Here is a 72,089-nt window from a genome sequence, read left to right on the forward strand (position 1 = left end):
ACAGTAATTAAATATGCAAAATGTGTAAGGCCGTTGTAATATGTGACCACAGGGGTATGAGAGACGACCGTGGAAACAGCACACTTGGGTTGTTTTGTGCATACACCTTTCGAATGCAGTCGATTTCCTTCAGGCATGTCAGGAGACTATTTCCGCTATTCATCCTACGTGGCCGCTGAATTTGAAGGTTTCTTGAAAAAAGTACAACCAACGCATTCAATGATTAATTTAGGTCACTGAGGCAATAAAAAACACGATGTGAGCAAACTCGAGAACCTTTTCTAACATGAGCCAGTCTGAAAAACCATGGTGGTGAGACAACTGGAAATAAAATTTCCAGGAAATTGGAGAGAGCGAAGAACAGAGAAAAGAAACTAAAACGGGAAGTGAAAAGTAAGGAGCGACAATGAAATAAGCGACAGGTTTGGAAAATACCGATAAAAGGAAGGCACATGTAGGACGGATATAATTATAACTGCTCACCGGATAGAGCAAGGGAGAAAGGTGACGGAACAGCATCGAAAACGTAAACTATAAGTTATAAAAACGCTAAATCTTGTACAGAGAAATGAAAAGATAAATAGAAACTGCAGCGACGATGCAGAAGTAGATCTCAGAGCACTGTTTTTCTTCTGAAACACGTTAACGTTCAGTGTCACTGACCAGTCCCTATGTCTGCACGCATGAATCCCTCTGTCTGTTGTTTTTCTGTGAGACAAACTATGATGGATGAGATTGTAGCTAGACCCTTTTAAACACAGGGCGATCGGAAAGCGTCAGGATGACAAGATGCGACTTTATTTGGTTTTCCAAGTGTGTACATCTGCCTATGTTTGGGCTAATGTTCACCAAAATACACGACATTAAATCGTAAAGCCTGTTGTGCAAAACTGCATAAAAAGCAGTCTAAAACATAAGTGCTAAAAATAGCTCGAACTGCTTGTTGCAAACACATGGGAAGTCTCATCTATGAAAAATGGAGAGAAGGCAGAAGCTGGTGAGTGGATATATCGAAATAGCCAAACTGGGAATTTTAGGCCAAAGCACACGGCTAAAGTGTAGACTCGGAAAGTACAAAGTATGTTGATAACTGTGGGATACCATGACATAAAATAGAAAACCAGCGAAGAGATATGGAATTCTCAGTGAGAAAAATTGAAATGTTCAGTGGGAAATCTTGAAAAGACCGTGAGAAAGATGAGAAAAATCAACTTGTATGAAAGTTAGAAAGACCAGAAGGGAAAATTGGAAATATCAATGGGGAAAAGAGGAAATAACAGTGAAGAAACATGGAAATACATTGTGAAGAGTTGATATCAGGAAGAAAACCTGGAAAGACATCAAAGATCATTGGAAAATCCAATGACATACCACTGAAACTGGAGAAATAAATTGTATATCAAAATTAAAAATAACAGGAACAGGCAGTGGAAAAACATTGAGGCATTTTGGACTGACCAGTGACAGACATTAAAAGAGGCAAAAAACGGGTTGAGAATGTAAATTTATACATTATTCTTTCAGCAGAAAATGCGTGTTGTCCTTGCCAGCATGTGTATATAGATTATCAGCGCTGTGCTGTCGTCCGTATAAACAGGTAAGTATATATGTGCCTTTTGTGTACTAAGCAGATGTAATGACGGTCAATAAATCTATTTCTTCGCAATCCCACTGTCACGCATCTGTACTTATCTAAATGAGTTTTTTGCCTATAAATGGCTGACCATGCTAATTAATAAATCAAGCCTGGGTCGTGTGCAGAAAATCATATTAATACTCTCAAAAAGTGGCTGATTGTCCTCCTTTGATTAGCCTAATTATGCTAGAGTGTGTGCTGACGTTGAACTTCTGGTTCGAGTCACTTAATCTTCAGCTCCTCGGTTTAAGGAAAAGTCTAAAGCGGACATGGAGCGAGATCCACATACATGGAGCTATCATAATCTAAGTCAATGATAACCACTTGGTCTACTCTGGCTTCTTCGAACCGAGCCTAAGGGTTGTTTTGTTTTATCCATATACATGTTATGGTACTCATGAAGATATTACACGCAGACCTGTAAGGCCCATGTAAAATCAAACAGAAGACTAAAGCTACATGCTATCTTACTTCGACAACGGAAATCGACATTGAAAGGCTAAAGGAAAGGTTTGTTTCTTATTTCTTAATTTGGAATGTAACATTAAAAGGTTCAAAAAGTTTAGCATTCTTCTTGGAGCGTAAAAATAATTCTAGACCAGTGACGTCTAAGAAATTGCAATTAACATCACTGCATATTTTCCCCTTAATTCTGCTTAAGCCGTGGTGCGAGGGGGCGTGTATATTGCTACTAGCTATGCCTTTACATGAACAGTTAGAATAAAACCCTGACTAAGGTAATTTAACAAGAGATCGTATTTCACCGGTTACGAATGACCATTTGCAGGCTATCACACTGTCGTCGCAGCTCTGTTCTTAATCTCTATGCTGTATGTCTTTAATTATATTTAAACTACTTTTTTAACAGAGTCAGTCCGGATATTATGTAGTGTTGACGTCGATGACGTTAGCTGTCAAAATAACTCTGTTGAGAGTAGAGCCCGCATGTATGATTAACAGATATAAAACAGGCCTTAAAATCAACTGATTTGAAATATTTTTCGCAATAACGTTCCTCATATGCCTTAAAATCATGATCTTTATCTTCGAGTTCAATTCCGTGTATCCATTAAATACCAACCAAGGGACACAAATCAGTTGAAACAGTTTAAATTCGAATGTGGCATCGACCAAGCTGGGCACTGGCCATTAACCCGGTTTTGATTGGGGAAGGGGTACACAGAAGTTATTGCAGACGAATCATATAAAAAACCCCACTCTGGTCAGGTTAACATGGATGAGCTGGTGTGAGAAGGGAGACAGCTGCAAGAGTTCAAGACCCAAGGTGCAAGGAAATGGTAAAAATTTGGTTCGATGGCAATGTTGTTCACACGATACGAGGCTGAGATAGACTCCACATTTTGAATATATCTCGATTTTATGGCTGGTTTGTCATGGTTGCTGAACCAAGGTGTATTATCCGCTGAACATTGTGTACCGAGGTTCAACACAAGATGTCAACAGTGCTGCTTCGTGGAAGAAAATGAAAGGTACTTCATGCTTATAGCATTTGGTAAACTGTAATTTGGCAAGCGTGTTCTTAGTTGGAATATACGTGTAATCGGGGCGTACAGAAGACTGCAGCACAGAGAGTAAAACCAGAGCAGCAGCGACAGTTTGATAGTTGGAAAATGCTCATGCCTAACCGGGGAAATACGGCCTCTTGTCACAGAGAGTAAAACCAGAGCAGCAGCGACAGTTTGATAGTTGGAAAATGCTCATCCGTAACTGGGGAAATACGGCCTCTTGTCACAGAGAGTAAAACCAGCGGAGCAACGGCAGTTTGATAGTTGGCAAATGGTCAGACGGAAGAAGTGAAATACCCCCTCTTGTCACAGAGAGTAAAACCAGAGCAGCAACGGCAGTTTGGGAGTTAGCAAATGGTCACACATGACAGGTGAAATACGGCCTCTTGTCACAGAGAGTAAAACCAGAGCAGCAGCAACGGCAGTTTGATAGTTGGCAAATGGTCACACATAACCGGTGAAATACCTCTTGTCACAGAGAATAAAACTATAGCAGCAACGGCAGTTTTGATACTTGGCACATGCTCACGCGTAACCGGTGAAATACTTGCTTGAAATCGCTTTCCAGTTTACCTCAATTAGATTTTTAATTTACTGTTCATGTAAAAGCTTAAATGGTAGCATATTACATGTCCCCTACCACTCTAGCCTCGAGAGAATTACGTAAAAAAATATGCAGTTATACTAATTACTATATATAGTAAATGTCGCTGGTCTAGAATTACTCAAAAGTATGTATTGTCGGGGCATTTAGTACACAAACACGTGAAAACAAAGTAAAGCCACACCCGGCCTATGAAAAACAAATATGCGGGTTCAAATCCAAATTGTGGCCTCCTTGGCTCATTTGGTTAGCTCGCTAGCGCAGCGTAATGGCCCAGAAGTCTCTGACCAATGCGGTCGCTGTGAGTTCAAGTTCAGCTCATGCTGGCTTCCTCTCCGGTCCTACGTGGGAAGGTCATGCAGCAACCTGCGGATGGTCGTGGGTTTCCCCCGAGTTCTGCCCGGTTTCCTCCCACCATAATGCTGACCGCCGTCGTATAAGTGAAATATTCTTGAGTACGGCGTAAAACACCAATCAAATAAATAAATAAATAAATCAAATAGAGCGTCCGCTGGGGGAGCGATAGATCCAAGGTCAATCCTGGGTCGAGTAACATCTAAGTTGTAACTTCCTCGCTTGGCATTCAGCATGAGGGGGATAGTGCAACGACTTGTTGGCCTGTATCAGTATAATGGCTCGGGCGGGGCCGCTTACTTGCATTCGGTAAGGCGTCTCAGTGAAGCGGCACTAGATAAAAGAGCGGTGGAAATCCGTCCCGCACATTACATGCACCCTAAGGATTCCTTCGTCGTCATATGACTGAAAAATTGTTAAGTACGACGTTAAAACCCAAGCACTCACTCATTTGCTCAAATCCAATTCTTCAGCACTCTCCTCCTTCCCGACTCGCCCTCACCCCAACAGCGACCCCCTCCCAAACCGTGGTCAATTTTCTCTGCATTACGGCTGTCACGTTATAATTAACATACAGGATTGGAGGTAATCACTAGTGTGTGAAACACATGAACAACAAAACAACTCACAATTATAGGAGATTTGCTTCACGGCACACACATACACACCATATTGCCGTGCACAGGTGCCAGCCCTTTGTAATAATTGTGCATATTAATTACGGCTAATTAATTTCCCGATGGCCAGGTGATTGAATTCTAGATGGCATTTGATTTGATGTAAACTTCATACGTTATATCAATGAGTAGTATAAGGCTGCACACATGGTCCCACCAGTGCCATCAATCGCTTATTGCGGAATTTGTAAGGATGAGGTTGCTGTTTATATCACGTGGCAGACGGCATGACGTTCACTGACGCTCAACGGCTAACAATAAAAAGGAATTAACCTCTGCTTTACAACTCATCATTTTCCCACGATTTCTGTGGGTGGGTGGAACTATAAAGTTTCTGACAAATGCAGGGATTGAACACGGACAAGAAAATTAACTGACTGCAATTAATAGCCCCAAAACAAACAGACACACAATGTACATACATGCATATGCACATTTATGCGTTTCAAATGACAGAAATTGCAAATGTCCGTGACAGCCTTGTAAACTTGTCCATTTCAGATCGCATACAACAATCTGACAGATCACATGCATAAAGATATACTAGCCATTGCAGCCGGTATATATTATATGTACTTCCTCTCCGGCTGTACGTGGAATGGTCTGCAAGTAACCTGCGGATGGTCGCCGGCTCTGAGCGGTTTCCTCTCACCATAATGCTAGCCGCCGTCGTATAACTGAAATATTCTTGACTACGGCGTAAAACACCCATCAAATAAATAAATATATTACATGTATTGACTTTCCCATCCTGAAACAACTATCTTGGAAACAGTGATAATACGGTATCTGGCCCCATGACTCTTCCAGCTGAGGTTACCCAGGTGGTAACGACTTGCTGACGTTCACGCCGGTGAGGATCCCCTCTCTACATCCACTCCAGATGTTCAGAATACATTAAAATGCTGCAACATAGGATGTAGTTCTTGTTGGTTTACCTGTAATATACACTGCATATATTAAGGTAGAAGCTCTCTTTGTAACCTCTACCCCTATACAGGGAGGCTATGTACAACGCCAAACGAAGTTAAAAATAGAGGGTTCAAATTTCACTAAGGACTACCTTTATACATTTACCTTGGACCACATGCATACAAGTAATAGACAGCGTTGCGCGTTGTGCATCGATCTCACAGGCGGTATCTCCAGCTGGACTGGACTAACGAAACTGGCTGCCATATTCAATCCAAACACACTTGCTGAAAATTTTGAATTGCCGGGTATTCAAAACAAACTTTCTTGTCACACGCAATAATCTGTAGAGCCAGTGCTTGATCCTTGCTATTGTGGTGCATGGGGTATCAGACTAACTATATACTTAAAATATTTCATTTTATGAGAATTAATAAGATTCCGTATTTTGACAAAACCGGACAAAGACTAAGGTAAACCACTGCAACTCACACAGCAGTATTGAAAAGGATACAGACGCTGATTGGATGATAGGGAAGATAGGGATTCTTGGGTCACGCTTGAATGAATCTGATACCATATTCGTGGTTTGCTTAGTTAGCCATAATTTTACGTACAATACACCTTCACAGGACAGCGATTCAATGTGGCGTGAAAAGCGTTTAGCTGAAACATCCCAGTTTTGTACGGAAGTCTTGTCATTACTGAGAACATCCGATAAGGTATTAAACCAATCAAACCATTCTTTACATTCCTAGGTAGACTTCTTCCCAACAGTCCGTACCCAATCTGTCCAGGCTACTTTGTAACACCCGTGGTGTACGTATTTTATCGCTGTAATTATTTTGAGAATAATTAAAAACTTAACAGCGGACTATCAACCTCAAACAGGGAAAGTAACCGTGTTCGCTAATTAATTTCTTAGTTCACTGGGATAAACCCACAACCATCCGCAGGTTGCTGGAAAACCTTCTCACGTAAGACTGGAGAGCAAGCCAGCATGAACTCAAAGGGTCATTTATTGCTGTGCTAGGACGTTAATCACTATCACGCGGTGGGCCCTAATTGGCAAATATGCTGTGCCCATCAGCATGTTGGGAGTTACCGATATATCGTTTTTAACAGACAAGAAGACTGACTTCATGATGTAGTACACCACCGGGACCATTGTTACCTCCCTTGTTCTAACAACACCATTATGCGTCAGTACGAGCTACTTTTCCTTTGACACTCCCCTGTCATCAGAGGCCTTAAACGGTTGTTAACTGTTAGGTGATACACTTCATGTGATGCAAAATACAACTCGTCAACCTGAACTTTGAATGATTAGGCTGACAGGTGAGCAAGACTATCTGATAACAGGCAAATGTCGCGCTAAAGCGTGGTTTCGCCTTACATAAATTTCATGACACTGCAACGGAGAGCGGAATGCACATGCAGAGGCTTTGCAGTTAAATAGGAATTTTTCGTGTCTTAATTGGTTTGTTGAAACACGACATATTTCTCGTTTTTATGACAAAGATCAGGTAGAGACAAAAAGTGATAATACTGATGCCAAAACCAGACACGATACAACACCAAGTCACATAATATAGTGGTCAACCAGTATACTTGGCATATTCCGCTCACGCTGAGCGCTAATGGAGATAGTGCCAAGTTTATTGATGTTAAAGGTTTAGGTGTGACAATATTCAGCATCGTGGTTTAATGTCGTACTCACAAAAAGCCCACTTACATGCACTTCACAGCGGCCAGGTTAGCCAAATAAAACCATATCACAGGTCGTTTGTCAGTGAGGCCAGCTGTTTGGAAACGGCTAAAGTTGGTTCGGCTGCGGTTTTAGGTGCGCTAGGTGCCTAACGAGAAAAATTTTGGTGGATATCCTGTGACAGGCCTAAACAATCCAACTATAACAAGTTCTTCTGGAAATCTAACTTGTTTGCTGATCAGCCCTTGATATTTACATCTGAACCACACATGCATATAGGCCTATCTCGGAAGGGATTTGCGCTAAACGAATACACTGGTGAGAATTGTGTGCTTGCATGAGCTGTTAGTAGACATGTGTTGGGCGAAACTCGTTAGACATTGTGAAGCTGTATGGAACTGTACACACAATGCTGTTCGCATCACCACTGTGAAAGACTGTTTCCAATGCCGCTGTACATAATGTGCTGCACAGCACCACTGCCACCAAAACCTTACGCCATGCCCTATGTAAAATATTCTTCAATACTAACCCTTCAATCAATTAACTAATCCGTATCGGCCTCATTCACTGAACACGTATTAAATGGTTAATTAAATAAAATACTTTATTTCCAATCATATATCCACCGACTTTAAGCATGCGCCGATGTGATATCAGTGTCGTCTGCTATCAGCGTTTCCATCTCCATCACAGAAGAGTTCCCATATGCTCGCGAGGAATGACGCAGATCACAGAAACACATCCCAAAATACACTAGAATGCCTGTAGAAAGAAAAATTTTAATTAAAAAAAAAAACCGTAAAAACAAATCAGCTACATCAAACATGGCAAATATGAGGGCATTAATTTTTTCAAAGAGCTAGGTTATTAAAGAGCCAGGTTATAACTTCAATCTTCATTTCAGGCAATGAAATATCTCAACTAATTAAATACAGACGTTCTAGTTTCACGACCAAGCCTCACCAAGTGAGTACGATTTTGCATACTCTTACAGCACGCTTTCCTCACAAACTATATAGGTGATTCTTACAGGGACTTACCCAGAGTAACCACTGTAAAATATCCTATTGCACTGCCTTTGTCGACGGCCGCTACCAAGAAAAACACATTTAGCATTCCACTGACGAGAGGGAAGATGGGTACAAACGGAACCTGAAAGACAACAGAGTGAATTCCTCAGAAAAATTTAACGGTAAACACTAATGAATTGGGCATTGTTAGATACATGTAACACTAAAATTATCTTCTCATTTTTAAATTATTCTTGAATTTAATTAAGTGTGTTGAAATATATTAATTTTAAGATGAGCACTATTAAACAAAATTACACTGCTGAGGCATCTGACGAGATTTCCTGACTTAATGCCACAGTCTAACATTAGATTCTCACTTAAACACGCAATCTGATCAGCTCAAATAAAACATCTATTCATAGTATAAGTTGTCCGAAAAGCAATTCACACTATCTGGAAGTAACTCCAGAAACAACTATAGTTTCCGAATTGACACAAAATAGACAGAGTAACCGGAGTAACTCATACTTTGTGAAAGCGTTCTGACCTCACCTTAAACACAGACGCAGGCTCGAGCCTTTCACTGGAGGCTATTGCAAATACACAGGCAGCTATTATGGACACCAACAGGCCCACAACTATTAATGAAATACTGTTCTGCTCAGTAAAGCCGCCTTCTCCCAGCAGAAAAACGACCGACACAAAAGCTGTGCACGTGAAAATGATCAATATATACAAACGAATTCCGAAACAATTCACTATAGCTCTTAGCTCTGATGTTACGTATGACAACCAGAGAGTGCTTCCAGCTTTGGTATCGATAAAAGGATCCGTTGAGCCACTGCGGCGTGTAGACTTTTCCGGTTGCATGAATTTCATCTCCCCAGCAGAATCTACCCTGAGCTTGTTGTAACGTGGATCGTACCTCAGAATAAGCACGCCAAAATTGACCAATGAGAAAGGCAGGATTGTGGTGATGACGTTAAAACGAAACAAATTTTCTAGGTCCAAGCACATAGCCCCGACAGACATTGCCAGCCCACCTGCAATGAGTGGTAGCATGGGGACTTTAGTACGTTTGTGAACTTTTGAACAGGCTTTCCAAAGGAGGCCCTCCTCAGACAAAGAGAAACACAATCGAGAAAACCCATAGGAGTTGAGGAGGAGGATATTGCTGAATCCACACAGGGGTCCTAAGGACACTATGTACTTCATCCAGGCCGGTCCAGCGTGGTCAAATGCTGCAGACAATGGCGCTCGTTCATTAACCATCCAAAACGGGACCAGCAGAGTAAATGCAATGGCTGTACCTACATACAGTAATGTTGTAATGACGATACTGGACAGGAGTGCTCTGGGCACTGATTTAGAAGGATCTTTGGCCTCTTCAGCCGCAATACAAACTGTCTCAAACCCGAAGAAGGCATAGAAACACGCGGAAGTTCCTTGCATTACACCCTTTATCCCGAATGGGAAGAAACCTCCATGCTCTTGACTGTGCCAGTTTTGTACATCTCCAAATACAGCGCCCATGAGCATAACCAGTCCAAGCACGGCCACATTGAGGCCAGCTAAAATGCTGTTGACGGCTGTAGAACAGTGGGCTCCCGTGGCAGCGATAAACAGTACAGAAACCTGTACCCCAAAGGCGACGAAATCTGGATATTCCGAGACAGGGTCACCCACTGACCACTTGCCTATATGTTTCAAGGTGTAATTTTTTATACCGTTATTTAATAGGGAGTCAACGTATCCGCTCCAGGCCCGTGAGCACAACGACCCAGACGTGATATAACCTATAAGAAAAAAGCACGGAAAATTACATGACAATCTGCCCTGAATATTGCATGAAATCTGATCATACGTGTTACCATACTCAGCGACGATACTATCACGATATTCTGTACCTAGACGAAATTAGCAAGTTCACGATGGCTTTGGATTTATGTTATTTTTTTATTTGATTGGCGTTTTACGCCGTACTGAAGAATACTTCACTTACACGATGGCGGCCAGCATTGTGGTGGGAGGAAATCGGGCAGGACCCGGGAGAAACCACCACTATCCGCAGGTTGCTGACAGAACATACCACCTACGGCCGGAGAGGACCGTGGCTTTGGAGACGAAGGGTATGAGTATGTGACGTCTGTCAGAAGATGGAGCGGGTTAGCACGCCGGCACGGAGCCTCTCACCAATGCGGTCGTTGTGAGTTCAAGTCCAGCTCATGCTGGCTTCCTGTCCGACCGTAGGTGGCAAGGCCGCCGTCGTATAAGTGAAGTAAGTGAAGTAGAACACCCATGAAATACATGTAAATAAAATAAATAAATCTGTCACAAAATGTGCTAATTTTTCCTGTCTCTTCCCGAATTTTACACAACATACAACCAACATAAAACCATCAATAGCCCTCATAACTCAGGGGAATTTAAATGAAACATTTAAAACTTATTTTCTACGTCAGGTGACCTGCCCTAACTGGATACATGCAATATGCATTGTTCTTCATGATAATTTATAGAAACAGAAACAACGCTGGACTTTTTAGTCCATGCCATTATCTTAGCACATTATTAGGCTAATGCACATGCTGTAAATCACTGATTGTTGTACAAATGTTGTATACATTCGCTGCCTGATTATTTTGAGTCTGTGAATGCATTTGGTGCTACGTTTATTATAAAGAAAGATATGGTCGCATATAAACATGTAGATATGTGACATTAGGGGACCCTTAGGTCGGCAGTTATCTTGGTTTCTACTTTAACTGGAGATTGACGACTGATTGACGTATGCCATGGTGTTGTCGGAGATGCGTCGACAGATTGGTTGTGTTTCCATCACATCCCATTACAACCTTACATAGGAGACACACAACGCCCATCCCTGACATAATCAAGACTTCCACGGGACTGATTTGCAAGCTGTGGAGAGTTGTGCATGCGCGAAAGGCAGTAGGAAGAACAACTTAATGTCACATGATCGCACTGACTTTTTTTACTATTTCTGTAGTAAGTTTGCCAACTTCAGCCCCATATTTTCACGTGGTACCATGCCACACCACCAAATGCAGCTTGTGCTTTTCTCTAGAACATATAAAAAATCCACCCAACACGACCATTATTTTGTCACCTAGGTAACTTCCAGGGGGTTAACACTAGGCAACAAGTTTTCAAATCTATCCAAATCAGACGTAATCCTGATATATTATAATTACGTGCAAATTAGAAGTGCCGAAATTTATGGTATATCAAAAATGCATAATGTCTGTGACAGTATTCTCCGCTCAATGCTTCTTCACAATTCATTTGGTGGCAAATCTTGGTCCCAATTCCACCAATTGCTCATATCCGGCCTTGAATGAAGATTTTTGCAGAACCTTTTTGCTATGGTTGTCTCCCCTGTTATAGCTATATAAGGCATCGATGTATTGTTACACCTCTAATGATGATTAAGGTTTATTTTAATGATTGACTTTAGACCTGAGTGTTGGTTATAGATATAATGTGCATTTAGTCAGAGATAACGGCACTGAGTTTATCTGTCCTAGTCTACAATACACAACAGATCAGCTGATGCAACAAACACATAGCAGCCACTCGATCCATTGACGCACTAGGTAGGAGTCATTTCCTGAACTACAGAAACTCTATGTATGAAGATATCATCCACTCATCATACATTGAGAGTTACAAGCAAAGCATTTAGTGACATAACAGTAATAAGAACAGTTTAAACGTTTATAATGAAACCCTAACTTGTATAACGGCTGTCTAACAAATTCACGTCAAATAAAACGAGGAAATAAACTTACTTATGATGAATCCCCATCCAATTAGGAAGGCAACAAACTCTCCGTAGACGACATAAATGTACAAATAGGGATTACCAGATTTTGGAATGCGGGAAGCAAATTCTGCGAAGCAGAATGACGTCATGCAGATGCATATGGCGGCTAGCAGGAACGATATGATGACCGACGGACCTATCGACAAAACATAAAATATCATTATTATTGTAAAACTTGTTTAAAAAATGTATAAAAGAAAAAAAATGTCAGCGAACATGAAGGTAAACACAACAGGTACAGTCGAATGCCGATTGACACGGGGCATTCAGCTTACAGTTAACGTGCGAATGGGGTGAAACATTCTTGAGTGTCGGGTAAAACCCCAATCAAAGTAGAAAGCATACTAACACCCCAATTTCACAGAAAACAAAACGAGCTCTGAAAAAGACTTCCCTCCCCACCTCCTCAAAAACAAAAAATCTTGGCAAGAAACACGGCAGAAATCAAAATTAACAAAAAAATTATTCATTCAATATCATTTATACAGATTGATTATTCGTCCATTGCCAGTCATTTTGTTTATTTTACAACGATCACTTCGTCTCCCCACACCGTCCGTTTTACAGTAAAATTTAATTCTCGATCATATGAGAGGGAGGACTTCAATATAAAATTCTTTCGTACCTGCTAAGTTTTTGGCGGCTACACCCACCAATACGTAGATGCCAGCTCCCACCATGGAGCCTATTCCGACAAACGTCAGTCTCTTGGCGCTCAGACATCGGCTCAAGAGAGTGTCCGTGTCACTAGAGTCAATCAACTTTTTTCGGGTCATGCGATCAAACAGGCGCCGGCAGGTGCCACGTGAAACCAAGCTGGCATCCATTTTGCCTGAATGTAAAAAATGTAGCAAATATCACAAAAACTATATACACCTGATATATGAAGATATCTAGAAACAGATTTCCGTGCAGATGCAAGCTTTTGGACACAGGGCATCATTGGTGGAGAATGAAGATAAGACTTATACGATAATGCTTAAACCGGTTTATGTCAATCAGCGTTCGCACAGTTTACCCAAAAGCAAATTTAAGAACTTTTCAAGAACTTTCAAGTACTCAAACAATGCAAACTGAAGGACCCTTGATCACTCTGGGTAAGCGCCCATTTAACATGGCCACCAGAGGCTGTGCTCACCACCCATGTTGGTATATGACACGACAAGAATATAAAACTCGTTTTCTGTCCCTATCATTTTCATAAGCGCTGTTGTACTCAAATGTCGTTGGCAAGCGAGACAATTCTTCCAGTATACCCGCAAGACATTCAGGCTCGATAATTTCTAAAGAAAAAAAAATGGCTCGCTTCTGAAAAAGTCAGTGTGTAATGGGTCGAGTTCTCTGAATTTAATTAAAGTACCCTGTATCAATTGCTGATTTTGATACTCCGAACTCGATCTTCTCACAGTACTATAGTCCATGTTATGATCTCTAAGCACTTCTCTGTCTAGTTTTTTTCTAATCTGGCGCTTGTCCCCACCATATATTGTCTGCTAAATAATCGCCATATAGCCTACACATTTTATGCATTCATTTGTCAGAAATGTCCACGATAGGTTAATGCGCACATAAAAATATATATTGGACAGTGGACACCCAATGTATGCATCACGAAGTAAGAGACATTGTTAATATCATCAATCAATGATGAAATATCTGGAGACCTCGAGTGCTTCGTAAAGTGTGGTGTGAGTTTAAACTTGCATGCTTGAATGGCTGCGGGCCCTGTATAAACGTGCGCTGCATTACCAAATTCCCACGTGTTACGAACCCCGTTTTTAAACATTCTATTGTATATATTTTTTTATTTTTATTGAGTTTAGTTTCATTGTAAACAGGAGTCTACATTCTGAAAACAGGCATCGGCTTTGTAAACATGTTTACGATCAAACCATCCAGAAGTTTTTTTTTGACGTTAGTCCATAAATATGAGCGACGGAGTTGTGAAGCACGCAGTCATTCATTCAAGTCCACTTGTGGGCAGTTATTTACTCAAGTCCACTTGTGGGCAGTTATTTAATCAAGTCCACTTGAGAGCAGTCATATTTACTCTCAGTCACTGTGAAGAATTTTGTTGGGTTTGAAGATATCGGCTTACACGCCATTCGACTGGCCCCGATGGCACAGTTGGCAGAGCGTGCGATTCGGGAGCGGTAGATCCAGGGTCAATCCTGGGTTGGGTCACACCTGAAGCCTTAAAAGAGGAAGCTGTAACTTCCTCGCTTGGCATCCAGCATAAAGGGGATAGTACATTGACTGGTTGACCAGTATCAGTATAATGGCTAACTTGCCTTCGGTAAGGTGTCTCAGTGCAGCAGAACTAGATAAAAGAGCGGTGGAAATCCGTGCTGCAACAAGGAGGCACATTACATGCACTTTAAGGATTCCCTCGTCCTTATATGACTCAATAACCCCAAGACTTTAAACCCCAAGCACTTACTCACTCACACCATTCGACATTCGTCATTTGTGCTCCATTTTCTGTACAGGGCACTTTGTGGGCTTGTGCTTCGCCACTTGCTATTTTTTGGGAGACTTTATTCTGGAGCTTGTATTGCTCATTGTCTCTGTGCCATTCGGTTCATTTCGTCCCAGTTCTCTGAAAGTGACTTTGTGTATATTTCCGAGGAAACATACATCGACAGCTCGGCATCACGGACGCTACTGTCAACCCGTCCGCACTGAGAAGTTATACATTCAGAGGCAGTCGGGGAATAAACCACTTATCGGACTGTCATCCGTAGACTGACGAATTCATCTTAACTGTGGATTCTATATTTACATGGACTGACTCGCCTTTGGAAGCCGGGAATAAGAAAAAATCGTTTTCACTTCATTTTCTTTGCCAGAATATGAACTGTGTAGAGCTTATGTTCTTGTGTATCACCAATAAGCAAAAGTATTATAACAGCGTTTTTCTTACCGTAGAAGTCCAAAATATAAATCGGTAGAGTTTGTGGTGTTTCGTGTCACTAACAAAACGCAATTTGGATAGTGAAATAGGATTGATCTGAATATAGGAGACTGGCTAAAAGAAAAAGACTAAAGCATATATGTTACAGAAGCGCATTGGAACAGCAAAGTCTAGTACATGGAGAACCTCACCGTTGCGCATAAAGGCATCAGAACTGTACGCTTATACCAGCATGATAATACAATTCCGAGTTTTTTTTCTGACCTGAGATATAGGCACCGCTGATAATATGTTTTTCTACATTAAAAGAAATATTCTGTTACTTTGAACAGAAAGTCTGTTATCTCAGTGATGTTAGAATGTGCTCTGTTATCATATCACAATATTGTGCCATATATTCAACATAATATCCTGTTAGTCTAGTTGAACCCTTATGTTGAATCAATAGAACATTTGTGTTACATTTAACAGAATAATCTGCTGTAATAACAGAATATATTCTAGTATCACTAAGAAAACGGGCTATCTGTTACACTTTACAGATTATTTTTTGGAGAGTAGCTGTCTGGTAGTGGTTACACGCTATGCCTGACTGACTCTTCTGTCCTGTGTCACGTGACAGCACAGGGGGCTTCATAACCTATATATATATATATATATATATATATATATATATATATATATATATATACACAACATGTTGTCAGCGGATTTTTCTCAAAACTATCGAAGCATTTCCTAACAGCAAGGAATACGTAAGCAGGTTTACTTCAGGAACCCCGCGAGATTTGGTGGTTCCACTGGACTTTGTTCGGCTTCCACCACTTGTTAATCTGACAAAGGTCGTATTATGAAATATTCTTAAGTACCTGTACAGGTATAAACATCAATGAAATAAACAAATGTCGGGTGGTCTTGGGTTTTCCCGGACTCTGTCCGTTTCCTCCCACCACGCCCGTATAGGCCTATGTGAAATATTCTTGAGTACGCCGTGACAAACAATAAACAAATGAACAATAAACAAATAATCCAGAAATGGTCACTTATTTGTTATGGCAACCTGTAACACCCCAGAAACTTTGATGACACATATTGGCCCTACGCCGCTACGGTAGATAACTGATAAGGTGTTGTTGTTGTTGCTGTTGCTTGACTTACTCGTCGACGTGGCGGTATTACGTTTAACTATCGACTCGCATCCTTAACAGCCATTCAGTACCACCCTGTAACATTACTTACCAATACTGCCAGTGATGCTAGGCCATCGCTGTGAGCTGGGCGAATCTCAGTTCATATGACTGTAACAACTGTACACGTATAGGATGTGTATGACCACTGGAAAAGCGTGTCAGCAAGATGCCAGTTATCGCTAGGGCAAGGGAGGCAACCATGAATGTATGTTTCTTCACGCAGAGTAGTTCCCCTGGGACGAGATATCAAAAAAGATCTCGCGCCGTCATAGCAACTTTGAAAACGTTTCAGTTCGACCGTAGATCGTTTAATTCCGATATCTTGATAAGTTTACCACACTGTGGGTACAGGTCAGTTTATATGAAATAGGCAGAGAATAAAACAGAACACAGTGCATACATACACCAGGCAAACTGATAACAGATGTATTATCTACATTTAGATCCACTATAATGCAGCTGAAAGAGTAAACAAAGAATTTCTCAAATATATATTTGTGTTTTTACAGATGCTCTCATTTTTATATCGACTGTAAGTGCTGTGTGGCTGTGTCTATGCAAGGAAGAGTCTTACACTTGTAAGTGGCTTTTCCATTGTTCTCATACTCCCTTAGAGCAGGGATAATTAACATTGGACAGGCACGCAAAAATAGTAATTTGAAGAAAAAAAATAAAACAAAACCGAAAAAAAAACAAAAAAACAAAAAACAAAAAACAAATAAAACAACAACTTGATCTACTTTGCAAGTTAATATTGATTGAGATACCGAGCGTAGATCTATGTATGTATAGGCTGCAAAACCTATAAACGATTTTCTAATAGGCTTGATTGATTCACAATTGTGTAATTGACAATATAAAGTGTCAGTTAGGCTACCTTGGGACGCATGGTGTATGATTTTCTCCGGATTTTATCTGTTTTTCTGTTGCGCACAATATTGATTGAATGAAGTAAAAAAAAAAATTAAAAAAAAAAACGGCACAAAAAACAATGCGCCAGTAAAATATAGCCTAACAAGAGGTACCACATAAATGATTTATGTGCAAATATAAAACTAGTTTATAGTGATAACACTGCAACTTCTGGCCATGCTGACCATGGCCCAGTTGTTCAAAAGTGTATTGGCTAATACTGTTATTAAGTCAAATTTTAAATTCAAAATGTTAGCCAAACTCAGCAGCTAATACAGCTGTCCAAAGTCAGTGTATAAGAGCAACTGATTTACTTCATATTTAATATATTGTTACACAATTGTTTTTGCACTAAGTACAAAACCGAACAATTGGTTTAAAGTTAAATCTGGTATTAAGTCTTAAAACACGTTTGAACAACTGGGCCCATGTGCATAAATCAAATATACATGGAAACGGTTTTACATTTAAATGATAACTACCCGTGCCGTATGCTTATTTTTTATGTAAAAAAGGGAGGATAGAGATAACAACAACAACAAAAATGAATTACATGCAAATTAATACTGATTATATCATGATTTTGTTTGATATTTTTCTGAAAACACACTGGAACTGAGTATTATAAAACCACCTCATATACATATTACAAATAGAAACCAGCCTCAATGGTATCATGACAAGCCGTTTAATTCAGCTGAATGGCCTTAACATGTCTCGAGTCCATTTCAGATATCTTGAATTCATTTCATATATTAGAAATATTTTTCAGATGAATATCTTGAATCTTGAATCTTGAATATTATTTAAATCCTTTGAATTTATTTTTTTTTCTTTGAAAGTCATTTTCAGATATCTAGAATAAAGTTTTGTTCTTCACTTAAAACAAAAAGGGTAATTTAAGATATGTAAATATGATTTCAAGACAGCTGAAATAAACGCTAATTTCACAAAAAGTGTATAGTAATTCCTTTTATAACATACGTGATCAATATTCATACGACTTCCGGTCAGAGAGCGGTGTCTGCATATGTTTTAATTATCATTCCCAGGTTTTTCATGATAATCACTTTCTTTTCCTTATGTCTTATGGCTAAAAATGCCCTTTATCTGATATTTGACATATTTAAATGTATACCGGGTAAATCAAAGGTTTCCTTGAACTATGCTGCTTTAGGTATTTACGATTTGTTGTACATATATCACTTGTATTGCCATCTAAGGGATAATTATACAATGGTTTCTGTCATCTTTTCACTTTTGTTCATTGTAGAGGCACCCCATTTCATGCATGTACAGGTAACAGTAACCTTCCAGTTATCAACTCTACACGAGAAATAACTCAACACCAGTGATGGGGCTGTGGAATAATACGTCTGTAGCTGCTCACTCTGAATCAATTTAATATTACAAACTTTCCCACCCTGAGCAAAGAAAATAGATACAGAAAAATAGTGCACTATCCTTTTATTTCCTCAATCGCAATAAAAACATAAAATTTATGTCGGAGATAAAATGCCATCTTTCCTCACAAATAATTTCTTGAACCACTCGTTTCTTTAAAAAAAATTTTCGCAGCTTCGCCGTTATGATTCTTCACTACACATAAAATGATTAACGAAACGATTACGAGAAATCTGAGTTATGAAGCTTGTGCATGTTTCCTCAGAGTTACAGATTTAGACACCTAAATAAAGCCGAAAATAGGCTACCACATTTTTTTTTCATTCGATTCAGCTTCATTTTCAGATGTGAATCTTTTACCTGAAGGTGTGTTGACCTAGAGATGGCGACTAAAGTAATAGATACGTAATGCCGGTTAAAATTAGTATTTTAAAGAAAAAAGATAAAATCCATTGCAAATAGTAATTTTATATCGCTATGAGGAAGCATAGTTAAAAATCTTAATAATGATAGTAATTGTAATAATAATGCCTGTGTGTGCAGGGGCGAATCTACAGGGTCAGAGGGGTCCTGTCCCCACCACCCTCCTCCTAATTTTACAGTATACAATTTTTTTTGGTACAGTCCCCGTTGTACTTTCCTTGAGTTTTCACAGTGAACGAGTTTTATGTAATGCACAATTTTAAACGCGGCATTGCATTAAACTGTAGTATTTTTGTCTGCATGAAACAGACAGTTGAGGTAGGATTCCCTGTGTTAAAACTCGCATCTTCCAGCCTTAAATGTACCTTACCTAAAATTCAGTTCAGGCAAGGCAGAGCCTTGGAAGGAGGCAGATAGTCATTGACTTGCCTTAGTCCGTGGTCCGTAGTTTTCCTGTGGCATCAGGTGCCCGCAATATGCAAATAACCTCCGTCATTCAACTGAAGTGCATCTAGTCCGTTTATTTGATTGATTGATTTATTTCTTTGATTGGTGTTTTACGCCGTACTCACTTATACGACGGCGGCCAGCATTATGGCGGGTGGAAACCGTCCTTATAAAAATGTCAGTATACTATGTGCACAAGAAATCACAAGCAAACAAGCTTATCACAGTAGAAGAAAGCTCACAGGATTCAACATGAAAATACACTGGCAGACGTACTGTTATCCACAACGATTTCTCCACAAAGATCTATAACGCCTAATATGTCCCAAGGGAAGCTCTTAGAAGGCAAAAATCATTACCGTACACAAAGCAAATTAATTAGGTCTAAACAGCTGAGAACGCATCTCCGGCTATCTAAGATTGTAGAGCTTCCGGGGCCTAGGCGGCCCCTGGACACTCGCCTGATGTGCTGTGATAGCCCCCCCCCCCCACCCATTCTCCTCTAGATATGCGTGTGTGTGATGGGTGTACGTGTGTGCTTGTGCGCGCGCGTGTGGGAGTGGTAATATAACGTTCGCAGCTTTCCAGTGTTTTTATTAACGGTATTTGGTGGGAATTCCCCTTCACCCCAGTTATCACGGTGCTAGACTTTGGTTAAGGATGTCCGAGTTACTAACTTACTACCTCACCTATTCACTATGAACACCTGACGGTATGGGCAGCCTCTTTCCTCCCCAAGGACTTCACGCCAGTAAGGACCTGAGTCAAACAAAGGAAGTGTTGAAGTGGTCTTTCAAAAATCAGCAGTGCACGGATCTCAGTGGTTTACTTGTTATCGCGCTAGCGTAACTTAATGCCTCAGGAGTCTCTCACGAATTTAGCTGTGAGTTCAAGTCCTGCTGATGCTGGCTTACTCTCCGGTCGTAAGTGGGAACTTCTGCCAGCAACCTGTGGATGGCCATGGGTTTCCAGACATGACAGCCACACTTCACATAGACACCTTAGCGACCATGCAGTACATGGCCAATCAGCGTATCGGCCAGGGAGTATTTGGATTACTTATATCGACGTTATGAGAGTGCGTTATGAGATATTCCTGAGTGCGCCGTAAAACACCAATCCAATAAATAAGTAAATAAATAAATTCCTAACTCAGGAATATTAGTGGACGACACTTTATCATGCGCAAACAGTCCTTTGTGCGTCCTTGATCATTTGTTATCACCAATAATTCACGAACAATAACAGCGGACAGTGATGCGTTTCGATCGTTAGGCATGCACATGTAAGCCTGCCGGTGCAAACCCAACAGAGTGTGATGATGGGCATGGCTTGTCTTGAGTAGTTATTTCAAGGTATGTTTATTATACTGGAAAAGAAAAAAGAAAGAAATACATATAATACTGAAAGTTAACCCAAACTTTCTGGCGACTCCATGGTCTGGTGCTTTCGTTCACTCGGACTCGCCACCCAGACAGAGGTCACGTCTTTACTGGAGCACAACCCTCTAGTACCGGCACTCTTCACTGGACAGCATGCAGCCAACTGTGTCCGAGCAGTGGTGAACGAAAGGCCTTATTAACATGTACACCGTATTTACATGTATCGCCACACTTCCTCTTACAACGGAATGCAGTCCCTACAATCGGTGTGAAGTTTGTGGAAGAAGAAGGCTTGAGCTATCAGGTATAGCCAGTGGGTCAGACACAGCCACGGTAAGCCAGGCACGCCCCATACAGCCCCACTCTGACAGACAGGTGCGGTGTAACATGGAAAAGCTCTACCGGTAGGCCTGTTGTTGTTGTGCCAAAAATACTTGTCTTATTCGGGGATCGGGGAATTAAGAAGCTGAGGCGGCATTAGTTTGCCCAGTTAATATGTACCAGCTACACCCTGCAGGTGCATTATAATTTGTTAAGGTCTCTGTTGCCTATTAAACGGAGAAAGTGACACACTACACGGTAGGCTATTTTAGCATGTAGCTTCTTGGACAGAAACACGGCCATTGGTTCACAGTATACTTCATTTCAAGCTGGAACAGTATTTCCCGGCTAATATTTTAAAACGTGAGGTATAACAACGATATCTGGTATCCGTGTAAATACAAGGAGATGATATATATACTGGGTTTTATGTACTTCTGTGGGATTTCGGACTAACGTGTCGTGACAAACGGAGGACAACCTTATATGACATACCAGTGATCTGTCCTACAATTTGAATAAGCCAGCGCAGAAGCTATAGCAAAATTCTAGGGCTAACTTTTACAGTCTATAAATGCTAGCTCTAGAATCTTGCTAACGAGCTAAGGTACTGGCTATTCAAACGTCACTACTCCCTGATACTGACAATAAGGGTAATTTAAATTCAGTTGAAAAGAATTACTCGCAAGGATTCACTCATCCTCACCCCCCCCACCCCCAAAAAAAGAAAAAAAAAAAAACAAGATCTGTAACGTATGACATCAGAATAACACTAGAAATTAAAGTAGATCCAAAATAAACTTTGAAATAAAATCCCCAACCATGTCAAAACATAGCTACGGAGTCCTAAAAGCTACAGACAAACGTTTCTCACTAATAACTATATATTCTGACTAAGGTCTAACCATGAGATGACAGTGAGGTTTACAATGGGCCTGGCCGTCTACACAGGTCAACTCCAGTATTTTTAAAACCACGTCATTCTCATCTGCCACGCTGCAGTACTTGAGAACTGCCTGTAGGTTTGCATGTACGTCTTGGCTTGAGCATAACTAGGTCAGAAACTGAAAAGGACAAAAGACTACATGGCTATAGACCGACTTTTATCTAGGAGATAGCTTTTTAATAAACAGAGCTCAAAGAGACATGTAAGGATTAAATGAAAATAAAATAAAAAATACAGCATGCAGATCCAGTCTTATATAATTGTCTTCTTTTAGGCTCAACTGCAACAGCGAAATGTGAGACATTATTCGAATACCTGTACTTTATCCAGCCAGGGTAGAACTAAGACGAGCTATATATGAGTTAGGGCTAAAGGCCTTAATTTTGTGTCTCATACAGGTATGAGGACGGCTGAGATCATTTGGAATCTTATCTAAGATAAGTTTATACATCTATATCCATAAGTGTATTATTTGGTTGAATTTTCAAGGTTATACTTGTTTGAGGTTATACTATAAGTCGACGGAGATTGTGTTGGCGTTCCTCGTCGACTAAAAGGACATCTTAGGGCTCTGGAAGTATAATTTGCAAACAACCCCCTACATATAGATGGGATAATAGCATAGCCCATAGTATTGCATGTATGACTGGTCAATTAAGTCGGGCCCCGGCTTTGAAACTCGAGGGACCCGGCTTTAAAATTTAGGGTTAAGACAAAAATTTTCTCTGTTTCTTTTTTCTTTTTCTTTTCTTATTTTTCTTTTTCTCGTCTAAATATTTTTCTTCCAAAATTTTTTTCTCTTCCAATTTTTTTTTCTAGTACAACATTATTTTTCAGCATGGCACCTTTACAGTTCCGTACATAGCAGTATGGATGTGCTTATAATCCCCCTAATCAGACGTTTGGCTTGTTACTGACAAACTCCCACACACCTTAGACTACGCAAACGGCGTACTCCTTCGACCGGTTATTGTCACTAAGGCTCCACAGCAGTGATAGCAAGGGATTCTACAAATTCCCTGTCGGCTGTTGAATCCTCATCTCAAGCGTACTCGCGATTCAAACGTCGGGAATAAACACATCCCGTTTCCGTTGTATGTAATAAGACTGTAAATTGTTAATGTATAAGGCCATTACAGTGTCATAAATCGATGTGAGTGTGTGTGTCATTTTTAAAGGCTAAAGACTGTCCAGAGAATATGTTTGTTAAGAAAATCAGCGAAGCAGTTCATCAATTTGCTGCCGCTTTATATTAACTGGGAAAATTGTTAAAATTGTATCTCTCATGAGAAAAGAGCATTTCATTTCTTTTGGATACCAACACTACCCTGTCTTAATTTTAGACTTTTTACTCTGTATAGTCTATATACAATTTATGTATTCTCCATTTTACAGTCCGGGTTAGTAATTGTTTTGCCATTGCTCAGCAAAACCCAGATGTAATTAGACTTAACTCGACAAGCGAGAGACACTGAGTGATAACCTGATTTTCACACATGATATATTCTGTTTACTGATTCACTGAACCACTTAAGCGTAGGTTAAATTGTTCAACTGAAGCCACGCCAACAACATACTTAATCAAAATGTATCTTGTGTGTCTTGACATTAAGGTGAAAATAGCTGCTGAAAAAGCACTGGAGGTCTGAACAAGCACTGTAGTACTGAACAAGCACTGAAGTACTGAACAAGCACTGAATTACTGAACAAGCACTGTAGTACTGAACAACCACTGAAGTGCTGAACAAGCTCTGTAGTACAGCTCACCAACCATTGCAGTGTTGAACAACCACTGTAGTGATGAACAACCGCTGTAGTACTGAACAACCTCTGTAGTGATGAACAACCGCTGTAGTACTGGACAACCACTGCAGTGCGTCACAAACACTGCAGTACTGGACAACCACTGTAGTGCTGAACAAACCACTGCAGAGAAGGACAAATTGCTCTAAAATCACACTGCAGTGCGGAACAACCATTGTAGCACTGAACAACATCTGTAGTACTGAACAACCACCGCAGGGGGGAGCAGTCACTGAAGTAGTGAACACCAGCTGTAGTAATGAACAACCAGTGTTACTGAGAATCCTTGTCGTAGAAAACAACTACTGTATTTTGTACTTTGCTCTAGCAATTGTACATCTTTTTTTTATCATTTGTGACACGAAATAAGAGCAGAGACCCTACATAGGCTTACCTGAGGCTTCATCCTCGTGTTGCTAGTTCAATTGCTAAAATCAACAAGTTGAAGTGCACACTACTAATCTGCTACTTCCTCTTGTACGCGGACACCATGTGATAGCATGCGATACTTTGTGACTGTGTGATCAGACAATGGTCGAGCTCTCCGAAATTTACACGTGTGTTTGTGGCTGTCGAAAGCAGTTAAATGTAAAAGTATTTATAGTACATTGATGATGTGTAAGGTCATAAGACATTAACACAGGGATATAACTTATTTCAGTTGATATAATTGATATTTGTATTACTTTCTAAATGCTGCAGTAAATGGTTTAGTGTTCGACTTACCACACCTTTATTCGCTGGCAGGGGCCTCCGTGGCTCAGTCGGTTAGCGCGCTAGCGCAGCGTAATGACCCAGGAGCCTCTCACCAATGCGGTCGCTGTGAGTTCAAGTCCAGCTCATGCTAGCTTCCTCTCCGGCCGTAAGTGGGAAGGTCTGCCAGCAACCTGCGGATGGTCGTGGGTTTCCCCCGGGCTGTGCCCGGTTTCCACCCACCATAATGCTGGCCGCCGTGGTATAAGTGAAATATTCTTGAGTACGGCGTAAAACACCAATCAAATAAATAAATAAATAAATTATTCGCTGGCTGTTTTCCGGGCATATTTAGGCGTAATAACATCGGTGAAATTGTTAGACACAGTACTTTTCTCATGTGAAGTATAAACAACTGTCGTAAGATACCCGAAATTAACATGTCTTGCAAAATGTTTCTTTCTGTTTTTGGCGTCATGATGTGATGGATTGCCCTTTTTTGGCTTTATTTCAACAAACTGGTGTGAAATTTTGCACTCACGCAGGGCATGCATATGTATTAAATAAGAAATGAAGCAATGAATTTGTGGTAGGTTTTCTGGTTGTATGGATATGCAGATACATATATGAGACATAATTTTAAACTGATGAACATCAGCAAAATTGGAAAGCATAGTGAGGCTTTTAACTGTTTGTGCCTAAAACTATGCACTGTTTTTCTGTGTCTTTAAGTTACAGTCATACAAATTTGCGTCGCAATCAGAAATACGCTGATAGGCTCCCATTGGGTTCACCCTAATACGATTCCCTGGGGATGCTGGTTTGTTTATAAACCCTACTGTGTCAAACCGTAACGTTTTAAAGATGCATATGGGTTAATTTCGCCGTCGGCTGATGTGACGACCAACACTGTTTTACTCCGTGTACTATCGGCTTTTTTCGGTCGATTTTTTGGGGCGCTGAAAGTCTGTGCTATCAACACTGTAAGTACTCCTGTTATATTACGCTTCGATGTCTCATTGTAGTATAGACTGACTTTAGTGCCCATATACATACACTATATGTATATTGCTGCCTGACCAGAAAGGTGCACCAAAGACACCAGGCCTAACACCCCACCAGCTGGCATTTTAATTGTGCTGTCTCACTAAAACGGCGGCCAAAGAAAATATATATATGATGCGAAGTCTTAGAATGAATAATTGCTAACTTAAGTGTCCGTGTTTAAAAGGTACACGCAACGCTTGCTTTTTATTTCGTAATACAGAGTATAGGATGTGGCCCAATATGTAAAAGTACAACAAAGCTTCTCATCTTTCATTTTGAGGCGCAAAAATGGCTTAAAGCTACATTTTTGTAAGGTGTGAAATGTTCCGCGTTCCCAGTGTGTTCATCGATGACGTCATTTCCGAATATTTCTGATCCTTGACGGGAAATATGCATAAAATAGAAAGGTTATTAAGCAATATAAAATAAGCCTCAAAAATACAGAAAATTTAATTTATTTATCATATCTTTCTTACTTTTCCTGAGATAAATTGTACGTTGTACTTGTCTTCTTTAACAGGCTTTAACTTTCTGCTTGAAAGTTGTTTCTTGTTTCAGTGTTGAACCTCATAATTAAGAATATGTGATTACAGCACTGTTTAAAGAGCAATTGTCTTGTTGGCTGGGAATCTTTAATATGTATGTTTACTGGGAATTTTTAATATTTATTTTTTATTTTAAAAAAAAATTTAAAAAATGGATTCTGTTTCATTAAATTTGACAATTTTTTTAGAATATGTTTTTAACATTATGACAATGTTCTCAAGAGGAATCGAAATGATAAGTTACAAAATTCTTTTTTGTGTGTGTGTGAGAGAGAGAGAGCATCGCGGACTGCCATTTCCAATTCAAACCTTTAACTTACTCGTACAACTCATAGCACTTACAACTTGTCATAATACCAAAAGGCAGTTTAAATCATACATGAGTGTGAAGCACAAGCGAACGTTCTTGGTATTGTTACAACTCCTGTCATACCAGAAGTGTACATCGTGGATCGTGTTGAGAAACAAGCGTTCAGAAATTCTCAGTCTACGCGCAATCCAGTGTACATTTCTATTTATATGGTAGATATGGGGAAATTGGCAATTTTATTACCGTGGTACCTGCGGAACGGCACAACGCATTGCCATCTACTCATGTATGTGTCCACCAAAAATCAAAACTGCACATGCCAAACAACTGATGCTGTAGCTCGAGCACGAGGTCATGCCTCGTCATCTGGTTTCCATGGCAACCTGGGAATTAATCCACACTTTGTCACCTCTTACACAATTTGAGCTGCACAAACGACACGAATGCAGTTCAAGCGGGTGCGGATGGACGGATATAGCAACAATTGAACAAACCCCGTGGCGTCCCTACATACCGCCCGGGTTTGAACTCCGAACATTGCACAGAAGTGTCGGACATTACTACTACTACTATATTTTCCGGACTGGCAGTGCCTGCTCCTGCCATAGACGCGTAGTGGTCGAAGACCGCCTTCTAGACATCAGATCAATATTTCGACCGGGAGAAACGATGCAGCAATAGGTACATCAGCATAATACATCCGCTGGCTAATTCATTTTCATTTAAGTGCGCATGCGTGTACAGCCAGCTAACAAATCGATGTGACGAAGCTGAGTTTGCCATGGACCTGCATCTGTAGGTGACGTACTCTTGCATGATTGTATGCCGGTACCACCTGATGGCGGATAGTGGTGATGGAAAAAGGATTGAACTAGAGCTGATGCGTTAACGGTGTTGGGGTGATTAAGGGAAGCTATCGGTGAGTGTTCTCCGCATTTGTGCGTTCTAATGTATCCGTTCAACCCCTCTTTGCTTAAATCCTACCCATAGAGGTTGGTGAAAGCCAGGGTCGATTTGACATATCACCATATGGTAGCTAACCACCCCCGTCTTCCTTAATAAGGCCTAATCACGTGTTATTACAGCGGTGTGGTTATCGTGTGCTTTTAGATTTGGGTTTGTCAACTACCAAATGACCGGACATCTCTGGCTATGTGGATTTGGAATCAGAATTTGCTAGATGAGGCTGTATATTATCCGTGTTCGTACACAAGTGTTATCCTGTGACACATCAATGATATACCAGGTACTCGCTATGAGAAGAACCTGTATGATCTGCGTTGTATGCCCCTATGCTTACAACCGCCAGACATGTGTATCATCAGACCAGGAAAAAACGTCCTATGTAATACAATGTACCTAGTCTCATGCTGGACGAACTAGTAACCTTTTAGATTGTATCTAATTATCCTCTACTAGGGCTGCACGATAATTGCAACGCTACTTCTAATATCATGCTATGCGCAATCTCTTTTTCATTGTGGCATATTTCTTGCCCCCGTGATACTTCCATATGATGAGCTTCGATATGTCTGTTTTCCTGAGAAAACAATACATGTACCCAGGTTGTCTCTGGCGCAGTGAGCGGTAAGTTCGAAATCGTTTTAAACTTTTCAAGACTGGATCCAATTATATGTTTGTTCTGAACTGATTTTTCAACTCCTATAACTGATGTTAAAAAGTGATCTTCAGTTCTAAAGTTGGCACAAAGATATGTTTGGCATTGCGATTTACTGACTTTATGTAATCTATTGCAGATGCATTATCCTCAACATGGATTTATCGACAGTGCATGAATGCAGTTAACATTCCAACCCTATTGCTGTATATCTCTTTTAACGATGTATGTGGGATATTTCCTCAGAATTCTGTGTTGCTTATTTGAGTTCATAACTGCAGTGTTCAGTATTGCGGGAGATGACTTGCATCTACTTTCAAGACATTTACAGATAGCAAAACGCTACACATAATCCTGAGTGGTAAAGTATACATTAACTAATTAATTAATTAATGGACGAGATTATATACTGAAAATGAACATGTGTTATATGTACGTATATTTGAAAAAAATACCACGTTCATGACATCTGTTCCATCTATCTATGATTACACCTCCTCAAGCCAGATAACAACGGCTGCATTATTACGCTTCAAGCAAATATTGTTATACACATAGCTCATTTGAGAAGGGGTTTGTACAGTACTCATGTGATTGTTTCACTCGTATGAAGGCGGTCACATTAGCAGAGTTTACAAAAAGTGGTTTATTTATTTCTGGTTTATTTATTTATATAATTGGTGTTCAACGCTGTACTAAAAATATTCACACCCTCTTCCACAGTCAGCTTAAAATAAACTAGCGCCTCCCACCAGGTACAATGTACCTGACAACCATATTGACTTAACGCCATGGCCCAACGAATGAGGATTCTAGTCAGTGATCTCACTCGATAGTAGCCAATTGGTTACAAAGCCAGTGCCTTTTCCTGGGCGACTATGGCGGTCTTTACAAAAAAGATCCAAACCACAGGGAAACATATCGCTTTTTGCTGTAACGCTGCCGTGTGTGTGCACTGCCTAACTGTTAAATAAGTACACATACATACAAACACTGAAGTGAGTCGAATAGGATCACACAGAATTAGCGCCCTTGAGGTCACTCTCCCACTTAAAAGATGTTTTTATAGGGGATAGCTGTGGCGAGGTGGGACCTCCAAGGCAACTGCTAATGGCAAGTTTCCGATCAAACATGACATAACTAGTTGAAAACCGAACTTTAAGACAGATTGTAATTTTGTAAACTTATTCGGCGAGCCAGGATAAACGTTATGTATATTTAATATGCATTTGGAGGTAGGTCTAATTTAAAAATTATGGTCAAAATACAACAAACAGCGTCGGCGATTCCATAAAATATGTACAAGGCTTACTGAAAAACATAGATTGCATGTAAGATCTGTCGACATTTCTACGACTCCCAAAGTCTGATATCACGTGTTTTTACATTCTGTCGCCTAGAAAATATTTGTTACTGTCATGACACCACCTATATACTGCCTGCTTAGACAGGCGAGGCCCCACTTCTTATCACCGTGTTAATGGGACAGTTCAGGCTGTGTACCGGTATAGAGAAGAGCTTGTCATTTACATAGAGACAGCAAATGTTCAGAACGATTCAGGTGTTTTCTTATGTTATATTGTTCTGCTGAATATACTCTGATTTTGATGGAAATATCGCATGTCTGCCATTGTTCCCACTGTTTGACACGCCAATACAGCAGAGCGTTCTATAACCAAGTCTTACACCTCGATCACACATTTGACTGGGAAGACAACCAGAAAACATCTATCTGCAGCTGTAATGATTGTGTGTCTCGCGTTCATGATGTACTGACAAATATTTGTTGAGGTAAAGTCGATTGTCCAGTATACAGACAGGTGCAGTATCAGAGTTTCTGACATATGCTGTCTGTACTACATGGAGGGTGATTCTTCACATTGCTGCTGTTCCGCTTAACGAGGTGTCATTTTTAGTTGTGTGAGTTGTCCAAGTCCGTCTCGTCATAACAATTAACACAATTGAGTCAGTGAGTTAAAAATTACAAAATTTATATCTGCATGTTTCAAGTATGTCCCAAACTAATTATAGCATTTTAAATTATATCGGATTACCTCATCACTTATTAGCTTACGTCACTTTTTGGTTTCCGAACGAAAATATCTTTAATAAGAAAATTTCGTATAACGTCAGGAGGTGAAGTAACTGACGCTTTGCTCTCTGTCTCTCTCTCAATGGATGACATGGCGCGTGCTGCTGAATTACCTCCGTGGGTTTGTCTCTGAAATGGGAACGGACGTATTTCACGCATGTCTACGTATATATACAAAATATACGTATTAAACCCAGATTGTACATGTAGACTAACGATGGTACAGTTCAGAGTCCACAAAACAAGCTCACATATATACTCGAGAAATCATATGTACCGACCTGTCGAATTTACGATTTCCAAGGATGAAATAGGTTGCCATGTCTCTGATAGGCCTGTGCATTTTTCTGGATGCTATAGCTCTCCGCACTTACGTTTCACATTTGCTTCTTCTCTAATGTAAAATAGTCTACTCAGAAAGATAAGGAAAGTACCTTGGGACCTCAGATAAACCAGGTGTGGTGACCCGTGTGGTCTAAAAACCCCACTGTAAAATTCAGACATTCGAATGTATTTTAGTTTTGTTAGTTTATGTAGTTTACTTTACACACGGAAATTTATTCCACTTTCCACATTGTTTCAAATTTTGCGTGATATGAATTGAGAAAATCTGCATTTAAATGTCTTTTCTAAGTAAATTTGAAAACTATTTGCCCATTTTTGTCGAGAGTTTTACCACCCTGGATTGGCCAGGTAATTTCACTGTTACTGTACAATACACCAGACTAATTAATACACCACTAAATGAATGTGGCTACTGCCTCATGTAATTCATGACTGGCAAGTTTTCATCGATTGCCTGCACGAGAACAATCCATGCATCACGAGAGGAAAGTGTAGGCCATTCTGTGCGTGAAGTTAACCTTGATGCTGCTGGACTGCCCTTGAGAAAACGCCAAAGGGCGCTTCCACCCTGAGATGGGTTGTTTTGTTACAAACCTGATGTTACCTTTGTACATATATATTTACTGGGTATAATACGGGTTAGTGCTTGTTGCTAGACATTTAAGGGCGTGTACGTGCATAGGGTCTACCCGTAGATCGGAAGCGACAATGGCCTAGTGATTAGCGTGCTATAGGTCAGCACAAGATAACCCAGGTGCCTCTCACCAATGCGGTCCATGTGAGTCCAGTTCATTCTGGCTTCTTCTCCTGTTGTACTCTCAACACATATTAATTTACAAATTGGCAAGGACAAGTTGTGAGGTATACGCCAACCTCATCTGATATTACGTCAAACAACGTTTCGTAAGGACTACTTACACATCTATAAATTTCACGTCTATCTTTAATTCAGGTGAAAGATATGGCCAGTTCAAGGCCAAAAGAAGATTGTTGGATAGTCATAAAGTCGATGTCATTCGTTGCACCATTTGTTTGGTTGGTATAGAACTAGATTGCGTTAATCATTTAGCCATAACAGGAGTTTTAAAATGGAAACCTTGTAATATGTATTCGTTAAGTAGCATGTATCAGGTGATGATCCTGTCATCCTCAAGGTCTTGCCATTCGTTAAGTAGCACGTGGTCAGGTAATGACTCTGTCATCCTCAAGGCCTCACTGGCTAGACGGCTCCCTGGATCATCAGTCTACACACCTGGGTACAAGTAACGGTGCTCACCTGGGTACAAGTGAGGCTGCGATTGGGTAGAGATAACGGCTACATGTAGCATATCTGGTTACCTGCTCCATGTTTCAGTGTGGGAACTGATGACGGGTTCCACATACATGTATGCTTGGCTACTAGCTGTATGTGTAAGTGTAGGAAATGGTAACGGTTCCATATAGCATTAGCCACGTGCTACATATCTCCATGTGTGAATGGTATGCAAGGTTCCATCAGAAACTTCGATTTACCGAAGTCGAACGTTTGTAATCCTGCCGCAACCCAAGCTTATGCTCTTATTTCTGTGTTTGTCAGTTGACAATAAAACGAATTCCGTTTCATTTTCAATGTAATCGATGTGCCCTTTTCTTTCTAAATCACGAATGTCAAGATCTTTGATTTAATACTATGCTTAATGAAAGCAATTAAAATTGTTTGAAATTGAAACTATATGTATGGACAGTTTTTGTTCATGCAGTGAAGATAATGTCTGCATGCTGAAAAATGCATGCGCTAAGACTGATGACACACCTGCTGCAGCAAACCCTTTTGGAAGCCATTATGACATTTTGTTATCGCCGATGGAGCTTACTTATACTGAATGGGGGATGGGAAATATGCGGCTTACCTCATCAAATCGGGAAACAGGTGACGATTGTTGAGTAGTCAGAAAAAAGAGGCGCTATATAATATAATGACATTTGTAATGCCAATGTAATATTACAAATATCCATCAGAAAAAATGCATTGTGGGTAGGTACACGTGTATGTGAAATTTATACCAGTTCGCTCCCAATATACCATATACGAGCATGATGTGGGGAATACTGAAGCTAATGGGAAACGGGGCAAACGCAATCTAATGCTACATGCAGTTGTCGTATGCTTCTAGACAATACAATTATGATGTTTTAAACAAGGTGGATGGTAGTCGCCCAGACCAAAGCTCAGGTTATCAGTTAACCTGTAGGGATAGAAGAGCAAGTAGTTTCCTCCAATCCTTTATTTCCACTGTACACATCGACTGTTTGTTATACAGTGGTTAGTATTCACACAACTGTGCAGTCAGGAATAAGATAACGCGACTGACAAACCTTCTGGTATAAGGAATGTGTTATCGTTTGCGATGTCATTGGTCAGTGTCAGTGACACCTTCAGTGGTTCGGTCAACTAGATTTAGGAAGGCACAGACGCAGAAACTTATAAATGAATAAATCAAATTATATTTCTATTTCAGAGTGCAGAAAACAAAAACATCGGTTTTAGATTCTAAGTGGATTACCTGACCTGCGTCGTAATAAAACAGGTGAGATAGATTCCTACATCCTGCAACTTCATTACCTCCAAGACTGTCACTCAAACTGTAAATTCTCAGGTAAGGACCAGATAAACGTCCTCTGTGCGAGACATTTCTAACCTATGGGCGGGAATATCCTTCCTAAGATAAACACCCTGCAAAGAAAAACGCATTACAACAGATAGACAAAGAGTTAAATCAAATGGCTCGACAGTTTCGACATCACACTTCTTCCACTGTTACGTGACATTATCTAGGGTAGCGTAGAACCAGTCTTTAGAGTCAAATACAAACGTGCTCCTTTTATATTATTATAATATTAGATCATTGCAAAAAGTGACCTATTTAAGATAATCTCTGCTCTAGTGTGATTTTAAGATCATATCCCCAACGAAGAAAAAGTGTACGTTGCTGAGACAGTGATTTGTTTTGGACTATTTCAGGGGTTAAACTATATACTGGACAACGTTATTCTTTGGCTTATCCGTTCTGTGTTTTGTGTTGTAGTCGTATCTTTAAATGAAGTTTTTTATAGTTTAATTTTCAGACATCATGGAGACCGTGTCTAGGTTCTGGGGTGTGATAAACCGGAAGAAAACCTTGTCTTCTGACGTCATGGACACCCCCTTAAGCCGATGTCTGAACACTTTTGACATGACACTTTTGGGCATCGGACATATGATTGGTGCGGGAATTTATGTGATCACGGGGACCGTCGTTAAGACGATGGCAGGTCCGGCGGCCATGTTGTCTTACGCCATCGCTGGGGTGGCTGCTATTTTAGCGTCTCTTTGCTACGCCGAATTCGGTGCCCGGATTCCTAAAGCGGGCTCAGCTTATTCTTATACCTATGTGACAATTGGGGAGTTTTGGGCATTTGTGATTGGCTGGAACGTCGTACTGGAGCATTTGATTGGCGTTGCATCTGTAGCTCGTGCATGGAGTGGAAGTGTAAACGCCATATTTAATGACGCTATCAAAAACGGTACAATAGAACATATAGGGAGATTGAGTCACGATTCCCCCTGGTTGTCAGAGTACCCAGACTTCGTGGCTGTCCTTGTGATAGTAATCATTTCAGCATTCATAATAACTGGAGCGAAGATCTCTACCGGCGTCAACAACGTCTTCACCATTCTCAACGCCATTGTCATGGTCTTCATCATCGTCGGTGGATTTTACTTGGCGGATTTGGATAACTGGAAGAATGATTACAGCGGCGGATTTTTCCCAATGGGCTTCCAGGGAGTGTTTGGTGGTGCAGCTGCTTGTTTCTATGCTTACATTGGCTTTGAAGGTATTGCCATAGCGGGTGAAGAGGCGCGAGACCCTGAAAGGTCCATCCCACGGGCCACACTTACTGCCATGGTCGCTGTGACCATTATATATGTGGTTATCACTAGCGCCCTGACACTGATGGTACCATATTACGCCGTCATTCCGGCTGCGGCTTACCCAGCGGCATTTGCACTGCGAGGACTAGAGTGGATGAAGTACGTCGTTGCTTTTGGATCGTTGTTCGGTATCACCACATCTCTGGTGGGTGGTTTGTTTTCTCTGCCCCGGTCCGTCTATGCCATGGCCAGCGACGGGGTTTTCTTTAAATTCTTCGCCCGAGTGTACTCCAGGACACAGACCCCTGTCTATGCCATAGCCGTGTTCAGCTGTCTGGCAGCCATCATGGCCTTCTTGCTGGAAATCGAAGCCTTGGTTGAGTTCATGTCCATCGGCACCCTCATGGCTTACACTATTGTGGCTGCCAGTGTGATTATCATGCGATATCTGCCTGTCACAAAATGCCAGTTCAAACTTAAACCCGACGTATCGGCAGCAAACGCCGATGATACCGAATCAGTGTCGGAGAAAAGCGACATTCTTAAGAAATCCAAAAGCCACGACGACTTCGGCAGGTTAAAGCAAACTTTCAAGAAATTTCCTATTCTGAAGTCCGTGGAACCCGGAAACGCCGCCATATTGGCTGTTGTCCTTATGCTGGTGTTTATGACATCGTTCAGCAGCCTTCTCCTGTTTGGTATAGAACACATCCAGGCCGGGGCGTGGTGGAGCATCATCCTCTTACTGATCTTAGCTGTCTGTATCGTCGCCTGTTTTCTGATCATAGTTGCACATGAGCAGAATGATGCTTTTCTGACTTTCCAGGTAAGTTGTACCTGCCATAACCATTCCTTTGTACATTTCTTTCTCTGAGCGCACCACACAAGACTCAGCATGTTTAGCTGGGCGTTCATGGCGTTCATGTTAGAATACGCGAATAACCCACTAATCAGCAAAAGTATGCACCGTGATACGTACATTCAAATTTGCTATCTTCCTGAATCATTTTTTAACCAGTTATTGGCCATTTCCCTCGGTCATTTCTCTATCTGTGCCCAACACTAAAAACCCATGAATCAAACAAGACATTAACTGACTGATTACCTCGCCATTTCTAATTTAACACCCTTCTGAATGAAGTTTCATGCTTTTATATTCTTTCTAAGCTGCCATTTGTCCCGCTGGTGCCAGCAGTCAGCATGTTCTGTAACGTGACTCTCATGTTGAAGCTTTCCTATCTAACCTGGATACGGTTACTTATTTGGCTGGCCGTAGGTAAGTTATGAAATGCTGGGATTTAATTTCAACATTATAAGATTCCGATGTCTTATTATTGACGGCCGTCATGTAAGTGAAATATTCGTTACAACTTCCAAAGCAAATATATACATTTTAAGAAAGTGGTGAATATCAAAATATTGTACCTACAGCTCATTATTCTATGTACTGAATAGTTATTAATTTTTATATTCTCACAGGTTTGGTGATTTACTTTGGCTACGGTATCCGCCATAGCCTTGAGAACAAACCAATGGCGGCCTATAACCACCTAGTGTCCTATGTCGGGGACGCCGATATGGGTTCACGATCTCTCACGAACTTTGCCGAAGACGTTCATCTACAGCAACCAATCGTAAAGGAGAATTCCGAGTTTGGGCACCCGTCACAAGGAATGGAAGACCATGAGATGGACACGGACTACCAGAGGCGGTAAATGTGACAGGCTTCGGCTCCCTTCGGCACACTCCGACAAAGCCAACGGTTCAGACGGCAAGCCAGCTGTTGAAAACACAGGCTTCCCGAGTAAACTAGCGACTAGATATTGCCTACGGCAATTTTCCATTAATGTTGACTAGGTTTAATTGTAGACAGTCCTTCACTTCATAGACTGTGTCATGTGCCGTAAACGTGTACAGTAGCTTGTGCAATAAATGTACAGTATCTTGTACAGTAACATGTGCAGTGACGTGTACATTTACGGTATCATGCACGGTAACATGTACTGTAACGGGTACAGGAACGTGTGCATGAACGTGAACAGGCACACCCACGGTAACGTGTACAGTCACATGTACATTTATGGTATCAAGCCCAGAATCATATGTGGTAACAGGTACAGGGACGTGTACAGTAACAGGTAGAGTAACATATGCGTTAACATGATCAGTGACATGTGCAATAACATGTAAAGTAGCGTGTGCAGTAACATTTGTGTCTTATCACAAGCACATGGCTTGACGTCGCAAGCTAATGTGTCGAAGCGGAAGAGCTCATATCGAAGCTTTATGTCAGGAACTTAAAAAGACCTTCAGGATTAGGTGAGGTGGTTCGTGGGGGTTCTTCTTCAGCTGCCAAGATGAGGCCGCCAGGTAAACGAAAACATTCCTAAATACGGCGTAAAACAAAAATGATCAAAATGTGAAGTTTGTGTAAAATATCAAAATGTTATTCAGGGAAAGCAAGTAGTGGTGCGAATCTCTGTTCTTGTTCACCCTTACCCTTAAGCCGTATCAGCATATAAGTATTACATAATTTGAAGTAATTTAAAATTGATTGCATTTTGTAATACGAGCCATATATATTTTTTTTGGTCGTAAGCTATAATGTTAACCTCCGGGATTTTCCGATTTTCTCCAACCAAAAAGCTAACCACCGTGGTATAAGTGAAAAATAAAAAAAATTAACTGATGGCATGTACCATACGCCAAAGTCACACCCCGTGTTCTCCGTGAAAACCCCACATGTCTAAGTTTATACCCACCTATTGGTTGATGACAGTTAGCAGGACGATGACCAAGGTCAAACAAAGGCTGCTCTTGAGAAAATCTGACTTCGACACGTTTTCTGTATAGTATTTTCTTGACTGGCTAGGCTTCCATACGGACAAGACGCTAGATATATTTAGATAGGTGACTTCACTTAACATTCTAAGCTGAAAGGCCTAGTCTCTAGGTTTACTTAGATCTACGTATTTTAAGCCATCATCATGTTATTCGGACGCCATGTAGACTGTTGTGACTACTGTAGATTTTCAACCTTTTCAACCTCTAAAGCACTTTTTTCAGTGGAATTTATGTTTACAATTATTATAAAAATGACACCAAAAATGAATGAAAAATTAATCTACACCCCACAAATCTCTCGTAATATTGGCCGTAGTGCTGGTTGAAAAGGTTGAAGAAATAGGCTAGAACAGAACTTTAATATGTACTTTGAAACTGCAAGAGCTTCTTAAATCTCTTCATTCTAGAACATTTTTGATGGTACAAACATATTAGTAATTTTGAATCAAATGTTTACGTGTATAATGTGGATAGATGGATGTGTTGGTATTTATTGGTGAAAATGTTGTGTTTATGGCTATCCGTATTGTTTTAATGCGTGGATAGTTGTAGACTTATATGAACATGTGTATGGTGTTACCGTACGTCTTTCCGTGTCAATACTAAATATAATTTTCTACAAAATATAAGAAATTATTTATCAGATGAAAATAATTACATGAATATGTGGTACACGTATTATGTTCATCACCCGATGCATAAATGACATATTTTCCAAGATTGTGAAGTATAAACTTCTTTCTTGGGCTAAGTTTGAAAAGCCAAAAATATTTAAGTAGTCGTTTGTTTTGACGATGACTACAGCCCACATACATACACAACAGAATTCTAAACATAATGTAGGCATATATAAAATTAAGCGTATATAAAATTTATATTTTTGTCGAAGGAAAAAAGAAAACGTATTAAATACAGTCGAATGCAGACAGCACATTTATATATGCTTTATTGCCAATGTTTGCCTAGCAGTAATTTTTAAATTGTTTCTGATGCGATTATATTTAGAGGAACGCATATTGTACCCAGGACTGCAGGGTTCCAAGGGAGGTAATTCTGAAAATAGACGGACCCAGGCGCTATGACGGTCAGACTCATCTAGGTGCACAGATCTGCGTTTTCCCACATACATTGTGTTTCTGCCGTAATCAGTTCAATTCTACAAAATTTGTCCATCGCGCATTTTATTAGCTACTTTTTATTTAAAGAAGATTTTGCATGTTGTTTCTCTAGGGAGGTGTCCAGTTTCACGTAGAAATCTACACACAGAAAATTAGTGAGTTAATTTTAACAGAAAGTCTGTTGACTGAGTGATGTCAGAATGTATTATGTTATTACAACGGATTATTGTCTTAAATATAACGCACATAGTGTATTCATTCAATATAACGATTCTATTAGATGAACAAAATATTGTGTTGAATATGACAAAATATTGTGTTATAATATCAGAAAAGACTCTAGCATCACTCAGACAACAGACTTTCTGTTAAAATGAACAGATTAAGTTTTTGAGTGTACAAGCCTGAGGGCATCTGCGTCTTTAATTTGCACATTGTCATTAATTGCTGTCAAAATATTTTCCATTTCTTTTTCTTCCTGTTATTTTGGCTATGCTCTGCTTCGCTTTCTGTCGTTTAGGGATTATTATTCGCATAGAAATCGATTAGTTTTACTGTTCCAAAGCGCTGCTCATTTAACGTGTTCATACCTTTATACTATTACAAAGCAATATAGGCCACGTGGTAAACTTATCCACTGGTTATTACATTATAATTTTTATTGTGCCCCGGTTGTGGATATGGAGTATTCCAAGTGCCTCTTTTTTTTGAGTCAGTGCGAGTGAGTTTTTTTTTATTTCATTTACAGTGACCTTGTTTTCCTGGCACGTAATATAAGCTACAGAGCTCAAGGTACTCACTGTTAAAGTGAAAACTATTTGCTTGCATACCTACTTATGGATCTGAAATAATGCCAGCCTAACACCCGTTCGCTACAGCAACCAAATTTCTCATATGCCGTTGTTCGCAAAGGGAAGCTGTCTTTGGTGTATTGATATTCTGATTATATCAAGGTTTGATCTGCCCTAAGACAAAGTAATGGATGATTTGAAGATGATAATTTGTCAGATCTCCAGGCCTTACAGTAAGTGAGCATGCAGGAATGTGAGTGACTGGTCGGTCGATCTGGCTTTATAGTGCGACTGTGTGTAACACCGACAATTTTACTCATGTGTGATAAGAATTTTATGCTTCCGCATTTCTTCCCAAGCCTTGATGTTTTACACCCTCCTTTGGAGTCATTTTTTTTTTGAAAAAAAGGTTATAGCAACAAAGGCTTGATCAAATATACAGTACACATTTTGATCCTTAATGAGTTTACTTCACCCAACAATTTTGCAATTGGAGAAATAAGAATTGGTCACTCTCAGAAGATTGTTTTGAAACCTAACAGAATGTAAAAAGTTCAATCCTTGTCCATGATATACAAAGTTAAAACTATTGAAACGTTCATACGTCAGATGCATATAATAAAATTAAGTGGTGTTAATGTTTGATCTTAGTGTGTTTCTTGAAATCTGATGCAGACTGAGACGAGTAGGTACCGTCCGCAACCTGGTGAATTTTTGTTTATTTATTTAGTTCGTGTTTTAAACCGTACTGAAGAATATTTCTCTTATACGACGACGGCCAGTATTGTACGTGCATTGTACTGATGCTGAATCAGTGTAGATCTATACGTATTTACATGCCAGATCAATCTATGTCTGCACCGCCATTCAGCAGCTACTCCACGCCCCCGCCCCCCATCATTTTCCCTACGTAACTTTAACGTGTTATATCGGCCTTTACAAACAGAAGTTGCAATTAATCAATTAAATCAACTGATCCATCAATTAACCAATCAAAATTTATAACTTTGTCAGTAATACTTTCTCTCAGTCTGAACCTGTAGAACATGGTGTTCCTCAAGGCTCTTTTCTCGGTCCCATTCTTTTCTTTCTTTACGTTAATGACATCTCTTATTGTGAGTGGTATTCTCCATTTCATTTTATTTGAACATGACACTAGTACTATATGTTCTTCTAATGATACCATTGCAACTATTAATACAATGTCAAGAGGAGATAAGAGATAAACTCCACACTTGGTTTTGTTTAAAGTCATTATCTCAGATAATACATTTTCCGCCCATTTTAAACTCCTACAACTTGCCAAGAAGAGGGCCATTCGTGCCGTCTCACTTTCTAATCGCCTTGACTACACCTCTCCTTTGTTTTGTGATGTGTGAATTCTCCCTCTTTTAGGTCTAAATGTATTATCTGTCTTATTACGGACGCACAGATTCTTCTATCACCCAGAAAAAATCCCCATAAGTTTCACTAATTATACGTGTAAAAAGTCTACAGTTCACAATTATGTAGCATGATGACATACTTTCAGCCTTAATAAACAATTGAATAATAGTCAGTGATGTACAGTGATGTACTTGGACAATTTTCATAACACACGATTTTTTGTTATTTCTCTTATTATCTTGCTTGAGTGGCCACGCTATACATAATTTGTTTATTGACATCACCGCCTTACCAAAAGCCCTTGTAAAAATCGGCCATTGCGCGGTTTTACATTTCCTCAATCAGGATAGAACAACCTGTCTTCAGCTTTTATCCCGCCTATGCCCTACACGTAACTCCTTCGTGTATATAACATTTATGAATATGCGTTCTTTTTTCTTTTGTACTACACTGGTGTATAAACAAATCAAATCAAAATATTAGCACGTTTAGTCTTAGGCGTTAATATCTATGGACCTCACTGACACCGTTTATGGAGTTTTGAACGTTTACCTTTCACAGTTATAGAGCAGAGTGCTATTGGTCTAATTTTTGAAAACAATAAAATCAACATAAAGTAGAAAAATACAAAATTGTAAGTTGAAAAAAGAAGTGAAAAAAGGGAGTGAAACAAGGTGCACGTCCTGAATATGTACGGAGACCTGTGCAGTCGCAGATTTAATTTGTAGCATGAAAGCGTTTACCTATATACCCAGAAATCATCAGTCTCAGGCCCCAGGGTCACGAAGCTGTTTTAAACTTAAGTCTTAGTTTCCAGTATTAATAGTGGCATATTCTTGGACTTAAATGCTAAACTTTAATTTGATTATCAAAGCTTTATACAATTCTTAACATACAATTCATGTATATTAATAAAACGTGATAGATAAGATATGTCATCCCTAAGATCAGTTATAATTTTAGCGTGGTAATTTAGACAAGGTCTGAGACAGCTTCGAAATCTTGAGGACTGACTGTTATCCAATATACTTACTGTCAATCAAATGCCTAGTAAAAGCGGCCAGACTTTGCCATTAGGGGGGATAACTCAAGAGAGAGAAAACAGCATAGTCATACAAACTTTACTACATATATGTAACGTGTGGAAAGACGTCAATCCCGCAAACCGATGAGAAATAATATTTGACATAAATGTAATGGCAACCAGAGCCGCTCCAGAAGAGGGGAAAACAGTACTTAGCAGGGATTATATCTGCTGTAGCCTTGGTGGGAACTATCTACTGGAGCCTTGGTGGGAACTATCTGTTGGAGGCTTGGTGGGAACAGGCGGTCCACGAAGCTCGTATAGCCAAAAGTATAGCCTAACCTTCGTTGAAGACCACATATTTTTCACCAATATTGTGTGTGAGAAGAAACGTAAATTCCTCGTTATTGTTTCCCTTGAGTTTTAAATAATTAGGTCGTGCAAGTTTGTAGAGACTTGTCATATGAAACGCTGACAGTTTGTCAGGTGTATCCTTTTGCTTTTTTGTTCAATGTTGTTTCCAACATTTCATTCAAAATCCCAAAACATTACTTTGTACCATACGATAGTCAGTGCTGACACATTTGTAAGCATTTGGAATGCTATGTCGACGAATGAAATTACAACACAGTATACCAGGACTGGAATATCATGCAGAAGACACCAAACATGACACTCCACCTAGTCACAGTATATCGACACGGGGTCGGACATTGGCATATCATGCTAAAGATACCAATCATTACATTCCACCTGGCCACAGTACGCTGACAATGGGCCGGACACTGGAATATCATGCTGAAGACACCAATCATAACACTCAGTCTCGTCACAGTTTACTGGCACCGGGCCAGACACCCAAATACCATGGTGAAGGCACCAATCATATCAACCCACCTAGTCCCAGTATACTGGCACCAGGCCAGACACCCAAATACTATGGTGAAGGCACCAATCATGTCAACCCACCTTGTCACAGTATACTGGCACCAGGCCAGACACCCATATACCATGGTGAAGGCACCAATCATATCAACCCAACTAGTCACAGTATACTGGCACCAGGCCAGACACCCATATACCATGGTGAAGGCACCAATCATGTCAACCCACCTTGTCACAGTATACTGGCACCAGGCCAGACACCCATATACCATGGTGAAGGCACCAATCATATCAACCCACCTAGTCACAGTATACTGGCACCTGGCCAGACACCCAAATACCATGGTGAGGGCACCAATCATATCAACCCACCTAGTCACAGTGCACTAACACCAGGCCAGGTACGGGAATATCATGCTGAAGACACCGAGCATAACACCCAATTTAGTCACAGTATACTGATACCAGACCAGACCATACACTGGAATGCCATGCAGTCATAATAACCCACCTAGTCACTGTATATTGTCACCAGGCAACAAAAAATTCTGACACCAATCCTAGACATAGTATATTCACATCGGGTCGGACACTGGAATACAATGTTGTAGAGAGCAAGCATAACATCTCATCTAATCACAGTATACCGACACCAGGCATGACACCGGGATGTAATAGTGATGACACCAATCATGACACCCCACCTAGTCACAGTATACTGACACCAGACCGGACACTGGAGTGTCATGCTGAAGGCATGACAATCCATTAGTCACCGTCTACCGATACCAATTATGACGACGTTTTAGCTAGTTACATACACCAGACCGATCAGTAATTCTGCTGTTTTTGAATGGTGAGTCTTGTTAGTACCGCTTCCAAGAATGGCGAAGATCTTAAAGCTCTCATGCTTTACTGCATTTCGTGTTGTCTCTATTTACAGGTTGTGGTATATTTATTTTTTCTTTCGGTTATGTCTAGCAGCATGCCTTCTCATGCGCGCTCATTTTTCTTTGTGAATGCTCACTGAACAAGGAAGAGTGTAACAAAGCGACGAGGTCGTTGGGTTTTCCGGGAGGAGCCATAGAGAGGCAGGTCGTTTGGATCTTAAGGGACAATACAGAACCTGGCTAAAACATTTCAATCGAACGCAGGATGCCCACACTTTCTAAAAAGTAACATACTTTATTATTTTATTGAGATTTCATCGGATAACACGTATAGCGAAATGACAGTACTGCACAAATGGCTGGTGTGAGTCAAGGCACAGTTTCAAAACAACTAATGTCAGAGTCAGTGCTAAATTCATTAGGGATGCCGAAGGTTTATGGGAATGAGAAGACATTGAAATTAATTAAATCTTATGATATCAATTTTTTTTATCAACTGAAGAATTTAAATTTTGCTCCTTCCACATTCTGGCGTACAAGGGGTGATTTTTTTGTCTTCTTTTATAGAATACAGTAAACTTCTATAAACGCCGTGTTCAAGACACCCGCGATAACTAGGTCAGCACTACTTTTTTCTCAGAAGCCACAGCTACAAAACTGAAGAATCCAGCGACAGTTGAATGGCATTAGTGATGCTTAAATTTTTTGCCAATTGTTTCAGAATTGAGCATGAATCTAGTTGTACATCAATGCTATCGTAAGTCTTTAAACATTTAATATTGGTCAAAATCATCAGCGTAACCCCTCCGGAGACTACAACTTGAACCAGGAAAACCACGGCCGTGCATATGCAGCGAGCCTATTTAAACAGGGTCGCTGGAGTTTCTTGTAAATGATATAGTACGCATACCCTTCAAGCATCCAGTATGTCTACTTGTAAACCTGAAATGCTAAGCCACACAGCTGTAACGTCGTAGGTCGGCGGTGAACCCCCTCATAAAAATACCCATGCCTTCAGTTTCGGAGTGAAGGAATATGTTATATTTTACACAAAATGTACATTAATCCTAACCGTCCTGTAAAGGCTTTGGGTGTAAATCCTAGCATGAATGTCATTGGGCCAGGGGTGTAACTATAACTGTGAACACAACCAGCGTACATCAACTTGTATGCGTTTGATGAATACAAAAATGAAACTCATCATCAGTGATATTACTCACAATTATTATTAATTTATCTGAATGTCATTGGAAATAATCCCACCAACACTGCTTTATGGTGATAAAACTTGCTATCTTACGTAAAAAATTTAAACGGAATGTTTTGATGCAGTATTAAGAAAAGGAAATTAACTTAGGAACTACCCTACTGTTATACCGGCCCTCAGCACTTAACCGGTTCTCAGCACTTAGCCGGTTCTCAGTACTTCACCGGTTCTCAGTAGTTCACCGGTTCTCAGCACTTAACCGGTTCTCAGTACTTCACCGGTTCTCAGTACTTCACCGGTTCTCAGCACTTAACCGGTTCTCAGTACTTCACCGGTTCTCAGCACTTAACCGGTTCTCAGTACTTCACCGGTTCTCAGCACTTAACCGGTTCTCAGTACTTCACCGGTTCTCAGCACTTAACCGGTTCTCAGTAGTTCACCGGTTCTCAGTACTTCACCGGTTCTCAGTAGTTCACCGGTTCTCAGCACTTAACCGGTTCTCAGTACTTCACCGGTTCTCAGTACTTCACCGGTTCTCAGCACTTAACCGGTTCTCAGTACTTCACCGGTTCTCAGTAGTTCACCGGTTCTCAGCACTTAACCGGTTCTCAGTACTTCACCGGTTCTCAGTACTTCACCGGTTCTCAGCACTTCACCGGTCCTCAGCACAACCAGTTCTCAGTACTTCACCGGTCCTCAGCACTTAACCGGTTCTCAGTACTTCACCGGTCCTCAGCACTTAACCGGTTCTCAGTACTTCACCGGTTCTCAGTACTTCACCGATTGTCAGCACTTTACCGGTTCTCATCACTTAACCGGTTCTCAGTACTTCACCGGTTCTCAGCACTTAATCAACAGCATAAATTAGCATGATGAACGCCAAAATAATTAACAAGTTACACAGACAAAGTTTAAACCAGACAAAATGACAAGTTACACAGACAAAGTTTAAACCAGACGAAATGACAAGTTAGACAAAAAGAAAGTATACGCCACAAGAAATGACAAGTTAGACAAAAAGAAAGTATACGCCACAAGAAATGACAAGTTAGACAAAGACAAAGAAAGTATACGCCACAAGAAATGACAAGTTAGACAAAAAAGTATACGCCACAAGAAATGACAAGTTAGACAAAGAAAGTATGCGCCACAAGAAATGACAAGTTAGACAAAAAACGTATACGCCACAAGAAATGACAAGTTAGACAAAAAAGTATACGCCACAAGAAATGACAAGTTAGACAAAGAAAGTATACGCCACAAGAAATGACAAGTTAGACAAAAAAGTATACGCCACAAGAAATGACAAGTTAGACAAAGAAAGTATACGCAACAAGAAATGACAAGTTAGACAAAAAAGTATACGCCACAAGAAATGACAAGTTAGACAAAGAAAGTATGCGCCACAAGAAATGACAAGTTAGACAAAAAAAGTATACGCCACAAGAAATGACAAGTTAGACAAAAAAGTATACGCCACAAGAAATGACAAGTTGCACAGGCAAAGTGCACCAGAAGTATTTAGACCGACTAAGAAGGCAGCAAGAAAGAAGAAGTTAGAGGGTTAGAAAGACGTAGATTTACGTCATTTCCACAAAGCACAAAATAAACAAGTACTTAAATCCTTCAGCATTTGAACATATTGATGTTTGTCTTTCTCTATAAAACCTGCTGATCGACTACTAAAGCCATTGTGCCGGATCTTTTCTTCAGTAACCGTTCGATCTTTGGCATATCTTTTGTGGTATGTTTGTTTGGTTAATGTTTTATGCCGTACTCAAGAATATTGAAATTATACGACGGCGGCCAGCTTTATGGTGGGCGGAAACCGGGCTGAGCTCGTAGGAACCTACGACGGCGCGCAGGCTGCTGTCAGAACATCCCACGAACGGCTGGAGAAGAGGCCCATCTTGTGGTGTACACAATACACGACCAAGTCTGATCCAATCCCACAATCGTCAGTATGATAAAACAAACAGCTTGGTGGAAACACTCTGTGACAACTGACTACCCATTTATTTTAAAACACCTGATGGTGCAGTTAGTATCAGTTTTGGAAAATTGATTTAATTTAGTAGTGTGACTTCAGAAAATTACATATAGTTTAATGACTGTTGCTAATCCTTTCACATTTCATTCCTTCTTTGTTGCAGATTATGGTGAATAGCCATTGACATTTTATTCTTTTTAGAGAATTTTACAAATGCGTTTCCTAAAGCTAGTACTAGCACAAAATACACTGCGTTCTTGCATCCTGAGTTGTCAAGATACATGCATAAAACGTAAATATATGTTACCTCGTGTTGCCTGTATTCTATATATAGTGCTTCCTAGATCATGGAAATGTGACAAAGACTCGCGTGTGTAGAATCAGTGAATCAGTAAACGTTTACGAGCTCAGGAGGAGATGCACATGTGTGTTTCAAAAATGAAAACATAATATACAGTGAGTAAGTGCTTCAGCGTCGTACTTAACAATTTTTCAGTCACATGATCACAAAAAGTATAGAATAACTGTCACAGTTTGTGGGTTCCACCAATCTGTGCTTATGCATTCTACATGTAGCTCTAAAAAGCCCTAGAATGTAGGGCCTAATATTAGCGGGTGGGATTGTATGTTACGTGCCGGGAGTGTATTTCTGTCAGACCTTTTAAATGCTGTGCATTTGCTTGCATAGGTAACAATCCTTTATGGTCTAGCTCATTCTGTCCTAGCCACAACGGATTAATTAATTTTGTTTCTTATCCGCAATTCAGTATGCAGAACTGATGTAGAAACCAATACATGTACAGACTTCTGATGTAGAAACCAACAAACGTACAGATTTCTGTAAATGAAGTAAAATTATTTTAAGGCCTTTAAAGAACTATCGAAGCTGTAGCCACCAACATCAAATCTCTATATGGAAACAGTAAAATGTTCTGAAGAAACTCGTATTACCGTCAGATATCAGTGAAGTAAAACAAATTTGAAACTAGTTCATATATTTCAGTTAAAAATCATACTAGAATTGAAAAACATGGCTGTGAACAACACAACGTCTGTGCAATTAGAAAAAAACATTTTTGTCGATGCATATAGTTGTATATATGGTAAAAGTCACCAGCACTGAATAACAAGAAGCCAGCATATAGTTTTTACTATTTCTCACTCTACAACGCCAATATTTCCCCTCTCGGATACACCATTCTTGTCAGAACCAAGTCGTGAAATTATTGTATTTGGCTTCAACTAGCCAATCAAGTCAAAGTTTTCAGAGTGGCGTAGTAATATTTAAACTCGCATGTAGTTAATACCCCTGATACCGTGAATTAGTGTTAACTGGTCAACATTATAAAGAATTGAGTAATAACATTCCTTTTTATAAATGGAGACTATTCTTATGTAAAATAGCAGTCCATAACCTATCCAATCCTGTAGCCATGACCCTGGCAATTCTTTCCATGATAATGGTTCCACGTGCTGGATTCCTCATATGGCAACGAGCACTAGGCTTTCTCGTAAAACACTGTTTGCCTCATGTGTTTTCCACACTGATTTTGAGTACTCCGAACATTACATTATCTGAAATTGTGGGTTATAAAAGGAGACGTGTGATATTCCGAGGCAAATCAGACAGACAGCAGAGGTCAGAGTAAGAAACTGCTAACGGTGACTGCTGACTGATAATCACCACATTTCTAAATCTCACTGAAGAAAACCCAAACAGTTAGACAGTACACACAGACGACTACCGACTATTTGGCTAATATCAGATATGACATTGTGTGAAACCATTTACAACGCATAAAGAAAGAAACTTACAGAAACACCCGTCGAAATGGGGATTTTTCTTTCATAAAAAATGCGTTAGGTTTGTATTGGTGGTCATGTTTCATTAGATATAACTCTGGTGTTGCAAGTTTAGTCTTTGGAAGTGTCAGTATGTGAGAAGTGAAATCACGGTAAATTTATAGAACTATTAAACCTCAGAATTCGTCATTGGTTATAGACAAACTTAACACCTTTTCCATCTCTACATCGATAAAAGTAACTGTAATTGAAGTGAAAAAGCTGTTATATTTTCATTAAAAAGGCAGAATTCATGGCAAAAATATGAGAATCTAAATATTTAGTATTTTGAAAAAAAGAAAGAAAAAAAGCTGTGTTTTTAGAATTATTAAAGTTGTTCCAAATAAAGTTGTGATGGTGATAACACGGCGATTTAGTGTTTCTCATCAGGTGGCAACTTCAATTCCAGTGAGATTTGCGTTATGAATGTGATACATTGTTTAATGTCACTATTTCAATCTAAACATTTACAGTCAGACATTCCTTTAGTTGTTGTTAATTGGAATTAATCGTGCCGTTTAATGAGTATAAACTTTTTAGCTTGTAAATGTTTTTCAATTTCAGTCTTAACCATTGGTCACTTTTATTGCTATTGTGTAAAACTAATGATATGCACTTGACTTCCTTCATTGGCTCCAGCTTATAGGCTGCTGGCTTGTCCCCGTGCAAGCTGGGTCATCGGGTGCAAATGTTCACTACTTGGAACTGCGAGGATAATCTAAGAAAGTAAAAATCTACTTTTGAAGATATCGTTTAAAGGTGTAAATAATAAGTTTTGTAAGAAAACGGCAGATTTCATTTACCTGTCACCTACTGTATAAGCATTAGTCGTAAGCTTGTTCTGTGTGACTTAACTTGTGTGTGAAAAGCCCAACGAAATTCGTTTCTGAATAATCCGGATGTGCTTTGTGAAAATGCTTTGTAGTGTGAGCAAAATATTATACAACTCGAATCCCTGTTTTATGATTAATGTCAATTCGTCTGTTAATTTTTAGAATCGCGATCCTCTAATAGGCTTAAGTGGTATGCATCTTAACACAAGGTCTGTCGTTCTATAGTCTCTATGTATCAGTGACATTGCAAAGCCGATGGGCCCTCGCTGATTCGGCTGAGGCTTGCTCTATGTACCAGTAACATCGTCACGCCGATGGGCCCTCGTTGATTCGGCTGAGGCTTGCTCCATGTACGAGTAACATCGTCACGCCGATGGGCCCTCGATTGACTGTTTGACTGCACGCAAACCAGTCATTACCAGCGTTACTCGATCTAACAGCCGCATTCCTCCCTCATTCCACTCTCACACGCAAGACAATTCTCTGTCTATAAACGATACCCTGCCATTAGGACAGCAAGTTAGTTTAAAAGTCATTTTGTGTCTGTGTCGGTATATTACAAACGTTAAACATGAAACTCGACGACATAAAGCGGACAGAATCTGCGTCGGTAGTACATACGAGGTGATTAGCGTACCAGCGCGGCTCAATGACCCATAAGCCTCTCAAATCCAATTCATGCTAGCTTCCTCTGCGACCGTACGTGAGATTTTTTTTTTGATTGTTGTTTTACGCCGTACTCAAGAATATTTCACTTATACGAGCATTATGCGAGCATTCACAAGCATTATGGTGGGTGGAAACCGGGCAGAACCCGGGGGAAACCCACAACCATCCGCAGGTTGCTGAGAGACCTTCCCACGTACGGCCGAAGAGGAAGCCAGCATGAGCTGGTCTTGAACTCACAGCGACCGCATTGGTGAGAGGCTTCTGGGTCATTACGCTGCGCTAGCGCGCTAACCAACTGAGCCACGGAGGCCCCCCGTACGTGAGAACATTCGTTACTAGCCTGCAGATGGTCGTGGGTTTCCCCCGGACTCTGCCCCGTTTCGTTCCTTGATAATCCTGGCCGCCGTCGTATAAGTGAAATATTCTTAAGTACGACATAAAACACTAATCAAATAAATAAATAAAATGGACATTTACCTTTCTACTAGCTCTGCAGGGCTGAGATTACGTAGACTATCACAGCCATGTGTTGTTCCATAAGCTTACCTTGAACACCTCAGTACTTCCCTTGCTGGCTTTAGTATACTACTGCTGGTCACCAAATAATTTGTCCGTCCGTGGTCATAGTCATGTCAGCTATCAATTTCAGGTAGGTGTTGCCATGTGTCATCACTTGTAAATTCAAACAAGCATGAAACTAATGGAAAGTGGATAAGATCCCAACTCCAACCGCCATGTTTGAATACATACTGCTCACATCTCATACAAGGGAGATAACTACTGACATTAATGGCAATTATCATATTTGAATGTCTTATTTAATCTTTTCTTCATTTGTTTGAGGATTTGTTTATTGATCAATGCTGATTATGGGTTCCTCAAGGTCATTTCTGGCGAGTCTGATCCAAGACAAGTAGCCAGTATGCCTGTCAAAAAATCTGATAGTGGCAGTGATAATTGTATACGTGGCGGTTGGAGTTGGAATTTATCCACTTTCCACTAATTTCATGCTCGTGTGGATTTACTAATGATGACACATGGGAACACTTACATGGAATTGATAGCTGAGATGACTAAGACTACGACCAGACAAATTACTTAGTGCCCAGAAGTAGTGTACTAAAGCCAGCAAGGGCAGTGCAGAGGTGTTCAAAGCAAGCTTATGGAACAGGACAAGGCTGTGATAGTATACGCCCTACAGAGCTACATTTTAAAAAGCTGGAGTTGACATGTGAAACATTTCACATGTGGCTAATAGACCAATTCGGTTTCTGGCAATAATCTGTGTTGTAAGTCAGTCAGTTTCAGCACTTTTATTTGCTCCTCATGTTGGTCAGTCAGGCTATTATATATAGTATATAGATGTATGCATATTTTGCCAGCATATTTAAACGGGTAGTATTTGGCACCAATGGATAGCGAGTAACACGTCTGAGTATCATCGTTTCTATTATCTATATGTACCAAGACTATACCGCCCTTCAATATACTGTCACTCATAGAACACAGCGAAGATTGACAGGAAGTTCATTCAGATATTTCCTACAAATGAAATTACTTACATATCGATAATGTCGTTGGTCACCTAACTGTTTTTTTTAATCACACTAAAGCTGTTTTACATAGCTTCCTCATTGCGCGCACCATTAAAAGCCTTTGAGAATCTACTCATTGTCAGAGAAAAGAAGCCCTGTCAAACACTTTATTCTACATATTTAGATGAAAACATTTTTATTACATGTTCATTATAATAGTTTCTTTCCCTACTAGCTAAAATGCAGGACATGCTGTAAATAATTTGCCGGACAGTGTGGCGACAGCTTTAATGAATGAGTAACAACGAACAGCCATTTCGATGAAAAAAGTGTCAGTAACATTAGATTAATTGATTGATGTTTTACGCTACACTCAAGAATATTTCACTTATACGTATTTGATATGCAGGTGTAACTTACATGTGTATAAACTGACCGATAGAAAAGAAGCCTTGGTTATTTTTAAATAATGACTAACAAGGAAGGAGACATATAGTCATGAGAGAACTTTAGACAAACACGTATCCTGGACCAATTTACGCAATACAGGTGATTGTTGTCGACTTGGAGGAAGTTTTTGTATTGCATTTGATGATATTTATATCATGTATGTATTACACATGGTACGTCATCATCTTTCTTTGCTGCCTGAATAGACCTACTGGGCCTCCTACGTGAGTGAATGGACTGTGAGTATGCAAATAGCGTGGAATACGGAGCAATTTGACAGGCAGATCAAATCTCTTTTGATATTACGTGATTTTATACTTCAGATCAGGGCTATAAAACGTCAGTGGCTTTTGAGCAGTTGACATCTTCGGAAGCGCCATCCACTCAACACTGCGTCCTGCTCTGTTATATTTCACCTCACTTTGTTAAAGGATCGAACTCAGCATGAGGTAGGTTTCTACTATATTTTGAAGAACTTGGCTTATGTTATTTTTTTTATTTATTTGATTGGGGTTTTGCGCCGTACTCAAGAATAGTCCACTTACACGAGGGTGGTCAGCGTTATGATGGAAGTAAACCGGGCAGGAGACCGGAGGAAAGCCGCGACCGTCTGTAGACCACAGTCAGACCTTCTCATGTCCAACTGAAGAGCTTGGCTTGTGTTTCTTGTATTTATTTTATCATTCGTACAGAAGACAGGACACCGTTGTATCTCCAGAGCTTTGCTAACATACTTGAATGCTTATCAATAATTTAAATATCAAATTAAGATATTCAAATGTACCTGTGGCAGCAAGCTATAATTTACCGGAACTTCAGAAATGCAGGTAAGGCGCCAAAATAACGCATTTTTGAGTCATAATAATGAAGTAAACCATCTATTTGTCTTTTCATCGGATACTTTAAGCTCATGGAAATAATATGTTAAGTACATGTAGGTATGTCAGGTAAAAACTACAGCCCGTTATACCCGAGTGGAGAGCATGGAACACCGGCGCCGAGTTGGTCCTACAGGTACACATATAAAATGTGACACGCGTTTCATTAGGTCTTATTGTTAAATTTTACTGAACAGATATTATACCTCAAGCTCAAAGGCTGTCACTGTAAATGATTAATAAGAGCGAAAAAGTTGATACATGTGTGTCAAAGCGAGATAATACCGAGCGAATCCTGAGTAACTCTTTTTACATTGCACCAGTGCCCACTCCTCTCGTGTACAAATCACGTGGTCAAGACGGTAATTGTAAACACGTTATTAATGGTGTTTGAAAGTAAAATCATGCTGAGGATACAAAGCAGACTGAAGGGACGCACATGTATAGACATCGTGTTTGAATGACTGCATGTATGAGTTAAACATTGTAATATTTGTGCGTATAAACAGTGAATGAACTCACTGTGCACATAATGGGACAAACTGTGGGAAGGTAAATAACAAATAAAGAGTGAGATAATCAGGAGATGTACATGTAGAGAGATGGCTATGGTCTATGTTTGTCCTAACAAATGCTGAGAGAAAAGTGAAGAAGTGTAGCCCCACATGTGACACTAGAGTACAGTACTGCTTTCCGGTATACCCATGAAGTATAAATCGTGAATATTCCCATCTGCTGTTCAACTCTAATTGGTATTTATGATATGAAAGGGACGACAACATATTCTTACGTATGAAGGTGTATGGTCAGGTGTGTAGATTTGGCTCTGTTTTGTAACTTTTATTTCATCTGTCGGTTCACGAGATTGTTGTGTCATTCGTTGTTTCAAGTATACATTGTGGCTATGAGAGTTGTCAACAGTCAGGCTTCTCCTAACTGATTTTCCAGGTAACAAGCTACATACCGGTACAGGTAACAGCTACTGGTATGCCATATGCATTTTACGACGTCCATCAATCTCCATTATCTTGAGTTTCGCTCGAACAACTCCAGTATTTTAACTGAGAACATAGAAATTCAATACTTCCCTAATTTTATCAACCTATCCCCATCTGACTGGCAGATAAATCTTCCCTCTCTGCGCCTTCGTAAATCACACTCTTCTTACTGCACCACTGAAACCAAGACAACGGTAGTTAACCCTACCATTAAAACACATTCAATACACTAAAATAAGAATCACGAAACACGAATGTGATGCGCGGTGATGGTGTTGGAATGAAGAAGTGATGTTTATAACTTAATCGATCTCTACCTCGGAATTGTGCCACGGATTTGTGCTCAGGATTTTAAACTAGCTCATACAAAATAGGCCATTGTATGCATACGGCATGAGTCCATAGTGTTACATGTGTCATGTTCTGCCCCTACGGAAAGCGTAAAAAAAAAGTTGAAAGCACAACACATTAGGCTGGCACAAATTTGACAATTTAGACCGATTACGCTGGGTTCATCGTAAGGTGTATGTAGTACTGTGTAGTAGAATTGCAAATGTTTCATGGTTGTGTGGGTTTTGGATTTTACTTTTGAACTGGAGAAGTGAATAATAGTTGTTTCTCCAGATTATGAAAAATGAATGCTCATTAGAACAGACTACAACTAGCAGGGCTGTTGAGGTTATAACGATTTCCTAGGCCTCAGAATCTTCAAACTCTCTTACTCTTCTGTCAGACTTAATACTACCTCTTAAAGTCTTACACTTGAATTTGAATACGGACTTAAAGCTAATTGTCGATGTTGTAATTGAATTTAAAGACAGTTCTAAGATTTAAAACATAAACCTATAACGTATATCTCAATTTTAGCGTAGCCATCTTTTCTCAAGCTAAAACTATGTGTGACTTCTATTGATGTAGAGGGAAGTGAGCGTTGTTTTGGCGTTGGTGAAGAAAAAAAACACTTGAAGTGTGGGTAACTGCACTTGCCAGTTATACATGTAGGTGATAATAAATGATTTTTTAAAATCTATTTTGTTGTTTTTGAAAGAGCTGGGGCCACTACCTCATGAGTCAAAGTGTTGGTTCTTTGGGAACATCGGCCTCTTGATCAAAGAAAATCAAAGATCAAAGAACTTTTCGTCGCGTGACAAGCAGATAGGTGTATGTACACTTTGGTGGAAGACAGTTCCGGAATGTGAAAACCTCTTTCACATGTCTGTATATCAGTTTTCTTAACAGCTGACATCCGGTTGATCAATTCTGATTTTGGAATACTGTAGCTGTCACAGTTTTATTTGTACAACATTTCTTGTGTCAGGTAATTCTGAAAAAGACTGAAAAATGAACAAAAAAAGTTTCAGGTGAATCACTCGAGTCTATCTGACCTCGAGTCATTTAATCTTTTGTGGAGAGCGTCTATTGTAACTGACAAGTCCTTTCGAACACATTTAATAATGAGGCATGACCCTGTGACAGCCTGCCTACATTTGTCACGTACCAGACATGGACGAGTCAATGCACGTTCTAGTGCTAGTGTGGTGAGGGTTACCACCAAAATGTAACCCACGCCACAAATATTAAAGGCTGAATAGCCTGGCTTTCAGTTCCACACACGTTACCCCATATACGTTCAAAACATATGACAGAATATATATTATTATTTTCTGACTTAATGAAAAGGGAGATAACAAGCTGTCCTCAGTTTAGGCACGGGTTGAAGCTGTCATCTGAATAAAGGCTGAATTATCAAAGTTTGAAGGCTTTTAAAGAAAACATTTGATAAAAGTGATAACGAAACTTCCCCAGAGTTGTCACTGTTTACACAAGAGATGACAGTTGTTCAAAAATAATTAACTCCGGCGATTTGCTTCAGGGTTGTTTCTTTATTCCTTTTCACCCGGTTTTAGGGGTTTATCGCCATGTTGGACATGTGAACAATTGCAATGATGGTGCAGCTGACATACATATTTCTTATTAATGACAACTTATGAACTAGCATGATACACGATTTGGATACTGATTTCATTTATTTGCCTAAACATTCCTTGCCTCTTCCCGTGAACAGTGAAAACTGTTGCAACTATGGTTATATCTTACCTCTAAGTGATCTTGATTGTGTTTGTTTTTCCCATTAAGATCTTCCCTATGAGTGGTTGTTTTAAGCATTTAGATCTTCCCTGTGAGTGGTTGTTTTAAGCATTTAGATCTTCCCTGTGAGTGGTTGTTTTTAGCATTTAGATCTTCCCTGTGAGTGGTTGTTTTAAGCATTTAGATTTTCCCTGTGAGTGGTTGTTTTAAGCATTTAGATCTTCCCTGTGAGTGGTTGTTTTAAGCATTTAGATCTTTCCTATGAGTGGTTGTATTAAGCATTTAGATCTTCTCTGTGAGTGGTTGTTTTAAGCATTTAGATCTTCCATCTCATTTAGAGACCGACATCGATATCTTTCTCACGCTCTACCTGTGTATTTATTATACTATTACATATTATACATTTAATCAGTAACCAATATATCGTGCATTTAATCAACTGTTTTGAAAAATCAAGGGAATATTAAAAAAAATGAATATCACTCAGAAAATATTTAATTGCATTGCCTTTAAGATTTGTTATTGGAACGTCAACATGTTTCACCCTCTTTCTTTCTATTCCGGTCGTCTTTTACCAAGAATAACTGTTGAGTTTCAATTCAATGTGCCATGTACATGTACCAGTACAAATAATGTCCGGACATACTTTGGCTTGTTTGTATAGTAAATCTTTTGAGCAAGAGGCACCATTATTGGCGAATAATAGTTCCTGGCTAGGTCGACTTGTTGATGGAAGTGATTTAGACACAGTTCAAACAATTTAAGAGCTGTCTCTTTTTATAAGCTAATTGGTTCACCTCCTTAGCTATATAGCTGTTTAGAACCAGGTGTATCGCGCGAAAAGTCACGGGCGTCTGCGACGAGCTACATGTATATAATCTTTCATTTTCAGGTGCCTCTGGGTCGTTGGAGTGCTCATGTCAGTGCTCATAGCCGTAAGTTAATTTCTTTTTTATTAAAATTCATTCTTTTTTCAATTAATGTTAAACTGTTGTCATTTTTAGCAACATTATGAACTGAGAAGTTGAACTGAAACAATCAGTAACAAATTGTGATACGAATTCAAGCAGTGTATTATCCAGTCTAAAGTCACACGTACAAGGCGGACACTCTAAACCAACGCCTGTCGCTTACATGGTGGGCACTCTATACATACGTCTGTCATTTACAAGATAGACACTCTATACCGAGGTCTGCCATTTACAAGATGGGCACTCTAATCAGGCGCTAGTCGCTTACATGTTGGGAACTAACCCGATTGGGTATTCTAAATTTACGCTTGACGTGTACAAAGCGAACACTCTTAACACACGCATGACACGTTCAAGGCGGGCACCATATACCGCCTGTCGTGTAAAATTAAGGAGGACCTTCCAAACCTTTGTCCTTCAAAGCGTGGTATCCTAAATTGAGAATAACATGGTTTTAAATGGACTGCTTCGTGCAAACCTTGGTGTGTATATGAGCCGGTGTGCAAAAGTGTATAAAAATTAAACCAACATTAAGTATTACTCCCAATCCTATTGCAAAACTTCAAAACTAATAAAACCTATCTTTCCTATGCACTTTTTGTACCAGTCGTTTCAAGATATTCGCACTGCTGTTCATTTTGTGTGGAAGTTACACGGTGTGGGAAGAAAATTTGGATAGTAAATGTTCAGACATAGGTTTTAACTCACCAAGGCCCAATTTTTACAAGCGCTTTCCATTTCCAGATTTCTGACTGTAAACCTAACGTTAACATAAAGAATCTGACGAAGCAGGCCGAAGACAATGTGAACAACGAGGACAAACTGTACCAGGAAAGATTTGAAGCTAGTAAGTTTCTTTAAAAATTATATTTTATTTATTTCTTTATTTATTCATATATGTATTATTTATTTGATTGGTGTTTCACGTCATACTCAAGGACATTCACTTATACGGCGGCGGCAAGCATTATGGTGGGAGGAAACCGGGGAGTACCAGGGCGAAACCACGACCATCCGCAGGTTGCTGCAAGACCTTGCCATGTACGGCCGGAGAGTAAGCCAGCATGAGCTAGACTTGAACTCACGGTTACTGCATTGGTGTAAGAATTATAAAGCGTCGTATTATATTGGGTTTGAAATCACAAAGGTATGAAATAAAGTCCAAACCCAGGTACACCATAGTGTACATGTAATTTATCTGAGTTGTATTTGTCAGATAGGTCAAACAGTGTATGTAACTTTTCCCCACTCCCTTTAGACGTTGGTAGCCTTTTGGTTACAGTCAATCAGATGATTCAACAGTGGAGCTAAGTCAACCACGAATCGGTTCACTTGTTCTGAAGTACATGTATAATTGCAAAAGATCCGGTGATAATGGCGCTTGTAAGTTCCAAAACCTCTTGAGACAGTGTATCAGTGGTAAATTTTATTATTTTCCTATTAAAAAACCCTATTGTACTAATCTTCAGTAATTGGTAGATTTAAACCACAAGTCTAGCTGGTCGTGTTGTTTTCGGTCGTACTGGTGTATCTGATTATCTGTAGGGGTAAACGTAAAGTGTAACCGATTGTGCTGTAGTCGGTCATATTTGTGTATCTGACTATCAGTGGTGACAAATTTGAAGTGTAGCTGATCGTACTGTATTCGGTTGTACTATTGTATCTGATTATCAGTGGTGGTAAATTTGAAATGTAGCTGGTCGTGCAGTATTCGGTTGAACTGGTGTATCTGACTATCAGTGGTGGTAAATATGAAGTGTAGCTGGTCGTGCTGTTTTCTGTCGAACTGGTGTATCTGGTTATCTGTAGGGGTAAATCTGAAGTGTAACCGGTCGTGCTGTATTCGGTTGTACTGGTGTATCTGACCATCAGTGGTGGTAAATTTGAAGTGTAGCCGGTCGTGCTGTTTTCGGTCGTACTGGTTTATCTGGTTATCTGTAGGGGTAAATCTAAAGTGTAACCGGTCGTGCTGTATTCGGTCGTACTGGTGTATCTGGTTATCTGTAGGGGTAAATCTGAAGTGTAACCGGTCGTGCTGTATTCGGCCGTACTGGTGTATCTGACCATCAGTGATGACAAATTTAAAGTGTAGCTGGTCGTGCTGTATTCGGTCGTTCTGGTGTAACTGACCATCAGTGGTGACAAATTTGAAGTGTAGCTGGTCGTGGTGTATTCGGTCGTACTGGAATATCTGACCATCACTGGTGACAAATTTGAAGTGTAGCTGGTTGTGCTGTATTCGGTCGTACTGGTGTATCTGACCATCAGTGATGACAAATTTGAAGTGTAGCTGGTCGTGCTGTATTCGGTCATACTGGTGTATCTGATTATCTGTAGGGGTAAATCTGAAGTGTAACCGGTCGTACTGTATTCGGTCGAACTGGTGTATCTGGTTATCTGTAGGGGTAAATCTGAACTGTAACCGGTTGTGCTGTATTCTGTCGTACTGGTGTCTGATTATCAGTGGTTGTAAATCTGAAGTGTGTATTTGGTCATACTGGTCTATCTTTATTATCAGTGAATGTAAATTTTATCGTTAGGTAATCATTTCAGTAATCTTGATGAATTGGTTAATAGTGAAGCTTTTAATGCTCCTTTCATCTCCCTTTGCAGAAATCGACATATTGCCTGAGGATCTTACTACTGTAACAGCTGCTCTGTTTGAAGAAACGCCTGACAGAGCAGCGGAAATTGAGAAGCAAAGCAGATTGGTTAATTGGCTGTCTTACCTTCTCAGGTAGGACAACCATTTGTTTTTCTTTTACCTCCTGAATCTGCATTAATACATTGTATTGTTGAAATAAGACTATTATAAGAAATAAGACTTATTATCCTGAGTCTTACTCATCAAAGACTACATGTGAAGGCAACTGTTTTCCATTGGTCATGAGGTGATATGCATACTGACATGTTTAGCAATATTCTCTAAGTTTTTTTTTTGGCTTTTTATCCTTTTAACTTTGGGGTACAGAAAAAGTGGAGGGAGCGTATCTTTGTCTGAAGCTTTGGCACTGACTGGTATAGAGTGTCCATTCAAGCCTCCTGAATCCTGTCCATCAAGCAAATACAGATCTCTTGACGGTGTGTGCAATAACAAGGCTCATCCGCTACGCGGCGCTGCTTTCACCCCTTTCGCAAGAGAAATACCTCCAGCTTACGAGCAAGGTTTGTGACCCGCATTTGTACTCTAGCGAATAACCATTAACGTTATGATAGAGTCCAAAAGCTTCCAATGAAGCTTGTGGTAGGAGACAAAATAGCTCTGTGGCCACGTCAATCTATAGGGCATTATTGCTCGTCAGAAAGATAAACAGTATCTTCTCTGTAAAAACTGGAGAGATCAAAATGGAGCATTTGTGAGAACAATCTAGCCTATTAACCTAATGAACTGACGCTGAGCGGACGGGCCCAATTTTCCAAGAATGTCGACATAAGGGTGAACCTTAGCAGACATAAATTTGCCACCATGTCGATTTCCCTAATAGTTGGTGATGGGGACAAGGTGGAGATTAGTTTCTCATTGTCCGGTTACTGATTGTGTTAAACATTGTTGATTTAAATAATGCAGACACAAGTGGACTCATTAGTTACATGTCCACGCCCTGGGGCTGAAATATACTTGTGTTTTACCACTAACGTCTCGTTTTAAAAATCAACTTTTGCTACTTTATTTGTGATAATCTTGCTTTCAGAAATACAGGCATAATTTATGAAGTAGTTGGCATGTATCAGTAGTCTGCTTCAGTCTATACACCAGTTTTCCATGTGCGAAAAAAAATAAAATCAATGAAAAAATAGAAATAATGGAAAACAAATAAAGAATGCTTGTATATTTTGGGGTGCTAATCGTGGAAGTGTGTGCCACTTTTCAGACCCAAGCCCGGAAGGTTTGGATGATTTCCCAAGATGCACTGCCAAGAGCGGCCAATTGCTACCCAGTGCACGTGAGATCAGCCGAAAAGTTCATCAACAGGGACCATCTTCCTCAAACGCTGAGACAAAAAGTTTTTTCTTCGTAGCTTGGGGTCAGTTTGTGGCTCACCTGATCACAGATCGTGCCCCAGCCTCAGGTAATTGTCAACAAGGGCGATCTTTAACTGAACTGCTCAATGGTCGTCTATCAAAATTACAAATTATCACTTGATAGTTAACTTATAATTGAGTGGAAACGAAACATTTGACGCTTACGGTATGTGCATACTATTGTACACCGCTTTTCATCATGTACGGAAATGACTTAAATAAATAACAATCCTATAAACAATTTAGGAACAGCTATATCTTGGTGCATACATTTAACATTAACGTACATGTTAAATGGTTTCAAGACATTTAAGTATGGACTTATCATCCCCGTGTCTTTCTTCACAGCTGCCTTTCCATTAAATGTACCTAACTCCCTCTCTATAGCCAATATGTGTACGCGTCTCTTTATAGTAAAAATATGTACCTGTGTCGCCATTATTTTTGCAGGCTTTAAATCAGCGAGAGTAGACTGTTGCAACTTATCGAAGAAGGCGTGAGTACCCAGAACCAGAATTACAAACCAGTGATTCGTAGCTTGGTCACATGATATTAGATGGCTGTTGTAGTTATTGCTACTGATTATTCTGATTTTTTTTTCGTGTTTCATCACCACTGTGTTTGCAGTGTGAATGACCATGTCGGTCGAAGTTTACGCTGTCCGTGCTTGCAATGCCTTCTTTGTTTGCGAATCCAAAAACGTTAACGTCTTTTCATGATAAACGTGTTTTCATAAAAAAAAAACACATCAAAATGCTATATGGCTGCACTCAGTAGAAATCCTTCCTTTTTCGTGTGAGAATCGGGGCGGTTTAGACTTTTAACCAGTCCAAACTTAAATGAAACGTAAAACTATAGGTCTTTAATTATACCGAATTTATTCAGTTGTCGATTAGCAAAGAAAGATGTGAATGAATCAGTGACTGGTTATGATTTTAAACCACACTGGACAGAGAAAGTTCCCTAATATAGTTTTGGATTACAAGAAATTACCAGAAATTCTGCACGCTGTTAACAAATGGTTTTGTTACACACTCACGTTCAAACGTTTCAATATTACGATAAAAACATACGCCCATCCGAATGTCTCAGTGTTACACCAACAAATTGTCTTGTTACAGACCCCCGTTCTGGTGTTTCAATATTACACTAAAAATTTTCTTTTTACAAACTGTCATCCGAAAGTCTCAGTATTACACCAACAAACTATCTTGTTACAGACCCCCGTCCGAATGTTTCAACATAGACCTGGCTGACGACGACCCTTATCGCTCTGTGGGAAGAAGCTGCCTAGGCTTCCTAAGGTCTCTGGAGGCAACAGATATCGACTGCAAAACTGGTATGACTTTTTTGTGATCACACGAAATGTGTGTTCACAAAAAATATTTCTCGCCAGGTTAACGCAAACAGAATTGTTGTCGTCTTACGAACTGAGATTTTCCTGGGTCATAAGAGCGGGAAACCAGCGCGAACAATTTCCTGGTACCTGACAAGCCTCCTCACGTATGAGCAGAATCGATCCAGCGAAGGCTGCGGCCTCGCTGGTCAGCGGCCGATTATTGAAGGTTAGAATAACGCTTTAAAACGATGATCCAGGGAGGCCCTTTGACCGCACAGACATCTCTCTAGGTCCTAGGGTTTGTCTTAGAACGCCTCGGTGTGCTTAAAACAGTTCGCTTGTCTGAGTTCTGAAACTAACTAAGCTTTACGGTACCATTCGACCATGTATCTAAAACATAATTCATGTTGATGTACAGTGCAAAATTAATTCAGTCTTGGCTTAGTTACGAGCCTTTCGATATTTCGAATAGGCCTATACTAATCTGAATCCCGTGGGACAACATTCGGACCAGTCAGAGGTGCCGTGGTAATAAAAGCCTATGAGTAACTTGCCACATTAACAACACACACAAAGAATTTGACTCATAGTTATGAGCTATTAGCGGTATATGTGCAATGCTGGAAACCGTTTCCACATGTGAATAGAAAATGCAGTGCTAAAATTAGGTGCAATGCAGTGGCTTATTAGTTCTACAAGGACACGTTTTATTTCATTTCAATCATTTTCCCCGCGGTTTGAACTCACTCGATTGTTTGAATTATCTCCCTTGATCCCCCTGTGTTGCTTTTGCAGGGCGTCGTGAACAGTTGAACTCGGCAACCTCCTTTATTGATGGAAGCGCTGTGTATGGTGTCACTGAGGAAAACGCTAAGTCTTTGCGAACATTTTCAGGAGGTAAAAATATAACATAGTAGTTCCATTTTCGGAAGTATTTTAACCATGTATATGTTACACTTACCAATACTTGTAGACATTTCTGAGGGTAGGTCATGCAATTCATCATTGTGAAGCAAAATGAGATGAGAACAAAATAAATAACGGTGTACATGGCTTATGAGTCTATCAAAGAGTTGTAGGATGTCAAAATCGCAACAAAATTGGTCTTGGAATGTAATGGTTAAATTAGCAAGTGCAAAATACAAGTAAGTAATGCAGTATTTTACACATCAGTTATTTGCCAAATTTATAAGTAGTCATTGCCATGTGAAGAACTTTATAATTACAGGCAAGCTTGTGGTATCAGAGCCCAATCAGCTACCATACAATTGTAATAACCACCCACTGGCCGCGAAGCGGGGATTCAATTTGTTTAGTGCAGGTAAGTTTCCATGTCACTTAACACATCCTTTCTGGATTCCACTGTTCTCTTATTAGATGCCCATGACCACATCTACTTACTGGGCTTACTGTAGGTCTAAAATTTATACATATATACCGTTCCTAGGTTGTCATGCGTTATTATACCCTTTTGCTAAGTTTCCACCATTGGTTCTCATGCCCAAGTGCACCTCTGTTATGTTCTCATATTTTATCATATGTCGTATTTGTTAGACTGACATGCCACACCGTACCCTTCAGCTATAACTATCAAGCTGTTTTTTCACAAATGTTTTTATCACAGGCGATCCTCGAGTTAACGAAGTGTCTCATCTGATAGGCGTACACACGGTATGGGTCCGAGAGCACAACAGAATAGCCACAAAACTAGCTTCTTTGAACCCCTCGTGGAAGGACGAGACTCTCTACCAGGAAACTAGACGGATTGTTTCTGCTCTAATCCAGCATATCTCCTATAAGGAGTGGCTTCCAATCGTGCTTGGCAATGACATCATGACTAAATACAATCTGAGCGTTCTTTCCAGTGGTTTCTATGACCAGTACGATGAGAACGTGAACCCGGCTACCACAAGCGTCACAGCGTCAGTTGCTATGCGTTTCGGTCACACACTGGTCTCCCCTCTTTTCCGTGTTCTCCCTAGGGACTACTCACAGGGAAGCACGCCAGCGTTGACACTAGGAAGCCTTTTTTTTCGTCCAAACTTATACGTGATGCACGAACAAGGACTCATGAGGGGCCTACTGGCGGACCCCAGCCAGAACATGGACCCCTTCGTCGAATTTGATCTGACCAATCGCCTCTTCGAGACGGCTCGCGGTAACGGCATGGATTTGGCGGCGTTCAATATTCAGCGTGGCCGCGATAATGGGATACCTTCCTATAACGAATGGAGGCGAAAGTTCAATCTGCCAGTTGGTACTTCTTTCTCGGCTGGCCTGCCCGGTATCCCGGACAATTTAACCAAAACGCTGGAAAGCGTGTATGGGTGAGTGTGAGGAAAAAAAAGAGGCCATTATACCTCAGACGTAGCCTATGTCAGTTTGTTCAGATTGAACACCAAATTTTCTCTTATCCCAGTCATTCCGCCAAAGTTCATGTACTTCCAAATCTATCCTGGCGATCGAGGTCAGAAGTGAAATCGCCTCTCTTCTCCTGTGTCTTAGTTCCACCATTGAACAGAGACTTTTCATGTTCTCTAAAACCAAGACATGCCAATCAGTCATTCACCAATTCAGCACAACTCTGCTTAGCCAAAGTATAGTTAAGGTTTGACAGAAAATCACACCTACATGTATACATGTCCCAATATAGCAACATTTATAGAAATGACTGATTAGTAAGCTTACTTCCTGTCTGATTAACAGCTGGTAAATTAACGACTCTATAGCATTAAAAGTACCTTGTTTTGGATTTCAAAAAAGGAGAGATGATGGTCGTGGAATACATGTCATTTAGACCTGCAACAATCAGTATATCCTACACTGGATTTTTTTTATTACGGGCGTATTTTCATTTTGGACATTTTTAAAAATATTTTTATATTATTACTATATTTGGTACTTGTATATCAATGTATGGGAGAACGCAATATAACCCCGTCCAAGTGGTATTTGTTACATCCATGATATTGAGTGAAAATGTTCAACATACATCTTTACTCTAGTGAATTGCTAGCTAAAATTTATGCTTCAATGATACTCTATCAAATGATTTGCTGTCGGTTTCTTACAATGAATTCTTACAACGAGCAACCAAAATCCAGGTGAGTTTTAACGATATTTTGAAGCACTTCAAGCAGCGACTGCATGAGCCGTTATTGTTATCGGTCAGTGATCGGTGAATCATTATTCTTATCGGTCAATCATCAGTGAAAATTATTTTCGTCTGTCGGTCAGAATACCTTTCTTATACCCACGCAAATCAGGCTCTGTCAGCAACTGGAAATTCATTTCTAATTCAGCGACCCTGAAGACATCGACCTTTACTCGGGGGCCCTGTGCGAGACCCGTGAAGGCGGTGCTGCTGTGGGGCCTTTGTTCGCCGAAATCTTAGGACAGCAGTTTAGTAATTTCCGAAAGGGCGACAGGTTTTGGTACGAGACGAATGAGTCACCACAGGCTTTTACAGCTGGTAAGCGTGCCCATAGATTTCCACCATTCCATTCTATTAATAACATTGTAGAGAATGGACTTTGGCTTAGATGTAAAATAAAGAATAAAAAAGAATAAAGAAAAAATAAAACAAAATAGAAAAGTAAAGGCCTTTGAATACCGAAATATAATGCTAACATTCTGATGGACATACTTTACTTGTGCAGTAAAATCTAACGCTTGATTTTAGGAATTTCAGACAGATGAAAAAGACTTTACGGCAGGCTGCTTGAAAGTTGATGATAACTACACAAACATTGTTCATTTTTCAGCCCAGCTGACTCAGATTCGAGGGGTGACTCTAGCAGAAGTCCTCTGTAACAACCTTGACCTTGACACCATACAGCCTGCTGCTTTCCTTTTGCCTGCTCCTCAAACGTAAGTCCAAACAATAAACTGGTTTATTTCAGGGAAATTTCGTTGGGCATATTTTCCCTTCCTCCATGCTAGCATGCTCAAATACAGGTCATTTATTACTATATACGGTGATAGTGTGACAGATCTGTGTCAGGATGACGTAGAGGTAAATGTCGTTACAGTGTATCTAAGTCTGGTTAACACGGTCATGGTATTTAAGTCTGTAAATTTTACTAACAAATGTCATTACACTGTGCAGTGTATCTAAATTTGGGTAATACAGAGCCATACACGTCTTAGTATTACCGTTGTGTGACCATTAAAATTTAACACTGAGGTCACTTATCTTAGTGGGGAAAAATACTACAAACAAACACAAACGTTTTAGCATCGCCACTTATATTCTATGTACCGCCAATTGGCTTAAATATATATTACTCTTGTGTGATCATATTCCTTTAAACGTTTCTCCTGTGCTTTGTATACTTCACAGGAACGCGCGAGTGGCTTGTTCGACGATTCAGCAGTTTGATTTAACCCCTTGGAGATCCCATTAGGCGCCTCCATCTGAATATTTTATTGACGTCGATGTCCGAAATTCTCTGCGCCGTGCCTGTCTCATGAATAACCCGTTGGGGTGAATAGTCGAATTTACATATGCCGCTCTGATTTGCCAAAAATTGTTAAATTAAATCGTTAATAATTCTTTTAATTGTAAGTGTGTTGTACTCAGAAAACGTCGTCTGCTATCAAATGACCATAAGGCCTCTTTCAGAATTTATCAAAGTAAATTGAATCACGTCTTTGTGAAATTTATTTTTAGGTTTGGTATTATAAATTGATGATAACAGAGCTTTTTCATTATTTCAAGACCATTAACGTCTAATAAATTGGTTTAAATATCACTGCATTTTACATAATTATGCTGAAGCTGTTATGCTAGTGGGAGTACAATTTGCCATGATTCAAGCATATTCACGCGATGTAAACAAGATGAGCATCACAGATAAACATTAAATATATTGGTAAATAAAGATGACACATGCAACATACACATTGATTTTTCTGTGTAAATTTGTTAAAATTAATGTGTGCCTGTGGTACACATCTTGTGTATTTTTTTGTACACATTGGATTTTAGAGAGCACATGAACAGTTAGAACACAATCTCTGACCATTTGCTACATATCACACTGTCCACAGTCTTCGCTGGTGTGATTTTATTCTCTATGACAGAACATTAGTGTACAAACTAACCTGTGAGGATGTTCATTCTAGTGTCACTGTTTTATATCGTCATATGTTCAGTTCTCCAGGGGAACACTGAATATGTACAAAGTAGGTTATATATGCCAAACTTTTCATATAAATTAAGGCATAAGGTATAAGCTGCAAGTGAAAGAGCAATGAAATAAAAACGAATTCTGAGCAATTAATCCAGATTGTATAATGACGTCATCAGAAAAGCATTGGACTATTTCAGTTCACTAATTTATTTACTTGTTTGTCTTGATTGATGTTTCACGCCGTACTCGAGAATATTTCACGTATACAACGGTGACCAGCATTATCCTGTGAGGAAACCGGGCAGAGCAGTGGGGAACCCACGACTATTCAGAAGTTCCTGGCAGACCACCTAGCCATCACGAGCTAGACTTGAGGGAAAGCATTGGTGAGAACCGCCTGGGTCATTTCGCCGCTCTGACACACTGACCGCATCGGTTACGGAGGATTCATACACGGTTTTATTATACTTCCAATCCTAAGACAGTAAAATGTAATTGACAGTTTCTAGAAAAGAAATAGTAACGGTTGTCACAGTTAACAACAAATCCGGACTTCATCGCCAGCTAAAAGCACCAGGCATCCAGCATGGTTGTGATCGCCCAGCAGAAATATTGTACTTAAATGTGGTAGTCACAGCTTTTGGTGCCTTCAACCTGGCCGCTGTACCTTCAGCACACAGGGTACCAACGATTTTGATCGAATGGTAATTGATCTCCCTGCATGTACTTGGATCCAATTTTCGATGTAATGAAATAAACAGATACTTCTGATTCTGAAAACCGGAGCCCCTATCCAGCCAAGCTCATAGTACTGAAGAATTGTTCACGAATATAAAGGCGGTACGATTTATGGGTTAAAGAGATGGGAAAGAGTCCATGGAGAAACCATAGCAACTCCCTGAGCATTAGACACACCTCATGATTAGGCTGCAACCAAGGCTTGATTTATACCTGCGACATTATTGGCCAAGAGAAGTTTCCACCAGGGCCTCTTAATCAGCACTCCAACAGTACAGAAAAACACATAAATCATCATGGTGATAGACACAAAGGCTTTATTGATATAGATAAGTAAAATCAAGATAAAAACTGATTCTATCATATACATACAAATGACTGGTGACGAAAACATTCTTCACAGACTACGGCGATAGGAGAACTACTCAAAAATATCTCTGAAACCTAATATACCGGTATATAAACAACTTACTGATTCAGAACCATTCCGCTGCTGGAGTGTCATGTCAAATGAACCGCTGCCTGTGAGGACATGGGGCTACATTTCAAACAATTTCACACCAAAGGTCACACCAATCATGCTCAATCTTTAAATCCACAAATGCGTGTATAAAATGAAGTACAGTCTTCACGTCAAAAAATAGTGAAGCAAACATTATATTGAAAGATTCTGCGGGTACATCACGTTTCCTCAGATTGAGAAGTACGTGGGAAGGTCTTCCAGCAGCCTGTGGATGGTCGTGGGTTTCTCCCGTTCTCGGCCCGGTTTCCTCCCACCATAATGCTGGCCAGCGTCGTGTAAGTGAAATATTCTTGAGTACAGCGTAAAATAAAAAAATAAATCAGATCGAGAAGTTCTGAAGTCGGTTAAAGGAGCGAAAATTGGATGTCACTTAATTTTATGAGTACGTAAAAGTGTGAAATGGCTACCAGGACGTATGACCCTGGAGGGTTTGGTCAGGCTTATCGCCTTTAATTAGAGTCAAACTTATACAGTTTTAGGATGAAGTCAACCGACTCGAACAGATAATTCAACACAACATGCTGATGGACAGGGTCCATTATTTGTCTACAAAGTGAACGTAAGGTGAATGCAGAGTGAATCTAATTAGCCAATACACACACTGCTATGGAATACAGCTAACGAGAGCGGAGGTCATCATGTTCATCCAATATACAGATATATGTAAAGAGTACCAAATATATAGTGTGTGTCTTTACATATAAAGGGTGTACAATAGTAGCCAAAAAACACATACATGTACTTCTGCAATAACAAATTAAAACCCATGGTCATGTGTTCATGAGTCCGGATGTATATCCAAACTTTTTCTAGTATACGCATACGAAGAGAGTTCAGTCCCTGAGCGGTAATTCACCCAATAGTTGGATTTGCATGAAAGTAATGACTGATGATATATATCTCTATATAACTCATTATTTAATGAATTCAATTATAAGGGTCTCCATAGCTGGAATCAACGCAGACACATAATAACTCTGTCTGGATTGAAGTGGTTCATGTAACCCTACATCGGAATCTCCGTGAAGTATCCACCAAGAGCATGACATAAACCGGAATGGCGTATTTGCGATTATCTCAGAAACTGAGCAAACCAAGCTTGTGTATTTGCTTGTACTGGTCGGGAATTTCCATGAGAGCGTGAAGAGCAAAGGATGCTTCTGGGTTGCGGGCATTTCGGGTGACTTTGTTAAAATCAACAAACTGGAAGTTATCAAATTTTCTTTCGGGCAAACCGTCGTCAAATTCTGCCATCGTGTCCCAAGGTCCGTCACCCACACCAATGACGATGATGGAAAGCGGCCATTTTGAGGCCTCAACAATGGCGGTTTGGGTGTCTCTCTCACGTGTCACCTGACCGTCAGCGACGATCACCAAGATGTGGTACTGAAACAACAACAACAGCAGAAATTGGCGGTTAAACTTGCTCGCACAGGTTCCTGCACTCATTCCATGTCATTGCCTGCACCACAATCGGCAAACGAACAGAAGTCCTAAACAACGCTAGGCTAAGGAGATAAGTCTGAAATATTAATAATACGCTTTCCCTCTTTCTGTAGATTGAAAGGCAGTATCTTTGTAAAGAAATGTTGAATCATTTTTAAGCAGTTGTGGAGTAAAATGTTCTGCCAATTTAGCACGCAAGTGTGACACACACAGGTCACGTGTGTTTAATTGTATTGCAGTCTAGAGCCGACTGCACGACATTATGTATCCTGTACGTCACCGAGCCGTGAACCATTATTCTAGCCATTCTTCCAGCACGTATAGGTGCCCAGGTTCACATAGTGAAGATGTAAACTAGTCCTCCACATATAAAGGTTAAAGATGACTTGCTTTGTTCAAGGTTCTTCAGTTTAGATACTCAGTTTGCTGAGCTTAGTCTGAACTTGTAGCCCATACATGCACCATGCTGTTTTACAAGGTCCCTTTGGGCTGCTGTTGGTGTCCACACAACTGCAGACATGTATTCCATTTACTGTAGTGGGTATGAATCTTACCCGTCACAAATACATACAACAAGACAGTGGGACGACCATCTCCAGAACATTTCCTCACTCAAACCCCAGAGCCCTCTAATATGCTGCCTTTAACCACATCTATTTTATTGTTCACATGCTCCACTAAGGTTAAAACCCAAACGGGCATGATGAAACCCCACGAGACAAATCAATCCTGATTTTATTTAAAAGAAATATCATAATCAATCAGGGCCTCCAGAGAACATCGGTAGCTCGCCTGATTGAGCAGTTCGGCAAGCTGCATAATGTTTAAGTGGGATGGTATGTTCCACCACTGACCTCTAATGCAAACTAAAGTAGAATGACATCGTTATACACAGATATTATTCTTTAATTCGATAGTGCTAAGATCTTGCCATTAGACCTACAAGACAGGCTGAAATAATTAAACTGTCACAAATATGACAGTTTACCGTATAGGCAGAGATTGCATAGCAGTGAATCTTTGTGGTGCTAAGAGACGTCATTGTGGGGAGTTCGTGCACAAACTTGCCGCAGTGGTCTTGGATATGCAAATCGAGAACTGTACTTGGCAATCCGTCAACTATGGGTGGCAACTGCAACACTGCGAATGGTTGAACAAATCCTGAGCTGCTGTTACAAAACTTCCTTGTGGGGACTTCGAGCACCAACTTGTTGGAGTGGTCTTTGATATGCAAATCGATACTCACAATTGGCTATCGGTGTACACTGGGCGGGCACTACTACCCTATTATCGGCTGAACAAATACTCTGCTATCGAGAGTCATTGACTATGTGGATGGTTTAAACACTCTGTCGCAGTATAAGGGGCACACACGCCGTCCAATTTAATAGGCTCATAATACTAATATAGATGTGGAGAGTTTTCTACAGATAATGTGTATACCAGCTAAAATTGAGCCAAAAAATCCAAAAACTTTGACACGCCATGAATCTGGTAAAGCAGAGGAATCTGGTTATCAATACCCTTCTTATTCTCCTACATGTACATGTATGTTGTCCTGTGCATAAAGAAGGAACACTACATGAAAGTTTTCTTGATTGCAAGAAATAGGTAAATTTGGCAATGTCCCAAAATCTGTAAAAAAAAAAGTCAGAAAAACCCTGTGTACAAAAACTGTAGCCCTGCATGGAGGCTTCTAAAGAGAATATGCTTACTACAGCAAACTAAGTGAAGTTTATACAGCTGGTAAATGTTTACACTGAAAGCCTACCAATCAAAATGACTAAAAAAACATTCTTTTCAAAAAAGATCCACTATCCATCAGTGGGCACTTTGTAGATGTACACATCATCTATGATAGAGTATTTTAACCATGACAGAGTAAAAATATTAAAAAAAACCATAACTTTCTATTGAAGTAT

The 72,089-nt window shown here is 40.0% G+C and overlaps 5 protein-coding genes across 8 annotated transcripts in view; 3 read left to right on the plus strand and 2 right to left on the minus strand.

Annotated features, from left to right (window-relative positions):
• Nucleotides 1-8,040: 8,040 nt before the first annotated feature.
• On the minus strand, nucleotides 8,041-16,521 carry LOC135475835 (high affinity cationic amino acid transporter 1-like). The gene is made up of 6 exons (XM_064755775.1): nucleotides 16,434-16,521; nucleotides 12,906-13,112; nucleotides 12,246-12,416; nucleotides 8,986-10,229; nucleotides 8,461-8,572; nucleotides 8,041-8,182 (listed from the first exon to the last, which is right to left on the minus strand). Exons 2-6 carry the CDS (start codon nucleotides 13,105-13,107, stop codon nucleotides 8,052-8,054), a joined length of 1,860 nt encoding a protein of 619 aa, XP_064611845.1. The 5' UTR covers nucleotides 13,108-13,112; nucleotides 16,434-16,521; the 3' UTR covers nucleotides 8,041-8,051.
• Nucleotides 16,522-33,148: 16,627 nt separating this feature from the next.
• Nucleotides 33,149-40,080, plus strand: LOC135475302 (cationic amino acid transporter 4-like). Its single transcript, XM_064755143.1, has 4 exons — nucleotides 33,149-33,239; nucleotides 33,766-35,390; nucleotides 35,732-35,840; nucleotides 36,044-40,080. Exons 2-4 carry the CDS (start codon nucleotides 33,783-33,785, stop codon nucleotides 36,277-36,279), a joined length of 1,953 nt encoding a protein of 650 aa, XP_064611213.1. The 5' UTR covers nucleotides 33,149-33,239; nucleotides 33,766-33,782; the 3' UTR covers nucleotides 36,280-40,080.
• Nucleotides 40,081-42,341: 2,261 nt separating this feature from the next.
• LOC135475571 (uncharacterized) lies at nucleotides 42,342-43,115 on the plus strand. Its single transcript, XM_064755496.1, has one exon. The coding sequence runs from the start codon at nucleotides 42,342-42,344 to the stop codon at nucleotides 43,113-43,115; it is 774 nt and encodes a 257-aa protein (XP_064611566.1).
• An 8,198-nt stretch (nucleotides 43,116-51,313) lies between these two features.
• LOC135475297 (chorion peroxidase-like) lies at nucleotides 51,314-67,226 on the plus strand. Its single transcript, XM_064755138.1, has 15 exons — nucleotides 51,314-51,332; nucleotides 52,352-52,477; nucleotides 56,885-56,927; nucleotides 57,708-57,810; nucleotides 59,577-59,700; nucleotides 59,935-60,128; nucleotides 60,836-61,033; nucleotides 61,437-61,482; nucleotides 62,207-62,325; nucleotides 63,121-63,222; nucleotides 63,554-63,646; nucleotides 63,950-64,652; nucleotides 65,628-65,797; nucleotides 66,090-66,195; nucleotides 66,668-67,226. Exons 2-15 carry the CDS (start codon nucleotides 52,473-52,475, stop codon nucleotides 66,729-66,731), a joined length of 2,070 nt encoding a protein of 689 aa, XP_064611208.1. The 5' UTR covers nucleotides 51,314-51,332; nucleotides 52,352-52,472; the 3' UTR covers nucleotides 66,732-67,226.
• Nucleotides 67,227-68,500: 1,274 nt separating this feature from the next.
• The window catches only part of LOC135475116 (copine family protein 1-like), a 26,773-nt gene continuing 23,184 nt past the window's right edge, over nucleotides 68,501-72,089 (minus strand). For all 4 annotated transcript variants that reach the window (XM_064754868.1, XM_064754867.1, XM_064754866.1 and 1 more), the window contains one exon: nucleotides 68,501-70,107. In XM_064754868.1, coding sequence (XP_064610938.1) covers nucleotides 69,799-70,107 — 309 coding nt within the window. In that variant the 3' untranslated portion in view covers nucleotides 68,501-69,798. The remainder of the gene's footprint in view (nucleotides 70,108-72,089) is intronic.

This window comes from Liolophura sinensis, chromosome 9, assembly GCF_032854445.1.
Source record: "Liolophura sinensis isolate JHLJ2023 chromosome 9, CUHK_Ljap_v2, whole genome shotgun sequence".
Taxonomy (NCBI): domain Eukaryota; kingdom Metazoa; phylum Mollusca; class Polyplacophora; order Chitonida; family Chitonidae; genus Liolophura; species Liolophura sinensis.

Bases quoted from the DNA above. Each gene is read 5' to 3' on its own strand.
- LOC135475835 (XM_064755775.1), bottom strand. From the start codon at position 13,107: ATGGATGCCAGCTTGGTTTCACGTGGCACCTGCCGGCGCCTGTTTGAT. The intron at 12,417-12,905 runs GTACGAAAGAAT...TTTTGTCGATAG, and splicing joins AGCCGCCAAAAACTTAGCAG to GTCCGTCGGTCATCATATCG. The intron at 8,573-8,985 runs GTGAGGTCAGAA...GTTGTCTTTCAG, and splicing joins AGCCTGCGTCTGTGTTTAAG to GTTCCGTTTGTACCCATCTT.
- LOC135475302 (XM_064755143.1), top strand. From the start codon at position 33,783: ATGGAGACCGTGTCTAGGTTCTGGGGTGTGATAAACCGGAAGAAAACC. The intron at 35,391-35,731 runs GTAAGTTGTACC...ATTCTTTCTAAG, and splicing joins ATGCTTTTCTGACTTTCCAG to CTGCCATTTGTCCCGCTGGT. The intron at 35,841-36,043 runs GTAAGTTATGAA...ATATTCTCACAG, and splicing joins ACTTATTTGGCTGGCCGTAG to GTTTGGTGATTTACTTTGGC.
- LOC135475571 (XM_064755496.1), top strand. From the start codon at position 42,342: ATGAAATTACAACACAGTATACCAGGACTGGAATATCATGCAGAAGAC.
- LOC135475297 (XM_064755138.1), top strand. The intron at 56,928-57,707 runs GTAAGTTAATTT...TTCCATTTCCAG, and splicing joins TCATGTCAGTGCTCATAGCC to ATTTCTGACTGTAAACCTAA. The intron at 65,798-66,089 runs GTAAGCGTGCCC...TTCATTTTTCAG, and splicing joins ACCACAGGCTTTTACAGCTG to CCCAGCTGACTCAGATTCGA.